Here is a 72,089-nt window from a genome sequence, read left to right as displayed (position 1 = left end):
TAATCTAAATCAATGGGATCATCATCCCCAATGTTGGAAAAAATTTCAGCAGTTTTATCACGTGATTTAGCAGTTTTAGCGATTTAGGCAGTTTTGTACGCTTTGCACTAGGAGTAGAAACATTGCCAACACCAATTATTTTACCATTAATAGTAGAAGGTGCAGCAACATGTGAAGAATCAACATTACTTGTGGTGGTAATAGTCCAAACTTTAGCTACATTTTTCTCTTTAGCTAGTTTTTCATTTTCTTCTCTATCCCACCTAGCACGCAATTCGGCCATCAATCTTATATTCTCATTAATTCTAACTTGGATGGCATTTGCTGTAGTAACAATTTTATTTTCAATATCCCTATTAGGCATAACTTTCGATTTCAAAAGATCAACATCAGCAGCAAGACTATCGACTTTAGAAGCAAGTATATCAATTTTCCCAAGCTTTTCTTCAACAGATTTCTTAAAAGCAGTTTGTGTACTAATAAATTCTTTAAGCATGGCTTCAAGTCCAGGGGGTGTGTTCCTATTATTATTGTAAGAATTCCCATAAGAATTAGCATAACCGTTACCATTATTATAAGGATATGGCCTTGATGACCCACAAGTATAGGGGATCGCAACAGTCTTCGAGGGAAGTAAAACCCAATTTATTGATTCGACACAAGGGGAGACAAAGAACACTTGGAAGCCTTAACAGCGGAGTTGTCAATTCAGCTGCACCTGGAAACAGACTTGCTCGCAAGAGTTTATCAGTAATGTGATTTTATAGCGATGATAGTGAAATAACAGCAGTAATGAGAGACAGCATGATAGTGATTTTAGTAAACAGCGGGATTAAAATCACGTAGGCACGGGGACGGATGACGGGCGTTGCATGGATGAGAGAAACTCATGTAACAATCATAGCAGGGCATTTGCAGATAATAATAAAACGGTGTCCAAGTACAAAGCAATCAATAGGCATGTGTTCCATATATAGTCGTGCGTGCTCGCAATGAGAAACTTGCACAACATCTTTTGTCCTACCAGCCGGTGGCAGCCGGGCCTCAAGGAAACTATCGGATATTAAGGTACTCCTTTTAATAGAGTACCGGAGCAAAGCATTAACACTCCGTGAACACATGTGATCCTCACATCGCTACCATTCCCTCCGGTTGTCCCGATTTCTGTCACTTCGGGGCCATCGGTTCCGGACAGCGACATGTGTATACAACTTATAGGTAAGACCATAAACAATGAATATCATGATGAAACAATAACATGTTCAGATCTGAGATCATGGCACTCGGGCCCTAGTGACAAGCATTAAGCATAACAAGTTGCAACAATATCATCAAAGTACCAATTACGGACACTAGGCACTATGCCCTAACAATCTTATGCTATTACATGACCAATCTCATCCAATCCCTACCATCCCCTTCGGCCTACAGTGGGGGAATTACTCACACATGGATGGGGGAAACATGGCTGGTTGATGTAGAGGCGTTGGCGGTGATGGCGGCGATGATCTCCTCCAATTCCCCGTCCGGCGGAGTGCCGGAAACGGAGACTTCGGCTCCCGTGACGGAGTTTCGCGATGTGGCGGCGTTACGGAGGTTTACGGCGACTTCGACTTCTCTCTGTGTGTTTTTAGGTCGAGGCCGATAAGTAGTCCGAAGGAGGGCGTCGGAGGAGGCCGGCGAGGGGCCACACCACAGGCCGCGCGGGCCCCCACAGGCCGCGCCGCCCTATGGTGTGGGGCCCTCGGGCCTCCACCTGGTTTGTCCTTACGGCTCCGTCGGTTCTGCGGGAAAATAGGGCCTTCTGCATAAATTCCGAGGATTTTCCCGAAAGTTGGATTTCTGCACAAAAACGAGACACCAGAACAGTTCTGCTGAAAACAGCGTTAGTCCGTGTTAGTTGCATCCAAAATACACAAATTAGAGGCAAAACAATAGCAAAAGTGTTCGGGAAAGTAGATACGTTTTGGACGTATCAACTCCCCCCAAGCTTAGCTTATTGCTTGTCCTCAAGGAATTCAGTTAACAACTGAGCGATAAAAGAACTTTCACGAACACATTTGCTCATATGATGTATATATTCTCATGCTATGGCTAATACTTAAGCAATTCATAATGAGATACATGCAAATAAGATTATCTAACAGCCATATCAATCATGGAGAGGTACCAACAATTAATAAGCATCATGAATCATGTATGTAAGCAGGATTGCAATGTTCATAAGAGAGTATGATAAAGTGGTATCTCGCTTGCCTGTATTTGATTGGCAAAACATAAATGCCCGGGCACCTCTGGAGTTCATAGAAAGACTAGAAGTAGTGATTGTCAAAAGATAAATGCATCAAAGTTATACCACAATCAATCATATTTTGAGACAAGCATATTATACTAAGAATGACAGTTGTGCTCTCAAGATAGTGCTCAAAGAAATAATGGAGACACAACATAAAAGTAAAAGATTGACCCTTCGCTGAGGGAAGCAGGGATTAACATGCACTAGAGCTTTTCATTTTTATAAAGACAGGAGTAAAATTATTTTGAGAGGTGTTTGTTGTTGTCAACGAATGGTAATGGGTACACCAACTACCTCACCAACCGGACTTTCAAGAGCAGCTCCCATGAATTATTTGCATATTTATGTGGCACTCCTTCCAACCTTTCTTTCACAAACCATGGCTAACCGAATCCTCGGGTGCCTGCCAACAATCTCATACCATGAAGGAGCGCCTTTTTATTTTATTTTTATTATGATGATGACACTCCCCCCAACCTTTGCTTACACAAGCCATGGCTAACCGAATCCTTCGGGTGCCGTCCAACAATCACAAACCATGGAGGAGTGTCTATTTAAGTTAATTAATTCGGGACTGGGAATCCCATTGCCAGCTCTTTTTGCAAAATTATTGGATAAGCGGATGTGCCACTAGTCCATATGAGAGTCCATCAAAAGTAAATGACAAGGTTGAAAGCTAAACACCACATACTTCCTCATGAGCTATGAAACATAAACACAAATTGAGAAGCATTTTGAAGGTTTTAAAGGTAGCGCACGAGAATTTACTTGGAATGGTTTGAAATGCCATGCATAGGTATTTATGGTGGACACTTTTGGAACAACTTGGTTTTCAGGTGTTTGGAAGCACGAGCAGCGCTCCCGCTCAGTACAAGTGAAGGCTAGCAATAGACTAGGGAGCGACAAATCAAGAGAGCGATGCTTGTCATAATCATGCTTGCGGCAAAATAAATTAACGGAGGCATAAAAGTGATACAAAAACTCTGAAGCAATATAGATCATCGAGGCTTAATTGACTTTTTGTTCAGTCATATGCATGCGTGAGCATGTGCCAAGTCGATATAAATGAATTATTCAGAGGAGGATACCACAATGCCATACTTACTTATGAATAAAACAATGCAAGCAAACATCCATGACATGCTACTCATATTAATAGATTGGAGCTAAACATGAGAGATCATAAACTACTAGACTTTCTCAAATAACATATACCTCACATGAACCAACTAAGCATGCTCACATGGATGAGTATATGTACAAAAATGAAAACAAATAGAGTTCATACCAGCCTCTCACCACAATCCAATTGTCGTAGATCGTCATTATTGCCTTTTCACTTGTGCAGCTTGGATAATATGAAATGAAAACCACGCTCCAGACACCGAAGACCATTGAACTCATAATGAACTTTACAAACCAAAGAAGAACAGCAAATATTTTTGGTGTTTTCAAATTAGAAACAAGAACAAAAGGAAACAAGCAAACAAAGCAAAATCTTTTTGGGTTTTCTTATAGCAAACTAGCAATAGCAAATAAAGCGAAACAAATGCAAGAAACCAAAGCAAACAAATGGTGAAGAGAAACAACAGAATATTTTTGGTCTTTTTGTGTTTTGGGAAGGAAACAAAACAAAAACAAGAAATAGCAAACTAAAAGAAACACAGAAAAGTGAGATAGCAGAAATCTGCCAAAACCTGACAGCAGTACAGAAATCGATTTTTACAAAAATCTTACGTTGCTCAGCTCGAAAAGTGTTCAACTAATGAAAGTTAGATAACAACCTGGGGAACCTGCACAAAAATTGGCAGCTCAAAATAACGCTCTGGCTGTGCGTACGAATTTTTCTAGTAACAGTCCAGAATCTGTTTTCAGGCAGCACTTCCCCAAATATTATCCTCCTCTCATTAGAAAACCACTCAAACGAACAAAACAAGTATGTACAAGTATCCAGCAACCATAATATGCAAAGAATGATTGATGCCGGTATACCTCCCCCCAAGCTTAGGCTTTTGGCCTAAGTGGAGTTCAACCCCAACGAGGGTCATTGTTCCTCGCCGGTGGGTAGTCCATGGAGTAGTCATAGTAAAGTTCCTGTGCAGAAGAAAAGCGTGGAGGCTCCGCATATCCACCATGATGATGCGAGGAACTTGCTGCATCGGATGATGAGTCGAGGTGCTCCTTGGCCTCCGTGTCATCTCTTGCATGTTGACCTCCTCTCTCTATGTGTGCATCCAGTGCACCTTCTGTGACCGACCAATCTCCCCTGGAATCAAGGTTAGACAAAACAGGCGCAGGCAATCTTACTAGTTTCTCAGTTATCTTAGTTATTCTCCAGACTTTCTTATAAAATGTCATCTTGTAAAACAGGTTACCCAAGTTGGAGGAATCTGAAACAAATTCATGTTTAATCATAGAGGCTATATCAAGTTTTTCTATGTGGAATGGAATATCAAAATGATGTGGTTCTACATTATGAAAAGCCAGTAAACGAGAGGCGATGAGACCTCCACAAATTCCACCTTTCTCACGGTTAGTAGCAAGTCTATAGGCTATCAATGCCCCCAAATTATAGGTCTTACTATTTTGCAGTGCCGCAGCTAGAAAAGCCAAATCCGGGATAGAAAGTTTACCACCAATCTTTTTAGCAAGAACGCATTTGGTAATAAAATAGGCAAAGTAGCGGATAGCCGGGAGCTGAATACTAGTGATTTTACCATTATCCCCTAAGAAACTCCTTCCATCGCTAATCATCTTGAAGAGGTCCAAGAGTTCTTGCGGCGATCCCCTTATCTTCTCGCATGACCCCCATTGCGGTACTCTAATTGCTGCACAAAAAGCACTAAATGGCAAGTTGACAGCTTTATTGTAAATTTTATACTGGACCGTGGGGTTGGATCGCGACCAATTGAACTTGAAGTCCTGCACAAAAGACATAGTTAATTTTACATATTGTCTTGGCTCTCCTTCAACAAAGTCACTCAGCCCTGCACGAGAGATTAGACTTTGAACATCTTCAAGTATTCCCGCGCTTCTCATAAAATCCGCGCACGGGTAGTAAGAGGGGTACACTCCCTCTTCACGATTGACTCTCATAACTTGTTGGACTTCCAATTCTTGCTGGTTCAAGTGATATCTATTCCACTCCATTTTCTGAAATTTCAACAAACAATATAGAAATTTGATTTGGTAACATATAATTGAGGGAAACTACCATAGGAACTTGCTAGAGCACTAATCATGCATCAAAACTAGTTTCTATCACTTAGAACAAGCATGCAAGCCCACTAAACATGTTACCTACAACAGCAAAATATTCAAGATATACTCAACCAAACAAAATTCTACTTGGATGGGTGGAGGAGTCACATACCAAGAAGCAAATGTGCCAAATTTCAGCAGGAAATCTGGGCTGAGCAAAGAGATCGAGAAATCTAGAGCTCTGGAGCAAAAACGCGAGAGAGAGGAACCTGGTACGAGTTTTTTCGGGAGAGAGAAGGTGCTGGGAGAAAGAGATGACAAAGTGGGGCAAAGGGGGGCCCACACCACATGGTGGCGCGGCCACCTCCTTGGCCGCGCCGGCCTGTGGTTTGGCGCCCTCTGGTGCCCCACAGGTCATCCTCTGGTGCTCCCAGGTGCCTCGTCGAAAAATAGGACCAACGGTATAATTTTTGTGAATTTTTGAAAACTTTGAAAAATGCACATTTCTGGGTATTTAGTTTATTATTACTGGCCAAGAAAAATTTTGAAATCTTCAAATAACTAAGGAACTTTGCAAATTAAAAGTGCTACAGCAACTAGAGCAAGTGGAGGAAGAAAGATATGTTGTTTACCTCCTCTATGCATATAAAAAGTATCCGTTAACAAGGTTGATCAAGTCTTGTCACCAAATAACTTTTTCATAGCATAAGAAGAAATAAACCTCAAATCAATCATGTTACCTTGAATTGTATTGATATGGATCCAATCACGAGAGTTTGATATTCTTCTTTAGGCTCATATATAGGACAATCAATAGTTCCTACTTTAATACTTCTCACATTAGTAATAGTATTGACTCCACATACTTTATCAATCTTCTTGGGGAAATAGACGGTATGCTCCTTATCATCAACATTAAAAGTAACCTTTCCTTTATTGCAATCAATAACAGCCCCTGCGGTGTTAAGAAAAGGTCTCCCAAGAATAATAGACATATTATCATCTTCAGGCATTTCCAACACAACAAAATCAGTTAATATCAAGCAGTTAGTAGTAACTTGAACAGGAACATTCTCACATATACCAACAGGAATAGCAGTAGATTTATCAGCCATTTGCAAAGATATATCAGTAGGTATCAACTTATCTAGATAAAGTCTCTTATAAAGAGAAAAAGGCATAACACTAACACCGGCTCCCAAGTCACATAGAGCAGTTTTAACATAATTATTCTTAATAGAACAAGGAATAGTAGGTATACCTGGGTCGCCCAACTTCTTTGGAACTTTGCCATTGAAAGAGTAATTAGCAAGCATAGTGGAAATTTCCTCATTTGGGATTTTCCTTTTGTTAGTAACAATATCTTTCATATACTTTGAATAAGGAGGCAATTTAATAGCATCAGTCAAAGGGATTTGCAAGAATAGAGGTTTCATCCAATCGCAAAATTTATTATAGTGTTCTTCTTCCTTTGATTTCAGTTTCTTAGCAGGAAAAGGCATTTGCTTTTGAACCCAAGGTTCTCTTTCATTACCATGTTTCTCAGCAATAAAATCTTCTTTAGTGTACTTTTTATTTTTAGCATGCTTTTCAGGTTCTTCTTCAACCTCTTCTTTATCAGGAGCATCATTCTTATCATTATCTTTATCATGTTCATTACCACTTTCAGTTTCAGCATCAGAAATAGAAATACTATTAGGATCATTAACAGGTTCAGAGGATTCTACAACATTTTTATGTTTCTTCTTCTTTTTCTTCCTAGAATGAGCACTAGGTTCAATGCGTTGAGAATCTTGTTCAATTCTTTTGGGATGCCCTTCAGGATATAGAGGATCCTGGGTAGAGACACCACCTCTAGTTGTTACTTCATAAGCATGTTTCTCTTTAGAATTATTCCCTAACAAGTCATTTTGCACTTTAGTGAGTTGATCAATTTGAGTTTGAATCATATGAAAATGTTTAACAAGCATCTTAACATCATTGGAGGTTCTCTCCACAATATCATGCAATTCACTAATAGCTCGAGAATTTTCCATTAAATGATTCTCTACTCTCAAATTAAAATTTTCTTGCTTAACAATATAATTATCAAACTCATCTAAGCATTGTGCAGGAGGTTTCGAATACGGAATATCTTCCCTAGTAAAGCGTTGAAGGGAGTTTACCTCAATCATGGATGAAGGGGAATTATCTCACATATATCTTCTATAGGAGGTAGATTCTTCACATCTTCAGATTTAATACCTTTCTCCTTGAGAGACTTCTTGGCTTCCCTCATATCTTCATCATTCAATTCAATTAAACCCCTCTTCTTCAATATTGGAGTTGGAGTCGGTTCAGGCATAGTCCAATCATCATGATTCCGGCTTATTTTAGCCAATAATTCTTCAGCGTCGTGCAGGTTCTTTTCCTGAAAACACAACCAGCACAACTATCCAGGTATGCCCTAGACTCAATGGTTAGTCCACTATAAAATATATCAAGTAAATCATGCTTTTCCAGATCATGATCAGGCTGAGCTCTAACAAGAGAGCAGAATCTCGCCCAAGCCTCAGGCAATTTCTCTTCATCTCCCTGGTCAAAATTATAGATTCTCTGCAAAGCAATATGTTGAGCACTAGCAGGAAAGTATTTGCGGAAGAAAACATCAAGCAATTCTTTTGGACTTTTAATAGAATTAGGTGGCAAATTATTATACCAAGTTTTAGCGTCATCCTTTAATGAGAATGGAAATATTTTAGCAACAAAGTAAGTACGCATCTTGACATCATCAGAAAACAAGCTACTTAGAGTAGATAACTCAGTCATGTGTTCAACAGCACTTTCTTTTTCAGTACCACAAAAGGGTGTTTTCTCAACAATAGCTATATGAGATAGATCAAGAGAAAAATCATAATCTTTATCCTTAATGTTTATAGGAGATGTGGCAAATTTAGGATCAGGAGACAGTTTATATCTAACAGCATGTTCTGCAAGCAACTTTTTAATTTTTCTTGCATCAGTAGTAGCATTGCATTTTTCAATAAAATCATCATTAAGCTCCACATAATCTTCATCAGGATCATCACTAAAATAATCAAGTTCAGGTGAATTAACAGGTGTACTAGCATTAGGAGTTTCAGTATTTTCAATTTGTCTAGACCTAGCAATTGTAGCATCTAGAAAGGATCCCAAAGAACCACTATCATCAAGCACAGCAGAAACATTATCAATATTATGAGAGTTTTCAGATTCAGCAGAAGTACCCGCATGTGAAGCATGTGGCGGTGAAACAAGTTTATCAATCACAGATGGTGAATCAAGAGCAGCAGAGGTATTCGATTGTACCTTTTCTTGTAGTGGATGGTAATATGGCGATCTTAGTATCGCGAGGTTTACCCATGATGGAGAATTTGCAGCGAACAATATTAATCCAAGTGAACTTCCAAATAAAGCTATGCTCCCCGGCAACGGCGCCAGAAAATAGTCTTGATGACCCACAAGTATAGGGGATCGCAACAGTCTTCGAGGGAAGTAAAACCCAATTTATTGATTCGACACAAGGGGAGACAAAGAACACTTGGAAGCCTTAACAGCGGAGTTGTCAATTCAAGTGCACTGAAACAGACTTGCTCGCAAGAGTTTATCGATAATAACAGTTTTATAGCGATAGCGATGGTGAAATAACAGCAGCAGAGTAACAGAGACAGCGGTAGTGATTTTAGTAAACAGCAGGATTAAAATACTGTAGGCACGGGGACGGATGACGGGCGTTGCATGGATGAGAGAAACTCATGTAACAATCATAGCAGGGCATTTGCGAGATAATAATAAAACGGTGTCCAAGTACAAAGCAATCAATAGGCATGTGTTCCATATATAGTCGTGCGTGCTCGCAATGAGAAACTTGCACAACATCTTTTGTCCTACCAGCCGGTGGCAGCCGGGCCTCAAGGGAAACTACTGGATATTAAGGTACTCCTTTTAATAGAGTACCGGAGCAAAGCATTAACACTCCGTGAACACATGTGATCCTCACATCGCTACCATTCCCTCCGGTTGTCCCGATTTCTGTCACTTCGGGGCCATCGGTTCCAGGACAATGACATGTGTATACAACTTATAGGTAAGACCATAAACAATGAATATCATGATGAAACAATAACATGTTCAGATCTGAGATCATGGCACTCGGGCCCTAGTGACAAGCATTAAGCATAACAAGTTGCAACAATATCATCAAAGTACCAATTACGGACACTAGGCACTATGCCCTAACAATCTTATGCTATTACATGACCAATCTCATCCAATCCCTACCATCCCCTTCGGCCTACAGCGGGGGAATTACTCACACATGGATGGGGGAAACATGGCTGGTTGATGTAGAGGCGTTGGCGGTGATGGCGGCGATGATCTCCTCCAATTCCCCGTCCCGGCGGAGTGCCAGAACGGAGACTTCTGCTCCCGCGACGGAGTTTCGCGATGTGGCGGCGTTCTGGAGGGTTTCTGGCGACTTCGACTTCTCTCTGTGTGTTTTTAGGTCGAGGCCGATAAGTAGTCCGAAGGAGGGCGTCGGAGGCCGGCCGAGGGGGCCACACCACAGGGCCGCGCGGGCCCCACAGGCCGCGCCGCCTATGGTGTGGGGCCTCGGGCCTCCACCTGGTTTGTCCTTCGGCTCCGTCGGTTCTGCGGGAAAATAGGGCCTTCTGCATAAATTCCGAGGATTTTCCCGAAAGTTGGATTTCTGCACAAAAACGAGACACCAGAACAGTTCTGCTGAAAACAGCGTTAGTCCGTGTTAGTTGCATCCAAAATACACAAATTAGAGGCAAAACAATAGCAAAAGTGTTCGGGAAAGTAGATACGTTTTGGACGTATCAGGCCTATAGTTATTACTAGAATTGTTCCGATAAGCATTGTTGTTAAAATTATTATTTTTAATGAAGTTTACATCAACATGTTCTTCTTGGGCAACCAATGAAGCTAACGGAACATTATTAGGATCAACATTAGTCCTATCATTCACAAGCATAGACATAATAGCATCAATCTTATCACTCAAGGAAGAGGTTTCTTCGACAGAATTTACCTTCTTACCTTGTGGAGCTCTTTCCGTGTGCCATTCAGAGTAGTTGATCATCATATTATCAAGAAGCTTTGTTGCTTCACCAAGAGTGATGGACATAAAGGTACCTCCAGCAGCTGAACCCAATAAATTCCGTGAAGAAAAATTTAGTCCTGCATAGAAGGTTTGGATGATCATCCAAGTAGTCAGTCCATGGGTTGGGCAATTTTTAACCAAAGATTTCATTCTTTCCCATGCTTGTGAAACATGCTCAGTATATAATTGTTTAAAATTCATTATGCTACTCCTCAAAGATATAATTTTAGCAGGGGGATAATATCTACCAATAAAAGCATCCTTGCATTTAGTCCAGGAATCAATACTATTCTTAGGCAGAGATAGCAACCAATCTTTAGCTCTTCCTCTTAATGAGAAAGGGAACAATTTTAATTTTATAATGTCACCATCTACATCTTTATATTTTTGCATTTCACATAGTTCAACAAAATTATTAAGATGGGCAGCAGCATCATCAGAACTAACACCAGAAAATTGCTCTCGCATAACAAGATTCGATAAAGCGAGGTTTAATTTCAAAGAATTCTGCTGTAGTAGCAGGTGGAGCAATAGGTGTGCATAAGAAATCATTATTATTTGTGGTTGTGAAATCACACAACTTAGTATTTTCAGGGGTGGCCATTTTAGCAGTAGTAAATAAAGCAAACTAGATAAAGTAAATGCAAGTAACTAATTTTTTTGTGTTTTTGATATAGCAAACGAGATAGCAATTAAAGTAAAACTAGCAACTAATTTTTTTGTATTTTGATATAGTGCAGCAAACAAAGTAGTAAATAAAGCAAGACAAAAACAAAGTAAAGAGATTGGGAAGTGGAGACTCCCCTTGCAGCGTGTCTTGATCTCCCCGGCAACGGCGCCAGAAATTTGCTTGATGCGTGTAGTTGACACGTCCGTTGGGAACCCCAAGAGGAAGGTGTGATGCGCACAGCGGCAAGTTTCCCTCAGTAAGAAACCAAGGTTTAATCGAACCAGTAGGAGTCAAGAAGCACGTTGAAGGTTGATGGCGGCGGGATGTAGTGCGGCGCAACACCAGAGATTCCGGCGCCAACGTGGAACCTGCACAACACAACCAAAGTACTTTGCCCCAACGAAACGGTGAGGTTGTCAATCTCACCGGCTTGCTGTAACAAAGGATTAACCGTATTGTGTGGAAGATGATTGTTTGCAGAAAACAGTAGAACAAGTATTGCAGTAGATTGTATTTCAGTATAGAGAATTGGACCGGGGTCCACAGTTCACTAGAGGTGTCTCTCCCATAAGATAAACAGCATGTTGGGTGAACAAATTACAGTTGGGCAATTGACAAATAAAGAGGGCATGACCATGCACATACATATTATGATGAGTATAGTGATATTTAATTGGGCATTACGACAAAGTACATAGACCGCTATCCAGCATGCATCTATGCCTAAAAAGTCCACCTTCAGGTTATCATCCGAACCCCCTCCAGTATTAAGTTGCTAACAACAGACAATTGCATTAAGTATTGCGCGTAATGTAATCAGTAACTACATCCTTGAACATAGCACCAATGTTTTATCCCTAGTGGCAACAGCACATCCATAATCTTAGAGGTTTCTGTCACTCCCCCAGATTCACGGAGACATGAACCCACTATCGAGCATAAATACTCCCTCTTGGAGTTACAAGCATCTACTTGGCCAGAGCATCTACTAGTAACGGAGAGCATGCAAGATCATAAACAACACATAGACATAAATTGATAATCAACATAACAAGTATTCTCTATTCATCGGATCCCAACAAACGCAACATATAGAATTACAGATAGATGATCTTGATCAAGTTCGGCAGCTCACAAGACCCGACAATTAAGCACAATGGGGAGAAGACAACCATCTAGCTACTGCTATGGACCCATAGTCCAGGGGTAGACTACTCACTCATCACTCCGGAGGCGACCATGGCGGCGTAGAGTCCTCCGGGAGATGATTCCCCTCTCCGCGAGGGTGCGGAGGCGATCTCTGAATCCCCGAGATGGGATTGGCGGCGGCGTCTCTGGAAGGTTTTCCGTATCGTGGCTCTCGGTACTGGGGGTTTCGCGACGAAGGCTATTTGTAGGCGGAAGGGCAGGTCAAGGGGCGTCACGAGGGGCCCACACCCTAGGTCGGCGCGGCCAGGGCTTGGGCCGCGCCGCCCTATGGTGTCGCCACCTCGTGGCCCCACTTCGTCTCCTCTTCGGTCTTCTGGAAGCTTCGTGGCAAAATAGGACCCTGGGCATTGATTTCGTCCAATTCCGAGAATATTTCCTTACTAGGATTTCTGAAACCAAAAACAGCAGAAAACAAAGAATCGGCACTTCGGCATCTTGTTAATAGGTTAGTTCCAGAAAATGCACGAATATGACATAAAGTGTGCATAAAACATGTAGATATCATCAATAATGTGGCATGGAACATAAGAAATTATCGATACGTCAGAGACGTATCACTTGCTAATTAACCTTGCTAGCCAAAAACCTGTACTGAGAGGGAATACTTCTCGTGCATCCAAACCTTAACCCAAAACTATGCCATTTGTGTCCACCATACCTACCTACTACATGGTATTTCCTGCCATTCCAAGTAAATACTTCGTGTGCTACCTTTAAACAATTCAAAATTTATCATCCCTTATTTGTGTCAATGTTTTATAGCTCATGAGGAAGTATGTGGTGTTTTATCTTTCAATCTTGTTGGGCAACTTTCACCAATGGACTAGTGGCTTCATCCGCTTATCCAATAATTTTGCAAAAAGAGCTGGCAATGGGGTTCCCAGCCCCGATTAATTAACTTTCATAATTTTACAAATAGACACTCCTCCATGGTATGTGATTGTTGGAAGGCACCCGAGGATTCGGTTAGCCATGGCTTGAGAAAGCAAAGGTGGGGAGGAGTGTCATCTAAATAAAACTAAAATAAAAAGGCACTCCTTCATGGTATGAGATTGTTGGCAGGCACCCGAGGATTCGGTTAGCCGTGGTTTGTGAAAGCAAAGGTTGGAAGGAGTGTCAACCAAAAATAAAACTTTATGGTAGCCGCTCTTCGAGAGTTTGTCTGGCAAGGGGGTTAGAGTACCCGCTACCATTCGTTGACAACAACAAACACCTCTCAAAATTTTACTTTTATTCTCTTTTATATGATTTCAAAACTGAAAAAAGCTCTAGCACATGATTTAATCCATGCTTCCCTCTGCGAAGGGCCTATCTTTTACTTTATGTTGAGTCAGTAAATCTATTTCCCTCCATCTCAAGCAAGCATTTGAGTTGTTGTGATCAAACCATTTATACTGTGATTTACTTCATCATGTCTTTTACTCTTCCTTGTTTAGTACAAGTTTTATCTGAATGAATATAGCTTTAAAAGTTATCAATGATTATGAGAGATTATTATGATTGAGTATGCAAGTTGTGCCATATAAGCTTTAACATAATCTGTTAATTGTTCTCTGACCAAGAACGAAGTTTGCCATCACTAATTATGATTTCTTATGCACCTTTATTTGTGATTACCTTCTACTTGTTTCAAGTTGAATTATATGAGGAAGTTGTTCACTAGAATGTCTTGTGTGAATTAATATGATGCTTCTTGTCCGTATTTTATTTATCGACTCTTCACTCCATAAACATGTGGTCCTGTTTACCGAGTTCAGTTTCGCTTGGGGACAAGCGAAGTCTAAGCTTGGGGGAGTTGATACGTCCATTTTGCATCACTATTTTATATCATAATTTACTGTTATTCATTGATATATTACATATTTAGAGGTGATACTTATGTTATTTCATCTATTTTGCATGTTTTATGATTATTGGAGGATCGCACACCGGAGTCAGGATTCTGCTGGAAAAAGCGCCATCAGAATGCAATATTTCGGAAGATCAACAATTGATGGAAATTATATGAAAAATCCTATTTTTCCAAAAGACGAAGAGAGCCAAAAGGGGGAGCCGAGGAGGGCCACCATGGGCCCCCTCATAGGCCGGCGCGGGCCGTGCCCTGGCCGCGCCGCCATGTGGGGAGGGGGCCCACAGCCCCCTCTGGCCTCCTCTCCTTCGCGTACATCTTCGTCCCGAAAACCTAAGCTCCAGAGGATAGTCGCGGAGAGTCGCAGCCACCTCTGCGGGGCGGAAAACACCAGAGAGAAAAGAGCTCTCCGGCAGGCTGAAATCTGCCGGGGAAATTCCCTCCCGGAGGGGGAAATCGACGGCATCGTCACCGTTATCGAGCTGGACATCATCTCCATCACCATCACCATCATCTCCATCATCATCACCGCCGTCTCCACCGCGGCACCTCATCACCGCTGTAACAATTTGGGTTGGATCTTGATTGTTTGATAGGGGAAACTCTCCCTGTATTGATTTCTACTTGTTATTGATGCTATTGAGTGAAACCATTGAACCAAGGTTTATGTTCAGATTGTTATTCATCATCATATAACCTCTGATCATGTTCCATATGATGTCTCGTGAGTAGTTCGTTTAGTTCTTGAGGACATGAGTGAAGTCTAAATGTTAGTAGTGAATTATGGTTGAGTAATATTCAATGTTATGATATTTAAGTTGTGGTGTTATTCTTCTAGTGGTGTCTTGTGAACATCGACTACATGATACTTCACCTTTATGGGCCTAGGGGAATACATCTTGTACTCGTTTGCCAATTGCGCGGTTGCCGGAGTGACAAAAACCTAAACCCCCGTTGGTATATCGATGCAGGAGGGATAGCAGGATCTCAGAGTTTAAGGCTGTGGTTAGATTTATCTTAATTACTTTCTTGTAGTTGCGGATGCTTGCAAGGGGTATAATCACAAGTATGTATTAGTCCTAGGAAGGGCGGTGCATTAGCATAGGTTCACCCACACAACACTTATCAAAACAATGAAGATTAATTAGCTATATGAAGCGAAAGCACTAGACTAAATTCCCGTGTGTCCTCAAGAATGTTTGGTCATTATAAGTAAACAAACCGGCTTGTCCTTTGTGCTAAAAAGGATTGGGCCACTCGCTGCAATTATTTCTCTCGCACTTTACTTACTCGTACTTTATTCATCTGCTACATCAAAACCCCCTGAATACTTGTCTGTGAGCATTTACAGTGAATCCTTCATCGAAACTGCTTGTCAACACCTTCTGCTCCTCGTTGGGATCGACATTCTTACTTATCGAAAATACTACGATACACCCCCTATACTTGTGGGTCATCAACAAGCACTAGTCATTTCCTAACTGTCCGCGCAAAAGTCGGGTGGGCCCGTTAGGTCATGTCTTGTCAATCAGGCCACATCAGTGGATACGTCATCAGTGATGTCACAAGAAGTATCGACTTCACGTGAAGCATCCGAAGGAAATTAAAAACTATCGAGTGGATCGGTTTGAGTCTACGCACATATGAAAACATCCGTGCCTAGACTCGGGGGGCTACTCCAATCGGGAGCGCTGAACGCGCACCCGATAGAATTTAGACTCGAAGACTTTTTGCACTAGAAATTGCATCAGAAGTATCTGAAGAAAAATTGGAGTATTTGAGTGGTTTGGACTGAGTCTACACTCGGTTGCAAGCATCCGCGTCCAGACTCGGGGCTACTCCCATTGGGAGTGCTGGATGCACACCTGATAAAAATTATGGAGTCGAAGATTTTTGGCGCGGCCCAGAATCATGCCCGGGGACTTGATTCTGTGTAGGGTATCGTTGTTTTGCCATCGGCATTTAACCGGTAAAACCGGGCACATTACTCGATACCCTTTACGTACTAGATCTTGCTTGAAAGAAATGAAGACCCGATGAAAGGAGATATATCCGATGACCATAACCGTTTGCGGAAAGTTTCGACAGGGGAAATATTAGAGTAGAACAACTTGAGTCCACACACGGTTGCCAGCATCCGTGTTTAGACTCGGGGGCTACTCTCATTGGGAGCGCTGGACGCGCACCCGATAAAGAAGATGCTACTATTACAAGAAAGTCAAGTTTTTTCCGGCAAAAATGAAGATTCAATCAGAAGACACGTTTTTAGTCACCACCCGAAGTTTCTTCGGCTAGTCACTCGGGGGCTACTGATGTGGGCATTACCCTTCGCGTAACTATTATTGTACTACCTCCTACAGTCCAGCTAGGGGCACATGAAGACACTCGATGACCAGGTGGGCCGTAGCATCGGTTCCGAAGAAGGATTCTTGAAGCACAAGGCAAGAACACGAAGAATACAAGGAAAGTTTAGGTCTAGGGCTCTCTGTAACCTAGTCGTACCCGGACGGATCTCTCGAGACCTGGCTCCCAATATAAGGGCCAGGAGAGGGGCTGCCAAGGGACAGACACGCAATCATAGTAATCATAGCCACTGCAAGTCTAGAGGGGGGATTTTATAATTTGCCACATTTTTCTTTGCACTTCTATCATTTGCCATTTTATGTGTCACTGACAGGTGGTGGTCGTGTGGCAAATAATAGACACTTTATAGAAAAGTGTGGCAAATCATAAAATATCCCGTCTAGAGCCTAGGTCATTACATAACTTAGTCTCTCGATGAGATCACAGCCGAAAGCTTCGGCACCCCATTGTAATTTGATATTTTCATAATCAAGATCAGATAGGCAGGACGTAAGGGTTTTACCTCATCGAGGGCCCCGAACCTGGGTAAATCGCTCTCCCCGCTTGTTTGATAACCGATGTCTCGTGTCAGCCTACAGGATTCTATCTACCTTAAGCCCCATACGGAGGGCATTGCCGAGGAGTACCCTCGATAATGCACCTCTTTTCTACCTTTCCAGGGGAAGGCATGGATGATCGGAGCTCAAGGAGGCCCGCCGTGATTAAATAGGGATGCCCACCAAGTCGGTAGGCAGTTGGCCACACTATCAACTGGGTACTGAAGCTACGCCGCGGTCGACTTCCGGAGGCTGAGAGGCAGCCTGAGGCAATGAAGCGGGAAAGCATGCATCGGGAACCGGAACTCCTGAACCTCCAAAGCTTCCTCCTCCTCAGACCATGAATCAGATGCGCCGAACACTTGTCTAGGTTAGTGTGCAACCCAGATGCCAACACAAAGTCATCGATGATCGCGGTAAAGACCAAAAAGTCGCCTGCGGAAGGTCTAAGGAAGGCCACAATGTCATCCGCATAAATGGACGTGTGATGACGCAGTCCTGGCTCGAGTAATTCCCAAAACTGATGAACAACGTCACCGCCAAATCGATATCCAGAATTGATGAACAACAAATCGAGTCGTGCCCTTAGTACCGCCACCACCCCCATGACCAGCACTACTCCTCAGAGCCCTCCTCCACCGCTTGCACGACCTCACCAGCTCGCTGCTGCGTGCACCACCTCCCCGGCTCGCCGCCGCTTGTAACATCCCATGTTTGTTAATCAAATAATGTTGCTAAGCTGTTCATAAGCATGCATGCATCTGCATTTGATTTGTGGAATTTTGCACCAAAAAGGTTTGCAACAATGTTGCCCATGTGGTTGTTTTCTCTATTTAAAAATTTGTGCAAAAATCCCCTTAAAATTTGGGGCAAAATACCCCAAAAATCATCAACATCCACCTTGTTTTAAAAGTTCCTGAGAAAACCCTAAAATCCGGGGGGTTTTCTGCAAACCCCCCTTTGTCTTCTTCCTCCTCGACAGGCAAGCAACTGCCTGGCAGCGCCTGAGCGCTTGTCGGCGCCACCTCCTGCTTGCCACCGCCCTGGGTAGGAGACGCCCTGGAGACCCCTCCTCGCCCTCTCTCCTCTCGTCCTCATCCTCTCCCCACCCCGGCGCTCTCCTCCTCTCTCTCTGAGCGCGCACGGTGAAACCCTAGCGCCGGCCTCTGCCGCTCGCCGCCGTTCTGCGCCACCCCGCGCCAAGCCGATGCCACCATCAGCTCCGCCTCGACGCCCTCTTCCTCCTCCGATAAGCAGCACACGCTGGGGAGCTCCCAATCGCCCCAATCGGACGAAGCCCGAGCTCGCTGGTCGCCGCCGTCCTCGGCGATTCCGGCCACCTCCGGCGACGCCTTCAAGCTTCGCGTGCTCACGGTGAGCTCGCGCTCCTATTGGTGCCCCCCGTTCGCTCGCCCGCCTCCTGTAGCGCCTGGCCGACGTGAGCCTGCGAGCTCGACCGCCGACCATCGCCGCCGTGGTCGCTCCGGTGACCATTGGAGGGCGGTGCCGCCACCAAACGCCTCAGTGCGTCGCCCCGCATCTTTCCCCCTCCTCGTGCGCCTCAATCGCAGGCTGGTGCGCTCGATTGGAGCTCGATCGGAGCTCACAGTGAGCTCATGGCCGCGCCGACGTCATGCTGACGTCAGCGTGATGTCATAATTCATTTTCTTATTTCTGTTATTTTCAGTAATTGGTAAATAATTCATATTTAATTCAGAAAAATATAAAATTATATATCAAATTGATCAGGAAAGCATTTCCTATTTAATTATACATGTTTCAAACATGATTGAACCCATTAAATGTGGAGCTTAGTAGAAAACCCTAATACACCTCTCTCATATGCCGGGGTCCGGTGCCGGAACCCCTTTAATTTGATGATGCATCTAGGGTTTACTCAATTCCATTAATTTGACATATCATCATCTTTGAATGTGCATTGCATTATGCCATGTATTGAATGTTATTTGTATATTTCTAGTGTTTGCTTCTTCGCGATCGATAGAGCACGAGTTTGAGACAATGAAGATCAACCAACCTGATGATCAATTCTTGTCCACCGACGAACAAGTCAAGCATACATCGAAGATCCACTTTGGTTTGTCAGGGACAAAGGCAAGCCCTAGCCTGGTTCATACAAGTTTTACAAATGCTTTTACTCTGGTTCCTACATATTGCATACGATTCAACTATCTTTTATCGATAGGTAGAGTTACCCTATCTATTGCATGTTTCACCCTTGTAGCCTCAAATACATGATCCACTGCTCCTAGCATAACTAGGTTTGGCATGTGTGCGTCGCTAGAGCCTTTATATCTTTATGCTTAGCCATGCTTAGTTTGTTACGCTTTCTACTCCGGTCTTCGGACTGGAGCCTTACAATGAAATGAAAATAGCATGACAGGTTGACATGGTAAGTATAGAGATGTTGATAAACATGATTAAAGGCTCAGACGAGAGGCCACATCGGGATGTGGTGGGTTGTTTCGTTTCTGCCGAACCTAGGAATCGAGTTCTCGCCTCTTGAACCAAGACCGAGCTTACAACCACACGAGGCCCTATTATGGTACCCTCTCGACTCACTAACTTGCCTAGTATATTCCATGAGTCACATAGTTTGCGTGTTATCTGGACATATGCATCGAAAACGTTTGTGAAAAGGTGCATAGCATACAGGTAGGTAAGCGTGGCCGAGGTGGCTTGGGTTAGAGTCCCTGGTGAAACCCACCTCGCCTCACATCGTTAAGGACCGACTTCGGGACTTGACCCGTTACGGCGGAACAATCCTTAGCGCGCGACTCATGGTCTCGGCGATAGCAAGGTAAAGGTCGTGGTCAGCCACCCTCTGCCGGCTTTCCAAGGAAGAGAGCTTATGATCTGGCATTAAGAGTCGGCTGGTACGTGTGGGTAAAATTGTGCACCCCTGCAGGGTTAAATCTTTTCGAAAAGCCGTGTCCACGGTTACGGACGACTTGGGAACGGTCGTGGAGATCATAGAGAACTTTAAACTCATCGTAAAACTTGGCAAACAATGTGTGTTTACGGATACCTTCTCCGGGTATTGAGGGGGTAATCCGAGGATAGTGGTTCGAGCTGATGAAGATTGGTGGATACAATATGATGATCAATAGAGATAGAGATATCGCTCTCTTATCCCCTTTTAAAGGTTATGAGTAGTCGAGCTTCTCTTCTATCTTGTCTTACAAAGGAAAATTGGCTTTAGGCAAAAGAAGCTCCGCATAAAGCCCGCGTACCCGCTTTGCTAAAAGGTTGTACTAAGTCTTGCTGAGTCCCTATACTCAGCTTTGCATGCTTTTGTTTCAGAAGAAGTCGCTCCAACAGATGGTGATTTCTAGGACGACATCGACGAGTAGCTTGGGGTTCCCAGGTGGCAGCCTGGAATCTATGGGCTGGGACGTCACCGTTATGCTCCTGGCCTCTTAGGCCTTTTGCTATCTTGCTATGTCTAATAGCATAACTTCGCTTCCGTTGATTGATGTATGTCAGGTCAGTGACCTCTGCTTGTAATGCTTTGGTTCTTCGCTCAGTTATGAGCTTGTATTACTTTTTGAGTCGTAGAGTCACTGTTGTGTTACCGATTCTCTCACTATAGTCTCTCGAGCTCTAGGTTAGGCTTATGTCAGACGAAGATCTGGTATTTGTCTAACCCTGATCCCGGGGGTGCCACAGGTTTTGGTATCAGAGCAGGACTGCCTGTAGGAAAACCCTTTCTACTGGTCGATGTTGAGTCTAGTGTTTGTGAAAAATATTTGAAAGATAAAAGTATTTGCGAAAATCTGATTAGGCTTCTTTTTACTCCTTATCTGGTATCATTCTAATTCTAAGGTTCCTTACCTTGTGTTGATTTGAAAGTTCGTCTATCTCTTCTAGTCTTTCAAACTTAGGTGCCTCAAAGGCAGGTCGTTTCTAAACCAGTTGACCTAGTGCAGAGTTCTCTAGAGTTGTGTGTGTTCTTTGCATCCTCCTTGTTTTGTTTTAATAGAGAGATCTCCTTCCATCATGATCTTTCTAGTTTGTGGGTTCCACAAAATTCTTTTCCAGGCTTCGAGGTTTCCTTTCGCCTTGTATGGCTCCTTTTTATTTGCTGGGATACTTCTGAAGCTAGGTATGGCTTTTTGAAAGTTACCTTGTGATTACTACCTCGCAGTGTCCTCTGTGTCACTCATTTAGTAGTTACTCCTTTCTCGGGTTTTAACCCTTGGACTTGAACCGAAGGTCCCCGATTGTGCTAGATTCTGGTATCCGAATCCTAGTACATGAAGTTGGCCTTTAACCCAAGATCCATTCCGTTGAACACCGGTGTTAATGTTCAAACATCACATCGGGCTGGCTAAATTCAAATGAAGCTATCCTTCAAGCTTGTGGTTACTTGTCGTGATTGAATTGCGGCAACAAAGGACTTTCCCTTCCACTAGCTATCGCAGAGGTTCTCTCATTGAACCAAATGGATCACGACACGAGTGCTCTTTGTGAGTCTCACATCTATGTCTATGACTCTGCCACACCTCCCTTTTGAGCATGAGTTTCACAAAGTGTTATCTTGCGCATCTACCTCTAAGGAATTCTGATCCTGATAGTGTTCTTCTTATTTAGTTGCTTTCCAAACTTTGTCTGCTAGTTAGCAGTCAAGTTGTAAATGTGCATTGGTGTTTTTCAATGCATATTATCCTTGTGGTTCGTCCAGACATTCCACTTCGGTATGTCAGGAGAAACAAACTCCAGTACCTCGTCCGTTTCTAGGACTTGGTCGAAGTTTTGTAATCCGCAGATTAAGAGGCCTTGTTAGTTTCTATTATGTTCTACCTTAGAGTAGCACACTCTTCTATATCATGAGGTCGTGCTTTGTATCATGGTATTACCGATGGCGTGATGCTCTTTCATATCTTTACTCGCCCTTCCTCCGAGTTGTCCGTGCTTGGGAATGTTGGGGTGTACTTATTGATGTGGCCATTTGAGATTCTTAGCAATTCTAATTGCTTTGAAATCCAAGGACGTTGATGTCATTCTTAGCATGATTGGTTAACCAATCACTAAGCGAAGTTTGACTGTGATGCCAAGTCCAATCGTTCAGGCGCACATCTTCGGGAAAAGAGCTAGGTTAATGCCAAAGCCCTCAAGACCATATCGTGTTTCTTTGTAAAGCAAGTTTCCCTATTGAATTCAGTGATATACCGGTGGTTCGTGATATTCTGGATGTCTTTCTAGGAATATCACCATGTTGTTACATGATCGTGTTGTCGAGTTCATGAGTACGTTGGTTTGTTGAACTACTCCTTCTCCAAGAACCGTGCTGGATAACCCTGGACTAGTTGGTTGAGCTTAATCAACAACTTGGAGAGTTGAAAGACAAAAGGTCTATCCAACTTTGTTCCTTCATAAAGGGATGTCTAGTTTTGTTCGTGTTGAAGTTAGGAAGTATCTCCTTTATGGATGTGCTATATTCCCCATATTTGATTGGAGTTTGGGCTATCGTCAAATCAAACTCAGTTCAAAGGACTATCTTGATGATGTTTATACTCATGGTGTCTCATCTAAGTATACTTTCACGTCCTCTGGTCTGACCAATATTTCTACCTCTCGTTCATGCAGAATATGAGTCCTTCATTGGAGTATCATGATAAGTTTGTTGTTGAGCCCATCGATGGCATTCTTATTTCCTACATATTTGAAAGAGATCCATATTGGACGTTTGGCACTAATGTTGGAAACTTTTGAGAATCATCTTTGTGTTATCACGAATTATGTGTTCTGAATGTTGGAAGTGACCTTCTCTGGTTCACGTGCATTTGCTGAAAGATGTAGCCGTGGATCTGAGTCGAGTTCCCTTTGTTTTCCTCGGGAATCATCGCAAGTCGGTCATGCATGTGCGGAATATTCTTAAGATGGAAGGTTGTCACCTCCATCGTCTCGAAAATTTCCTGTATGCACGCTAAGCCACTGACTGGTTTGTTCAAGAAAGAGAAGCTTAAGAACTTCAAAATCTTCATTGATGTGCCCACAACGACTCACTTTGTGTTACATTGCAAGTTCATGTGCACGCAATTGCCTTGGCAGTCGTAACCATATGTATTACGCAATCTAGCTCAATCCTTTGGAGCTTGACATTGTGGTTCATATCTTGAGAATCTAGCGACTTTACCTTGGTGGTAACTGTTGCAAATCTTACATTCAAACATGCCGAGTCTGAAATATCTTTACACTTAACCTAAGCTGAATCTCAAGCGGCAATGATGGTTAGTGTTTCTCAAGGATTTTTGACATAGGTCTCTTTGTAAACCCGACAAGATTGATGTCGTGGTTAACACATTAGTCGGAAGGCCTAATGCCATAATCTCTTGAATCATCAAGAATAACCACTCTCCATAAGGATCTTGTGCGACTTATTCTAGGAATTGCCCTTATGATGTCTTTTCAATTCCGAAGTCTGACCTTCACTTGATGAACTATTGAAGGCTAGTCAATAGCATAATATTGGTGTCTAGAACATCAAGGAGAACATTACAAACTGAGTTGCTAAATGTCTCCCGGTTAATCCCTCAAAAGCAATTCTCTTGTGACAACAACTCCATCAGGAGAAATTTCACTCCGCGCTGATCATTGACACTTCACTAGCTAGTGATCCTCCCCTGTCAAGACCAAGTCACTGTCAGCTATCCAAGTGTTGGTGACGTCATCGTGTCAACGGACGGTCAAGATGGAGGGCATCGGACGGTTGTCTTTCGTCACTAGTTTTAAACCAGCTTTTCCCGCTAATTACTGTTTAAGGCGCTGTAATAAGTAATTCTTGAACTTGCGTGGACCTACTCTTGTTGTATAAAAGAGTAGGAGAGGGTGGATGGGAGGCACGCATAATGAAAACCCTAATTTCCTTATCAGTTTTGCACTTACCTTTACTTAGTTGAGTAGATCTGAGCCAACCGGAGCTCCACCTTCTTCCCCTTCTCCGGCCATGGCCATGTCCTGACCTCCGGGTCCTGACAAGGTGGTATCAGAGCGAGACGAACCCCTCCTGTCCCTTCACCGCTCCATCACTTTACCCACCTCCTACCCCAACTTCCACCACCATGCCAGGCGCCACCAGATCCCGATCCGCCTCACGCGAGCGCCGCGTCCGTGGAGAAGGCCGCACTACGACAACGGAGGAAGACGATCCCGAGGACGAGCAACGCATGGCCCGGCTTCCGCGTGAGGTCCGCGCCATCCGCCGCCGCCTCGACAAGCACGAGCAAGCCTCCGCAGACACCTCGGCAGCTCTGGTCGCGATGCAAGGTGAGATGTCTCGCATGACTCAGATGTTAGCCGCGTTGTTTACCACCCTGCCATACGCTGGTGCCGCCGCGATTGCACCCTCCTCCCTCCCCAGTCTCGCCGCTAACCAAACCTCTACCCAAAGCCACCTCCTTTCCACGCCACCACCGCTGTCTCACGTTTCCCTGTCGCCGATCTTAGAGGTTTCCACGCCGGCACCAACCCCGGTCACTACCCTCCCAACACCTCCCCAATTCGGCGCCTTGACGCCGGAGAACCTGCCTCATCCAACCTATCCACCTAAATTTACCACCTTTGCTCCACCCACGACGCCGGTGTACACCTACACTGCGCCGCTCGTCACCACTACCACCGTCAACACCACACCACCTCCGATCCCGCACATCCATCAAGTGTCGAACCCAAATACAAATCCACATATGTACCAACATCTACCACCCTCCTCCATCCCCAACACCAGCCAACAACCATACTTCCCACACCAATACCACCCTCCTTTCAACCAACCACAACACCTACCACCACCTCAGACCCCATACATACAGCCACAACCTCCTCAACGATTCCCAACCCAACCACAGAACCAGCCCAACTATGAGGTGCACCTGCGTACTCCACATGTCGAATTGCCTATTTTCTTAGGTGAAGCCCCAAGGTCCTGGCTGCTTGAATGCGAAGACATTCTGGATCTGGTCAACATCCCAGCAGAGCACAGGGTGAAATGGGGTTTGGCTCACATCAGGGGACAAGCAAAGACATGGATAAGTACTTACGGCACGAACCTGCAGACGCTGTCACAGGAGCAACTCAGTCAAGTTCTTATCGACCGTTTTCTGATTCGGTTCCAAATGACCCAATGGATCAATTGCAACTTCGAAGCAAGCGACTTCAGTCAATTCCTATATTGACACATATGAAACATGGATGACTCAGATGAAGAGGGAAAGACCTTACCTTCCTCAGGACTTCTTTGTGGACCGTTTCATCAGTGGTCTCAAGGAGAATATCAAGCACAATGTACACTGCCAGAAGCCTGAATCCTTGCTGTCGGCATACTGTTATGCTCGGCAATATGAAAAAGCATCTCTGTCAGCAATGAGACGTGCTGTTCCTGTCCCTCCTGCTGGTCGTCTTCAACAACCACAGAACAATAGGCAATACCCTCCTAGAGAAAACAGAAATAGAGCTCCCAACGAACGACCCAGAGAGCCACGCAAATGTTGGTACTGCACAGACAACTGGTTCATGGGGCACAGATGTCAACCAATGCAAAGAGCTCTAAATGCAATTGAAATGCAGGGCAATGAGGATGATCTTGATGATCAAGCAGCTCCACAACCTATGATTCCACCAGTCCGTGAGAACATGAGAATGAGCAACAAAACCAAGCTATAGAAGTGGAACAAAATGCACTACCTGAACAACTGATGAATATTTCCTCTGCTGCTTATAATGGTTGTCCCAGTGATTCTGCAATTTCCCTTCTCCTCCAAGTCAACAAAGCTCAGGCTATAGCTCTGGCGGAATCAAGGCAGCACAAATACCTTTATGGATTTGACTTTTGCTCAAGCTCACAATATTCCTCTCACCAAGGTCAAACACGAAGTGTCAAAGTTCTTTGGTGGAGGTACTCTGTCTTCTACTGCTATGGCATATAATTGCCCTTTCTCCATCCAGGGACACAAATTCACCACTAATTTCAGAATTCTGGAGTTACAAGGTTCTGACATCATTCTAGGAGTGAATTGGTTCAAAGAACACAACCCAGTGACATTTGATTTCATTGGCCGTCAGTTAACCCTGGGTGTGCATGGGCAATTGTTGGTACTCAAAAGACCACTTATTTCCTCAGGACAAATTGTTGATCTCTTCAGATGAATGCAACAAATTGATTGCTCAAGGAGCCTCTGGTTATCTACTTGTGCATACAGACCAGGGTGATGAGCAGAATACACCACATTCCCCTGCAACCCCTTATTCTGCCATTACCACTCTGCTCAACACATCTGAGGACATTTTTCAGAAACCTATGGGCTTACCACCAGTCAGAGACATTGACCATCAAATACCCCTTACACAGGATGCTAAACCTCCTAATATCAGGCCTTACAGGATGTCCCATAGCCAGAAAACTGCAGTGGAACAGCTCATCAAGGAAATGCTTCACAATAGGGAGATTAGACCCAGCAAAAGTCCTTACTCCTCACCTGTACTGCTAGTCAGGAAAAAGGACAAATCTTGGAGACTGTGTGTGGATTTTCGAGCTCTCAATGAACAAACCATCAAGAACAAGTTTCCCATACCTGTCATTGAGGACTTATTGGATGAATTACATGGGGCAATGTTTTTCTCTAAGTTTGACTTGAGATCAGGGTATCACCAAATCAGAATGAATGAAAGTGACATCCACAAGACTGGGTTTTCCACACATCAAGGACACTATGAATATTTGGTCATGCCTTTTGGTCTGTGCAATGCCCCAGCCACTTTCCAAGAGCTGATGAACACTATCTTCTCAAAGCACCTAAGGAAGTTTGTCCTGGTATTCTTTGATGATATTTTGGTATACAGCAAAACCTTGGCAGAGCACACCAGTCACTTACAGATTGTCCTACAAATACTCAGACAGCACAACCTCAAAGCAAAACTATCCAAGTGTCAATTTGCCCAGCCACAAATAGAATACAGGCCACATCATATCTGGTGAGGGAGTGGCAACCGATCCGGCTAAAATACGGGATATAATACAATGGCCAACCCCAACATCAATCAAGCAACTTAGGGGTTTTCTAGGATTAATCGGCTATTACGGGAGGTTTATTCCCAACTATGCACAAATCTGCCGGCCACTCCATGCCGGTCAAGAAGAATGCATATCGTTGGGCGGCTCCACAACAAGTCGCTTTTGACAAACTAAAGCAAGTGATGTCCCAACCTCCTCTCTGGCCCTCCCAAATTTCTCCCTACCCTTCACTGCGGAAACAGATGCTTCGATACAGCACAGGAGCGCTTCTCATGCAACGGGCCAGGCCTTTGGCATTCTTCAAGAAATCCTTGGGCCCACAAAATTCGGCCAAGTCGAGTCTATGAAAAGGAAGCCATGGCAATTCTGGAGGCTCTCAAAAAATGGAGACACTATTTCCTTGGAAATAAACCGATAATCAAGACAGACCGAGTAGCCTGAAATATCTCTCCAGCCAGAAACTGTTAGAGGGAATTCAGCACAAACTGATGCTGAAATTATTGGAATTTGATTTCTCTATCCAATACAAAAAAGGCAGTGACAATACAGTGGCTGATGCCCTTTCTAGGAAGTATCAGGCTGAGGAAACTACATCTGCACCAGTACATGCCACCACAATATGTACTGCCACTTCCATGGCCATTCCCTCTTGGTCTTCTGATATCACTGCATCCTATGAGGGTGACAATGAATGTCTCAAACTGCTCCAGGAAGTAACTATCAACCCTACCAGTAACCCTCTCTATACCACTCAATCTGGTATACTCAGGTACAAAGGGAGAATTTATGTGGGATCATCTACTGATCTTAGGCAGAAAATTTTCCTATCCATCCATGCCTCTGCTTCTGGGGGACACTCTGGCATTAGGGTGACTTACCAAAAACTCAAGCACATATTCTACTGGCCAAGGATGAAGCAGTTCATCACTGAACAAATTGTTGCTTGCCCTACCTGTCAAATCTCTAAGACAGAAAAAGTACCCTACCCTGGTTTGTTGGATCCACTCCCAATTCCTACTTCCAAGTGGTCAGCCATAAGCATGGATTTCATTGAAGGACTACCCAAGTCTAAGGGACATGATGTCATTTTGGTGGTGGTCGACAGATTGACAAAATATGCTCACTTCCTCCCTCTGGCTCACCCCTACACAGTTCACAAAGTGGCTACTCTCTTCATTGACAATATCATCAAACTCCATGGTCCTCCTACTGTCATCACTACTGACAGAGACAGAATATTCCTCAGCAAGTTTTGGACTGAGATATTCACTGCCATGAAAATTTCCCTCCACTTCTCTACTGCTTACCATCCTGAGACAGATGGCCAGACAGAGAGAGTGAACCAATGTCTGGAACAATACTTAAGGTGCATGGCATCACAAGAACCTAAGAAATGGGGAGCCTGGTTACCTGCAGCTGAATTCTGGTATAACAGCTGTTACCACACTGCCATCAAGATGTCTCCCTTTGAAGCATTATATGAATATGCTCCACCCATTCTCACTGAGCTGCCAACCCTCTCTGAGCTATCTCCTGAAGCACAAGACACCTTGAGAGAAAAAGAGAAGATGATCACAGTACTCCAACAAAATCTGGCCAAGGCACAACAAACTATGAAAAAATATGCTGACCAACACAGGACTCCTAGATCTTTCACTATTGGTGACATGGTCTACCTAAAGATGAAGCATCACAGAGAGCATGCCTTGGGCACGGGTGCTCCTCTAAAACTAGCTCCTCGATGGTACGGTCCTTTCAAGATCATCCAGGCGGTTGGTAAACGAGCTTACAAACTACAGCTCCCCGAGGGTACTCTCCTGCATGACGTGTTCCACGTCAATCAGCTGAAGAAGCACATTGGTCCTACGGCCATTCCAAACCCACGTCTTCCCCTGGTTACGTCCTCTGGTAAGCTCAAGACTTTCCCCCTTTGTATTCTCCAACGTCGTCAAGTATCCAGGAAACAAGGCGGGTGTGACGTCGCAATCCCACAATGGCTCATACATTGGGAGGGACTGTCTAAAGACGAAGCTACTTGGGAGAATGCAGATTTCATTACCAGCCCGTTTCCATCGTTCAAGACCTGAAGTCTTGTCTTCAGGAGGGGGCAATGTCAAGACCAAGTCACTGTCAGCTATCCAAGTGTTGGTGACGTCATCGTGTCAACGGACGGTCAAGATGGAGGGCATCAGACGGTTGTCTTTCGTCACTAGTTTTAAACCAGCTTTTCCCGCTAATTACTGTTTAAGGCATTGTAATAAGTAATTCTTGAACTTGCGTGGTCCTACTCTTGTTGTATAAAAGAGTAGGAGAGGGTGGATGGGAGGCACGCATAATGAAAACCCTAATTTCCTTATCAGTTTTGCACTTACCTTTACTTAGTTGAGTAGATCTGAGCGAACCGGAGCTCCACCTTCTTCCCCTTCTCCGGCCATGGCCATGTCCTGACCTCCGGGTCCTGACATCCCCTTCCTGTTGTTTGTACCTGAAGTTCCAATCAATTCGCACGTTGTGTGAATTCGTCAGTCATCTACACCCCAACCTTTTGTTTGGGCAACAATCATCCTTGTCCAGAGAGTGACTATGATTTTGAAGACCAAAGTTTCTCTCTTTGGATAATCAATATAATTGTGATTCTACGAGTCACCCTCTCTAAGAGTTTCTCGTTATGGTATCAAAGGCATTTTAACTCTTCGCTACCTTGTCTCTTCATATTCTTGCTAAGCGTGGAGCAATTGCCTACCAAAAATTTGAAACTTCTTCCGTCTCCTCCGTTAACTTGACGTGTTTCATGTTTGTTAAGCTCAAGAGTTGTTTTTAAACACTCCATCCATGAGTTGACCATGAGATACTCGATCTTTTAAAGATCCACCGTCCAGTGTCATTCCGTCTTTCCTTTAGAGTGAAGAAAGCAAGATGAAGAGTTCTTCATGGTGTCGTGGATGAACTTTCTCAACAAACCAGATCGGTGTAGTATCAACAAGCTAGTTGAAGACCGTCGTAGTCCTTGTTACCTTCTCTTTTCCTACCTTAGGAATCTCGAGGACGAGATTCTTGTAAGGGGGGTAGAGTTGTAACATCCCATGTTTGTTAATCAAATAATGTTGCTAAGTTGTTCATAAGCATGCATGCATCTGCATTTGATTTGTGGAATTTTGCAACAAAAAGGTTTGCAACAATGTTGCCCATGTGGTTGTTTGCTCTATTTAAAAATTTGTGCAAAAATCCCCTTAAAATTTGGGGCAAAATACCCCCAAAATCATCAACATCCACCTTGTTTTAAAAGTTCCTGAGAAAACCCTAAAATCCAGGGGGTTTTCTGGAAACCCCCCTTTGTCTTCTTCCTCCTCGACAGGCAGGCAACTGCCTGGCAGCGCCTGAGCGCTCGTCGGCGCCACCTCCTGCTTGCCACTGCCCTAGGCAGGAGACGCCCTGGAGACCCCTCCTCGCCCTCTCTCCTCTCGTCCTCATCCTCTCCCCACCCCGACGCTCTCCTCCTCTCTCTCTGAGCGCGCACGGCGAAACCCTAGCGCCGGCCTCCGCCGCTCGCCGCCGTTCTGCGCCACCCCGCGCCAAGCCGACGCCACCATCAGCTCCGCCTCGATGCCCTCTTCCTCCTCCGATAAGCAGCACACGCTGGGGAGCTCCAAATCGCCCCAATCGGACGAAGCCCGAGCTCGCTGGTCGCCGTCGTCCTCGGCGATTCCGGCCACCTCCGGCGACGCCTTCAAGCTTCGCGTGCTCACGGTGAGCTCGCGCTCCTATTGGTGCCCTCCGTTCGCTCGCCCGCCTCCTGTAGCGCCTGGCCGACGTGAGCCTGCGAGCTCGGCCGCCGGCCATCGCCGTCGTGGTCGCTCCGGCGACCATTGGAGGGCGGCTGCGGTGACCCAGCATACCACTGCATGTTGTAGTATACAAGTCGTTGATATGATCTTTGCGAAGGGACTTCTTCACAATTTGCCATATCCCTCAGAGTGGTACAACAGAAACATTGCAGGTCATAACACTCCATACTTTATTACAAACATTGTCTTAACAAGTTGGTATTCTCACAGGTCCTATGAGAACACCCTAAGATACTACTTAAGTACGATTACAACTCATAAAAAATATAAAGAGCTCAACAACTTATTTAGGTAAGTTCTACGTTGCTCGGCTCTATGATGCTAGGGTATGTCACTACTCCTCCACCTCCGTGTCATCTGGTCCGTAGACTATCCCATAGTCTACGCCTTCCACTCCGCCGGTAAGATCGGGTTCTTCGTAGACCAGCTCGTAACTTCCTTCTGGTGCTCCATCGTTGATGGCCTCCACTTCCGGATCACAGTCTAGCAAGGGTGTCGAAAGAAAGTGAGTACAGGGGTACTCAGCAAGTTCTAAAAGAGTAAAAAGGTGTTTGATGCACTAGCTACGACCATTGATCAGGAAATCGCAGGTCAATGCATGTTTTGAAATCATTCCTTCAAAGGTTGCTTTTATTATGAAAACTATGCCCGTCAGTCTTCACAGGTTGACTAGAACTTCGTGGAGTTCCTTTCCTGCCGCGTTCGCAGTTCCCTTCCCGGAACAAGGAGTGACAGCCACAATTTGATACACTCTGCAGAGGTGCGTTACTTTTCCCACAAGAGATCTCACCCTTTTTGCCATCCGCAGGGACTTGCCCCCGTTCACACTTCCTTTGGTGTGAGGCCAGGTATAAAGATCCAAGCCCACACCACCTTCTCCGCGACTGCAAACCCACCCTTTTGTCCAACCGTACACCTCCAGTAGACTTCCCCCGATAATACGGCTTTACTCATGGTGTACTCCGGACAATCCCTCATAGATCGTAGAGCTTATCATCACTAATGGATGGGGATTTAAAAGGATTTCCCAACCTATTGCGGCAGTGCCTCCAGCACCCCACCGGCTCTCCGATCCGTTGGCGTGCAGAAGGGAAAAGATACGACTGGCTTCCCCAGAGCCATTATAGATCTCATGGTCAACGCGGTTTGTACGGCGCTAGAATCACTGGACGGCATTGGTAATTTAATCCTAGGGTGATATAACCCATTGCAATGGAACCTCCACCATATCAACACATACCATGGTTCCATTGCCAGCCACATAGTCATATTCATAGTTGGAAAGTAACATTTCATTTGCGATGCAGGAATGATAAGTATATAGCTTTGCATTAAAGTAGTAGAAAATACTCAAGTTGACATGAGCAAGGGTGAACTTGCACAGTGGTCGCGAGATAGTGCAGTTCAATGCAGTTGATGGAACCTGGACCTCGGGTTCTGTAAGAAGCATCATTGTCCGGTAAGGACAATGTTATAAAATCCAAATAATGCAATCATGGATGTATTATTTTATGTTGAATCCCTTTACCCTGTTGAGTTATAACAATTTAGGGTTGCTTTTAAGATTTATGTCTTTGACAGTAATTTACAATTGATTTAAAAGTATAAACCATTTTTAATTCACACAAAGTACAACAATTCAAAGTAAAACTATTTACTTGTTGATTCCCTTAATCATTCCAAAAATAATTGAAAATTATAGAGTTACCTCTATAGTTTTTGGAATAAAAAGGAATATAGTATTTTTCTTGGAAAAATACCCTTTTCAATAGAAATGACTTGGAATATTAGAATTTCATTTTGAAATGTTTGAAAATAAGTATTTGAACTTATTTGAGATTTTTCCTTGAATTTTAATTACAAGGAAATAATAATTTTAAATTCCAAGTTATTATTTAAATTCTTAAAATTCATAATTTTGAATTTGTTTCATAAATTCCATTTCATATTTTATTCTTGTTAAGATTTATTTTTCATTCATTAATCCAATTTTTAATGGATTTTTAGAGTTGTGATTGATTTATTAAAATTTGGTAAAGTTCTGGCCTTTTATTAAATGTTAAAAGACCAAAATACCCCCTGGACCCCTATTGGGCCCAGCCCATTTACCTAAGCCCATGGGACAGCCCACTAAGGCTTGCCCCATAGTGGCTCGGTGGCGCCGAACAGCCCACCTCACTCTCACTCACTCGGCCCTCTCACTCGCTCGACCTAACCCTAATCTCTCTCGCGACGCCCTGGCGATGGCGTCGCCGCCATGGCCGCCGCCTCGCTTCGGCCATCGCCGTGCTTCCCTGACCTCGCCACCTACCTGATCCGGACCGCCGCGAGACGATCTATCGATCTGTCCGCGTGGTTTCCTCGATTGCTTCCTCTCCTGGCGAATCGCCTCCCCTCTGGATCTCGTGGATAATCGCCTTGAGCGATTGGGGATCTCCGACGAGCTCTCGCCCTCGCCGTCGACGTGTGCGCCTCCGAGACCGACCTGGCGCGGGTGCTGCTCGCAGTACCTGTGCCGTCGTCTCCGTGCCGTGCTGCTGTGGTGGTGTTCGTCGGCGTAACGCCGGCGCCTTCCCTGGCTTTGCAGCTGCTATGGCCGCGCGAGCACTGCCTCGCCATGCCATAGCCTCTGCCACCAGGCGCGTGTAAGTTGTTCTGCTCCTTCTCCTTCTCCTCTCCATGCCTGTGCGCCTCTCCAAGCTACTGTGCTTCTTCTTCCTTATGCTCTGTTGCTTTCTGGTGATCCTGTGATCACACAGAACTCTGCCATGGTTGCTTAATCCTCCTATGCTTCCCTTTGCTGCAAGCTCATGGCCAAATCACCGGTTTAATGCTTGGCGATGTTGCCTTGCTTGCTGTACATGCTCTGTTTGCTTATCTGTTGCTCCTAGCCTGCTCTAATTTTGCTATGCTCTGTTGTGCTTGCTTATGAGCTTGCTATGCCATGCTGTACTTGCTTATGGGCTTGCTTGTGCTTACTGGCATGTTATACTTGCTTGTCTAGGTGTACTGTGGTTCATCAGTGACACTTGTGAGTGCCAGTGGTGCTTGGAAAATGCTTATGTGCTTCCTATGTAAGCCAATGATCCATTGGATCATTCCTTGCTTGTTGGCTAACCTCTCTGTGTAACTTGGCTTGCTATAATTGATCCATTTGATCAATTCAATTACCAGTGATAGCTTACTGGCTAATACTGTGACTAAGTGATTCAATTATCTTGTGATGCTGATGCTCAAGCATCACTATGATGTTGCTTACTTGTGCTGTTGCTCAGCTTAGCTACCTAGACTTGCTCTAGTGGCTATGGATTAAACTGTGTTGCTTAATAGTATGCCACTGTCAGTGCTTAGCATGGATCTGTGATAAATTCATGCTTGTATTAATTAAATTATGATGAACTGCTTATGCAGTGATGATTAAATTACTTGCTTGTATATGAATTTGCTGTTCATGATTCTTTTACAAGCAAATAGAGTCTGAATCCATTTCTGGATAGTGATGCTTTGTATTTGGCTTGGCCTTGGGATGGTTCTAAGTGTGCTGTGACCTCAGTAGCCTTGCTACTGACTGGTTGCTCACATGGTTGGTTGGATCTTGTTGGCTACTCATCTTTGCTTGCATATTTGGGGATCATAATAAATATGAATGCCAATATGCTTGCCTGTGAAGAAATCTAGGGTTTCCTGATGGTTGCATGCTTAGGATTTTCTGTGTAGTCTTGGTTAGCTGCTAAACCTTGCAATACATCTACTGGTGCTATCTGTGCATGTGATCTTGCTAGTGTGTGCATCTGTGCATGATTTCTAGCTTCTGTGCACAAGATCTGTATCTAGATGTTTCCTATCTTAGTGGCTTCTAGACTGACAGTAATCCTTGGTGAAAACCAAGTGATGATTTACCCTTTGAGCATCTGCTCAACCCATGATTATTTCATGCATATGTGATGGATCAGATCCATTGGATCTGTCCAGGTATTTGGTATACCTTGTTCCAGCTCCTAGAAAGAAATGTTTTGTTGATGCAGACTTGGGTTTGTGTCACAGCCCTTCACCTCCAGGTCTTGGATGATCTTCTCAGGTCACCATGATTTCTGGTGGTTGAGTGGTTGTGTGTGTTTGCTCTGTTCTTGAGCAAGAACTGGATGAACTATGCTGTGTTAACTTCACCTTACCTTATGAATCCTTATCTGGTCGACTGGTTACTGTTTCTAGGGTTTGTGTCCCTTTTATATGAACTCTGCTTCTGTTCTTGCATTGACACACAAGCCTGGCTTGCTTTAGTGACTAAGCTGATGCATGGCCTTGCTGTGGCTTGCCCAGCACACATGAGCTGTGTGCTCTCATATGCTGAAACTTGAGCCCCTGGTGGATGCTCAGTTTTGGTCTGCTGTTGCCCTTATCTTGTGCTGTCCTTGGTTTTGGACAAGCACAAGTGTGCATGACACTTGGTTCTGTCCAAACTGAATTCTTTGGCTAACACTAACATTCTGGCTAGTACTTGCTGTTTTATTCTTGCAGGTTTTGAAGATGAATATGACCATGAAGATATACTTCAAGTCATTTAGTCTAGGTTTTAGTTTAGGAACAATATTGTAATCTTCATTTTCATTTCTGTTTATTATTCATCAATTCTTGTATCAAGAATATTGTAAAGACAATGTAATCTATGTTGTGATATCAATAAAGCTCAAATTTTACTTATGAGCTTTTGATTTGTGTAATGTTTATATTCTGAAATAAATGTTGTATTTATTATTCACTTTGAAATTCAAAGTTATTTGAATTCATAATTTGTTTTTGAATTGTGAATTCAATTTCTATATTCATTTATACTTAAGGTTTGATATTCCAAATGCATCTTACTTGTCAAATGAAATCAATTCCCCAAATCAACAAGATACAAAAGAGATCATGTCGAAATTTCCCTAACTCACATTGCCTAACCCTAAGTGCAAAATGAGAGAGAACCTCGATCCCTCTTAGGTTTAGTTGCAATAAGGCGCGAAAATTTCCCCCGTTTTGCGATGAAATGCACATCCCATTTCTAAATCTACCCTTCGTTGTTCCTATGTTCTGGGTTATTACAGCGGCGCCGCCACCAAACGCCTCAGTGCGTCGCCCCGCATCTTTCCCCCTCCTCGCGCGCCTCAATCGCAGGCTGGTGCGCTCGATTGGAGCTCGACCGGAGCTCACAGTGAGCTCATGGCCGCGCTGACGTCATGCTGACGTCAGCGTGATGTCATAATTCATTTTCTTATTTCTGTTATTTTCAGTAATTGGTAAATAATTCATATTAATTCAGAAAAATATAAAATTATATATCAAATTGATCAGGAAAGCATTTCCTATTTGATTATACATGTTTCATACATGATTGAACCCATTAAATGTGGAGCTTAGTAGAAAACCCTAATACACCTCTCTCATATGCCGGGGTCCGGTGCTGGAACCCCTTTAATTTGATGATGCATCTAGGGTTTACTCAATTCCATTAATTTGACATATCATCATCTTTGAATGTGCATTGCATTATGCCATGTATTGAATGTTATTTGTATATTTCTAGTGTTTGCTTCTTCGCGATCGATAGAGCACGAGTCTGAGACAATGAAGATCAACCAACCTGATGATCAATTCTTGTCCACCAACGAACAAGTCAAGCATACATCGAAGATCCACTTTGGTTTGTCAGGGACAAAGGCAAGCCCTAGCCTGGTTCATACAAGTTTTACAAATGCTTTTACTCTGGTTCCTACATATTGTATACGATTCAACTGTCTTTTATCGATAGGTAGAGTTACCCTATCTATTGCATGTTTCACCCTTGTAGCCTCAAATACATGATCCACTGCTCCTAGCATAACTAGGTTTGGCATGTGTCCGTCGCTAGAGCCTTTATATCTTTATGCTTAGCCATGCTTAGTTTGTTACGCTTTCTACTCCGGTCTTCAGACTGGAGCCTTACAATGAAATGAAAATAGCATGACAGGTTGACGTGGTAAGTATAGAGATATTGATAAACATGATTAAAGGCTCAGACGAGAGGCCACATTATCGGGATGTGGTGGGTTGTTTCGTTTCTGCCGAACCTAGGAACCGAGTTCTCGCCTCTTGAACCAAGACCGAGCGTACAACCACACGAGGCCCTATTATGGTACCCTCTCGACTCACTAACTTGCCTAGTAGATTCCATGAGTCACATAGTTTGCGTGTTATCTGGACATATGCATCGAAAACGTTCGTAAAAAGGTGCATAGCATACAGGTAGGTAAGCGTGGCCGAGGTGGCTTGGGTTAGAGTCCCTGGTGAAACCCATCTCGCCTCACATCGTTAAGGACCGACTTCGGGACTTGACCCATTACGGCGGAACAGTCCTTAGCGCGTGACTCATGGTCTCGGTGACAGCAAGGTAAAGGTCGTGGTCAGCCACCCTCTGTCGGCTTTCCAAGGAAGAGAGCTTATGATCTGGCATTAAGAGTCGGCTGGTACGTGTGGGTAAAGTTGTGCACCCCTGCATGGTTAAATCTTTTCGAAAAGCCATGTCCACGGTTACAGACGACTTGGGAACGGACGTGGAGATCATAGAGAACTTTAACCTCATCGTAAAACTTGGCAAACAATGTGTGTTTACGGATACCTTCTCCGGGTATTGAGGGGGTAATCCGAGGATAGTGGTTCGAGCTGATGAAGATTGGTGGATACAATATGATGATCAATAGAGATAGAGATATCGCTCTCTTATCCCCTTTTAAAGGTTCTGAGTAGTCGAGCTTCTCTTCTCTCTTGTCTTACAAAGGAAAATTGGCTTTACGCAAAAGAAGCTCCACATAAAGCCCGCGTACCCGCTTTGATAAAAGGTTGTACTAAGTCTTGCTGAGTCCCTGTACTCAGCTTTGCATGCTTTTGTTTCAGAAGAAGTCGCTCCAATAGATGGTGGTTTCTAGGTCGACATCGACGAGTAGCTTGGGTTCCCAGGTGGCAGCCTGGAATCTATGGGCTGGGACGTCGCCGTTATGCTCCTGGCCTCTTAGGCCTTTTGCTATCTTGCTATGTCTAATAGCATAACTTCGCTTCCGTTAATTGATGTATGTCAGGTCAGTGACCTCTGCTTGTAATGCTTTGGTTCTTCGCTCAGTTATGAGCTTGTATTACTTTTTGAGTCGTAGAGTCACTGTTGTGTTACCGATTCTCTCACTGTAGTCTCTCGAGCTCTAGGTTAGGCTTATGTCAGACGAAGATCTGGTATTTGTCTAACCCTGATCCCGGGGATGCCACACCGCTCCTAAGCGTGACCACCCTAGTACAACGGAAGAGAGCTCCACCACCCGGCTAGACGTGGCACACACTTCTCTGGCCTAGACGCAACGCGCAACAACAATAAAACGCGACCTGGGATGCTCCTATACTTCACGTGGAAGGGCACGAGGGTGTGGCTCGACACCTTCATCTTGCGCGACGCGGGCGACACGACGACCTTCTTGTTCTACAGCGCCATGGGCGGGTCGCCCGTGCTACGATCTTGCTTGATCTCCTTTGCGTTCGAGTTCGCTGACGGTGAGGGGCTGCGACGACGGCAACAACAAGCTTGGCCCTGGCGTTGCAGGCAACATTGGCGAAAAGGAGAGCGTGCGTTCACCTATCCGAAGGGAGAGTAAGCATAACCTCCCTCGCCTTCCCGGTGTTCCCTTAGCTGCTTGCGTCAGTAGAGCCAGCAACACGGGTGGGTCATTTGGAAGGGTTGATTCGGCCGTTTCTTCCGGGTTTGACCCAAATATGCTTTGAGAACGATTCTATTTTTTGCGGAGAAAGCTCCAGAAGAACAACGACAATTACATAAAGGTCCACAAGAACAACAAAATTCAACCCGACCCTCCTGTAAGTCGACGACGCTGGAGACGACGAGCGCTGTCGGTGGCGCGCCGCTGGTCAAGCTCCTCTCGATGCCTTGGAACAGGAACCTCCCCAGGCCAGCGGGAAGTCGCCGAGCACCGATCCTGTAGGATCTACGCCTGAAGCCACCTTCATCATCACGCCGATGCAGATCTGTAACCTTCGAGTCTTCAAACACCGGATCCGCCGTCCCGCGGTCACCGGCGAAGGGGAAGCCGAACCGAGCAGCTCCGCAAAACCGCTGGCTCGAAGGAGGTGGCAGGACGGCGCCGGAGCTCCTCGGAGCACCACCGCCGGGAGAAAGGACCGCCACCTGCAAAAACCAAACCGACGACGCCTCCTCCACCATAACGTCATAGGCGGAAACCCAATGCACACCTACAGCACACATATGCACAGATGCGTCGATTCCCCGTCCTCCCGCCGCCGGAGCGGCCGCCGGAGGGCGGGGAATCAAGCGGATCGACGGCTTGGTGGTGGTGTGAGCCGGAGGTTCCAAAAGTCGCCCTTCTCTACCGTGGACGGGGAAGGGAGGAGGCCAAGGTCGCACCAGCAGACTATTACTACTTTGAGAACGATTCTAGCAACAACATAGAGATCTTTGGTCAACTAAAAGACACACATTTTGCTTTCTGGATGCGAGCCAAAGAGCATGCCAACCTAGCAAAACCCAGACGCCCGCTATTCCATATCTGTGATCGTCCTTGCATTTTTTTCCCGCGTGATATGTACGCCGTACGCCCCTCCCTTTCCTACTCGTATTAAAACCAGACCAGAAGAAGCAGCTCTAAATCCCGCCAAGAAATCAACGCGCCTTCTCCCCCAAGAATCAAGATCCTCTCCCACGGTCCTCCTCGTTTGCTTTCTACTTTCGCCCGAAATCCCGATCTCGGCCCGTGTTCTCTTTCGCCCTCGCGCGTGCTTTGTCTTCGACCGATCTCCGCGGTTCCGAATTGCTCCGTTCGCTCGTTCGCGCGTTTCTTGTCCGTCGCTGCTTCCCGATGGATGCCGGCCCCGACCCGATGACGCCGTTGAAGAGCACGCCGCGTGCGGCATCGCGGTCACCGCTCCGGGAGGCCGGCGCGAGCCCCTACATGCCGTCACTGCGCACGGCGGCCGGCAGCCCCGCCATCAAGTGCTACGTGAGTTCCCGATCCTATGCTCCTCTTTCTTTTTTTCTTTTCTTTTCTGCATTTGCGCGTATGCAGGCCGTTCGACGAATTGCCTGAAAGGGCTAAACTTAATCTGTTTGTTTCTTGCAGGGTGACCGATTCATACCGTGCAGAGGAACAGAGGAGGACAGGGACATCGCGCGCTACCTCCTGACGGAGAAGGAGAACGCCGCCACGGCGCCGTCGCCTTCCAAGGGAGCGTACCGCGAGCTGCTGGCCGAGAAGATGCTCGGCAACCGGACCAGAATCTTCTCCTTCCGGAACAAGCCACCTCCACAGCCCGACAGCCTCCTTGCCAATGATGCAGCTTCCATCCACGCCAATCCGGCCAAGAAGCGCCGATGCATCCCTCAGGTATGCCACACTTGCCTACTTTTGTGGTAGTGGTGGCAAACAGTGACGATATATTCATATAGCTGACTTGATGTGTGTCGGAAACCTCCTATGCAGACTCCGGATAGGATTCTGGATGCGCCAGACCTCGCCGACGATTACCGCGTCAATTTGCTGGACTGGGGACGTCGCAACGTGCTGTCCATCGCGCTGGGCAACAGGATATGCCTCTTGGACGTCTCGAGCGGGTCCATATCTGAGCTCGCCACCGTTCATGAAGACGATGGCCCTGTCACTAGTGTCAGCTGGGCTCCTGATGGCCGTCACATTGCTGTTGGCCTCGCCTCTTCAGTTGTCCAGCTCTGGGATTCAAGCACTAGCCGACTGGTTCGTACTTGGTACTTACTTCTTAGGCGTCTTATGTTGTTAATTAATGGACAGCATCGTCTGTGTGCTTTGTTGTTGATCATGATTTTTTTTTTATTCTGCAGCTTAGGACACTGGAAGGTGTGCACGAGTCGGGAGTCGGCTCAATGGCATGGAGAGACAACAAAGTCCTGACCTCTGGTGATATTTACGGCAAGATTGTGAACAATGACATGAGGATCAGGAACCATGCCGCACAGACATACTGTGGGCACACGAAGGGGGTGTGTGGGCTCAAGTGGTCGGGATCAGGAAATCAGCTGGCCAGTGGCGGCAGCGACGACCTGCTCTTCTTGTGGGATGTCGCCATGGCATCCTCAGTAGGGTCTCCAGGCCATCGCACCCAATGGCTACACAGGCTTGAGGACCACTCGGCTGCCGTGAGGGGGCTCGCATGGTGCCCATTCCAGAGCAACGTGCTGGCATCTGGTGGTGGCACAGATGATCGGTGCATCAAGTTTTGGAACACACAGACAGGTGCATGCCTCAACTCTGTCGACACCGGGGCACAGGTGTGTGCGCTGCTCTGGAGCAAGAATGACAGAGAGCTGTTGAGCTCACATGGATACAATCAGAATGAGCTCACCTTGTGGAAGTACCCGGCGATGGTTAAGATGGCTGAACTCACTGGCCATACTTCCCGTGTCCTTTTCATGTCCCAGGTAAGTAACAATCATTGCTCCCTATGCTTGTGTAGCTCATACATTTCTTTGCATGGACGTCTTATGCTGTCTTTGGTTAACTTTGCAGAGCCCTGATGGTTGCACAGTAGCATCTGCTGCCGCAGATGAGAGACTGTGTTTCTGGAACGTCTTTGGGATTTCTAAGGATGCAGTCAAGAGTTCTCACACTGGGATGTTCAACAGTTACAATCATCTCCGATAAGGAGAAATGGTTGTGAATGGACAGCAAGGAATGCTTGCAACCAAAACGAAAGAAGCAGACATGTTCTGTAAGTTATTTGGTGTGCCATGGAAACTACGAACTATCTTGTGCATGGTGCGTGAGAAGAAACCAAATACTATCCGAAAGAAGGGGAAATCGAAGCTGTCAAGTTGAACGTGGATGCCGTGCTTACTGAAGGGGATCTCCAATAAGGCACAGGCGTCTGTGGTATGCAATCAGGAGGGAGAGATGACTGCAGTTATCATTGAAGTTGACACTAGGATGGTCGTCCAACTATGGGAGGAAGGGCAAGGGAGGAAGATCGGAGATCCCTGCCACCCTCCAGGAGGTCAAGTAGCTTAGTTTAGTCGATTTATTACAAGCTATGTTATTAGCTAAACTAGTAGAGACGCGAATGAAGCGGCTCATTTATGTGCCAAGCAAGCTAGTGCTGTCTGGAGACGTTGTATGTGATTAGATTATATCCCAGACTTCATTGCCTCTGTCCTCCAGCATGATTGTAACCCTATAACTGACTAATGAAGCTCCTGAATTTGCGGAAAAAAGGATTACCTTGAACCAGTACATTGTATCCATTTATATATCTCTGTAGATCGTGTGATGCTATTCTGACAAAAAGCAGGCTGCGTGCAAAAAGTAATTGCATTCTTCTTGGATCCATGTTTATGAATGTACATGTGGTCATGAGTCATGACCCGGCTATTGTAAGGTCTACTCTCTTATTCGCATTGCGCTATTTGATACTTCTAAATGCTAAGCTCTGAGTGCCAGATGGTAATGGCGTCCTTCTACTAGGCTGGCTGAGCGAGACCCAAAAGTAATTTTCGCATGACTCAAAAAATCACGTGGAAAATCTTTTTCAGTAGTAACTGATTGAGCTCACACACACTCAACTTGCTTTGCTTCTCTGGCATCAGTTTAAGTATTTGTTACGGATCTGATTATATTGTTGCCTGAAACAGAAACGACCCTCAAGTCAGTTCTCAGATTGATTGATGGCCATGAAAGGCCTCACTCTCTACCATTTGAAATGATCACCTTCAGGCTTCAGGTTTCAAATCTGCTCCGCTGCTGCTATTTTTGTTGGAGTAACATGTTTTCTCACATCTGCTCATTCTCTTTTGCATCCCAGTACTGTGGTGATTAACACATCGATGCTTGTTTTTATGTTCTCAGAAATCCTTAGACCTGACAACAGTGACGGTAAGTACCTTGCAACTGTTGCGACCAACACCAAAATGCATTCAACCCAACATTTTTTTACTTATATCTCTGTTTTATCAGCATTTACCTTGCAAGACAAACATGAAGCTTTCCAATCGGAGCCACTACTGTTGTTCCTGCTGGAGGCGACAGTGGAAGGTAGGCAGATCTTCTCCTCTCCCTCTCAGCATATCCCCAAGTGAAGTACCTGTTTTCAGGTCGGATTATACTGTTGGCTGAAACAGAAGCGACGCCCAATTCAGTGCTCAGGCTGATTGATGGCCATGAAAGGCCTAACCCTCTACCATCTGAAAAGGTCACCTTCAGGTTTCAACTCTGCTCCGCTGCTGCTATTTTTGCCAACACTTTTCCTCGCATCTGCTCATTCTCTTGCGAATCCCAGCATGGTAGCACTTAACACGTTGGTGCTTGTTCTTAGGTGCCCCATGCTCTGAAATGCATACTAGGAAGACAAACCAAGAAAATCCTTAGACCTGCCAACAGTGGCTGGCGGTAAGTAGTTTGCAACTATTGCGGCCAACACCAAAATGCACTCAGCCCAACATTTGTCCTTCTGAACTTGAAACCTGCTATCTCTTTTTTATCAGGATTTACCGCGCAAGACACACACGAGCTTTCCAATCGGAGTGCCCACTGTTGCTCCTGCAGGAGGCGACGGTGCAAGGTAACTAAACCTGCTATCTCAGCATACCCGCAAGTGAAATACCTGTTTTCCGTATGCTACCTGATTAAACATAACGAGTTCAGTTTGAAGATGCACGCCGTTGGCCGTCCTAGTGCATTTTGTCAATTACTCGACTAAAAATTGCCAAGATGTTGAGCTAGTAGATTGGGGTTTGCTCTCTGAACCTTCCAACTGACCTATGCTACTTGCCCTGCCGAAACAGTTTGACATCATGTGCTAGTGCTAAGTTCGCAGTGGTTATCCGGAGTTGTTAGCATAGAACTACCACATTCCCAGCTAAATTTCTATTTTGGTACCACTTTGTGTTCCGGGAGCAAAAAACTACCACATTTTGCTGAAGTTTTCGCAAAAAACACTAATCCTTCTCTGAACACGAATTGACACGATTTCTGTCATACTGGGCCCACCTGTCAGTACCAATTTTGCTGACGTGTAGTGAACCCACCTGTCAGACCCAATTAAGAAATTCAAAATATCTACTGAAAAGAAAAAAAAAGTGGAAATAAAAAAACAAAAAGGAATCCCTGTCAGTTCTCCACCCGACGCCCCGCACTCCTCCAGTCCTCCCCACCCTCACCGCCGCCGCGGCCGTTCTCCGGTGAAGGCTCCCGCAGGACGCCGCCGCACGCCGGCGAGGAAGGTCGTGCCGCCAGGCCTAGAAGAGACGCCGCAAGCAGGACACCGCCGCCGCCCTTCATCCCTCCCCCACCCCCGCTCTGCATGCAGACCGCCACTGCCCTGCCCCCAACCCCCGCTCTGCACGCAGGCCGCCGCCGCCCAACATGTAGGGGTAGCTGGGGCACCCTCGGTGCGACACCTACCACCCTCACCGGCTGCATCATGGGGCTCGGTGACCTCGGCCGGAGGCTAGGAAGACGCTCCTCCTCGGCGAGTCGGCGGTGGTCCAGGACGGGAGCGCGCGGTGGAGCTGGGGCCGTACGCCGGAAGATTGGATTGGAGGGAGGCGGCCGCTGCACCTGGCCGTGCTGCTCCGAGGCGCGCCTGGCCGTGCCCGTGCCCGTGCCGGCTCGCCGCTGCGCCTGGCCGTGCTGCTCCGAGGCACGCCTGGCTGTGCCGTACCGTTCCGCCGCCGCACCTCACCGAGATCCTCCGTCGCGCCCTGGGATCCAGTGCCCTCTCCTCTATCTCCGGCGCGTCCCCGGACTAGGGACGGACTCCACCGGCCACAATTGCTCGCCGGAGTTCCGGTCCACGAAGCCAGCACCAGCCGATGCTCACGGCGGCAGCGGTTCCCAGCGGCGGCGGTGCCCGGCGCGGTGGCAGTTGGGCGACGCGGCGGCGGCCAAGCACGGCGGCGGCGGTGCCCAGGCACGGTGGCAGGTGGGCAGACGCGGCGGCGGCCAAGCACGGCCATGGCGTGGCGGCGGCCAAGCACGGCCATGGCGCGGCGGCGGCCAAGCACAGGGCACGGGCTTGGCTTGGGGAGATTTTTATCACTTTTGATTTTTTCAGATATTTAGGTTTTTTTAATTATGGCTGACATGTGGGGCCCAATTCATTGGAAGAAAATTTTGCCACGGCAGCCTTACATGTGGGTCTGGCCTGTTAGAAATCGTGTCAATTCACGCTCAGACATGGTGTAGTGCTACTTGAGAAATCCTCGTCAAAATCTGGTGGTTTTTTGCGCCCGAAACACAAAGTGGTACCAAAATAGAAATTTAGCTGGGAATGTGGTGGTTTTAGGCTAACAACTCGGTTATCCGACATCAAGAGATCGACCATTGTTTTGTTTCATTTTGCCTGCATGATGGAAGCGTAATGACATTTTAAATGTACGGGCAGAATCAACCTCAACCCAGGAATTGGTGTAGAAATCAACTGCAACTGAAAAGTGAGATATTCTTAGATTCAAATAATCTAACCTTACCCTATATAGGAAATTCCTTATATAGCGAGGTGACTTCGTCAATTTCAAGATCCAATCCACCGGCTCAGTCTTCCACCTCAACCCAGGAATTGGTGTAGAAATCAACTGCAACTGAAAAGTGAGATATTCTTAGATTCAAATAATCTAACCTTACCCTATATAGGAAACTCCTTATATAGCGAGGTGACTTCGTCAATTTCAAGATCCAATCCACCGGCTCAGTCTTCCGGAGGTGCTCATAGAGGTAGGGTCTGCGTGTGTATATTCATAGGGGTGAGTGTATGCGTATTTGTGAGCGTCTGCGTTTGTACAGTGTTTCTAAAAAAAGAATATTTATATTTATATTATTAATATCTTAATATCATGCATGTTTTCACTCTCATGTATTGCGCATGCTGGATTCACACCAAGGTCGCCCGAAACAAGTTGAGCCCAGCTAGTCAAATATAACATCATGGTCAACTTCATCCTTCCGAGTTCACTGAAGTACTCAACTCATCTTCTATCAATTGGAGCTCTCACTTCAGATTCAGATAGTAGCAAGTGCAGGGCTACAAGCAGATTCTTCACAGAATACTAACATATAACAGCAAATAAATCTACTGATGCTAGTAGTAGGACTCTCTCTAACACAGCAAGTACTCAACATTGGTGGTGGCATCTTGGGTGTTGGAATATGCGGGCCCATTGGAGTCCCAGACATTCACTTTAAGTAAAGTGGATCATCAAGTGATAAACATGTACCAACTTCGATGCTCCAAATGGTACCTCCTCTAAGAACTTTACTTGTCCTGAATAGCATTTCGCAGTCCCTGCTAGCCCAATTAGCAGACTTAAGAGCCCTCAGTTTGGTAGCCATCACTTCCCTCGTGGTGCGACTTAGACCCATTTTTACTTCAATGTACATCTTCTCCAGCTTCTGGGCATTCTCAGCGATGAAAGTCAGGAATTTGAACTCGTTACGATCCCTTGCAGCTCGCGGAAAAGCAAAGTCTTGAGGTGCGACTGGACACACTCAATAGGACCTGTGCCCTTCCAGGACTTGACACTGAGTTTGCTAGTGGGTTCAAGAGTTTCCTCAGACTGCAATTTTAAGTCAGGAAACAGTTCAGCTGCACATTGTGGTGATTATACAGCAGCAATCTGATGCAATGTAGTGGTCTGAACAACGCCACATGTAGAATTGAAGGAATGGGCAAGGGAGTGTTACCTGGACAATCAACGTCTTAACGCTAGGAAAGCATCTGAGGAAGCTGGGAAGCATCTTTTTTTTTTTTTGAAATATCACCATCTATTAAAAAGAGTCAGCAAGCCGCCTCATTAAAAACCTTCCAGTCCCCTTCGGTACCCTGGTAAGGAAAAGAGTGCGTCTGAAACTTGCTGCTCTGAGTTCAAATAACAGTTACATCATTTATCATCCTCGGAAGTAAAAAGCTAGGGGGCTCATCGTCCCAAATACAATCTAAACGATTCTCAAAACAAAACCTAGCTATCTCATGTGCTGCCTCATTAGCCTCCCTTCTGCAATGTTCAAAGCTGATATTAATATATCCTGCGGCAAGGATTCTACAATCATCAAAAATGGCTGCCGAGGACGTGGCAGAGAAACCTCCATCATTCATAGTATCTATCACCTGAGAATTGTCCGACTGGATGATATATTGATTTCCTCCCAAGAATTGTGCTGCACTTAGACCTTCTCTTAACGCATACGCTTCGGCCATTAAAGGATCAGCCACGAACAGTAACTCTTTACAGTTTGCATAAATAAATTTACCTGTATAATCCCTTACCACTGTTCCAATACTCCCTCGACCTTGATCCTCATCATAAGCTGCATCGACATTTATTTTCAAAACCCCTTCCATAGGTCTAGTCCAGGATTCCTTCTTATTTATGATAGTATGCTTCTTTGCTTTCCAATAATTTGTGGCTAACACACCAATTGACATTGCACTTCGATGGATAATTTGAAGTGCTTCCCCATGAGTAAATTGTCTTCTTTCCCACCATAAGTACCATGCTCCTGTCAAAATTAACTCTGGTAGACCAATGTTGTTTAGAGAAGAACATAAGCCAAGGTTTAAGATCATATGTTGAATAACAAGCTGGGAAGCATCTTGACTTCACTGCAGACTCCGAACTGTAATTTCAAGGCCAATATCTGGACGCTTGAGACAGTGGTGCTTGTGCTCGCCTTTGTTCCAGCCTGCGATGCACCCAAAGAGCACAAATCAGTCACCCACGATAGGCATGCGGTTTTCACAAATTCGGCAAACTGTATTTGCAGTTACCTTACCAGTTTATCGTGTAGTGATTATACGGTAATTAGCAGGGTACTACGCCTTTTACGTGTCCGACTTATTTTAGATCATCCATTTAGGATGATCCACTGGTTACAATGTAAAGGTAAGAGGCCCCTCCTTCCCCACCCCCATCTACTTTTTTTATTTCGTTGGAGACTGCCCTCATGCATCAGGCTTCTTTTTTTTGATTAAAGGGGCCACACGGCCCCCAATTTCATTAAAGAAATTGGAGTCTGTCATAAAAAAAAAAGACAAAACGGAGATTCTCAGCAGGAACCCCCGCTACTCAACAACACCACTACCACACACGAAATCTAAAACCGGAACTAAAAACTAAATCTTATTACAACTTCTCTCTTTTAGAAACTAAGGTCTAAGTCTTTTAAGAAGGAGCATATAGAGAGACTCCAGGGTAGACATAACAAAAACATGCGGACACATAGTTGAAGTCAATCAACCGTCGCAGATTCTTCTTGTTACAGGAGCCCATCCGTGTCTCCTCCCAAAAACTTCTTTTGCAATTCGTCGCATCCGCTCAGACACCCGTAGCACGGTTCTTCTGACCTTTTCTTTCTGAAGAATATTCCAATCATCCAAGAGACGGCACATAGAGAAGATAACATCAGTAGGGTTATTAGGCATCTTCCTTTGAAAACAAGAGGAGTTTCTTGTTTTCCATAAGTTCCAAAGTAAAGCCGCTGTACCTAACATGACCACTACTCTATCTACACCAAAAAAATTCTGGCAAAGATCATAAAAGTTCTCAGGTTTACTCTCTATCCCTAAAGCACATCTTGCTACACTCCAATTAAATCTCGCCAAGGGACACTCAAAGAACAAGTGATTAATACTTTCATTACCACCACAGAACTCACATAAGATACACCCTTTCCAACCTTTCTTAGCAAAGTTATTCTTGGTTAAGATTCTATCCTTCACAATCAGCCAAATAAAAGCTTTGACTTTAAGAGGTATATTCATCCTCCAAATCATTTTGTATGGGAATAAAATACGTCGAGCTATCAAATAAGTGTAAAGAGATTTAACTGAAAAAACCCAGATTTAGTTAAAGTCCAGCTAACTCTATAAGGTTCCTCGGTAAGATTAGTTCTTCTACATATATCTAAAAGCTTGTTCCACATTTCCAGGGATTCGCCATATAAACATCTTCTAAAACGAATGCAATTGAACTCTTGAGCAAACACCTTAGCTACTGTAATCTCATGAGTAAAAGTCAAATTGTAAAGCCTTGGAAAGACCACACACAATGGTTTTTCTCCAACCCACACATCTTCCCAAAACCTTGTTTTACACCCATCTCCCAGAATCCTTTTGCAGCAACTATAAAAAATATGCTTAACTACCATCAAACCAGACCAAAACTGTGAACAACCTATATATTTCCTATCCTGAGTAAGGGTTCCTTTTTTCAAATACTTAAACTTTAGCACCTTCTGCCAAGTCCCTTCTTCATTCTCTAAATGCCACAGCCATTTACAAAGAAGACTTATATTCTTAACATCTAAATTAGTAAGACCCAGACCTCCCTGGTCTCTAGGTTGACAGACATCCGCCCATTTAACAAGGTGGTATTTTCTTAACATGTAGGGAATGGTTCCCTGAGCTGGTCAAAAGTTTAGTGACATCTACTTCTATGTCAGCATGCTAAGTTCAGAAGGAACAAATCCAGTTTATCAAAATACGATTGTCTAGATTTAGCAGTAGAATCCTAAATGGGTAAAGATATGACACTATCAGTTTTCCCCTCTGCAATTGTTCTAGTAGTTTACTTGCATGATTATTTTTCAAGGGCCTTTCAAAATTTATTGGTATGCAAGACAATTACTTTCTGCCAAACATGAAGGAAGGGTTAATTGGTAACCACACTTGTGGCGAAAGTTGGCTAGCAATTGAGTTAATGACAAATAGGGTAACTGCACAAGAAAGTGTGGCTGCTGCAAACCAGACATGCCCTAATAGCCTGATAATTGCAGACCTTATTATGTGGTAAGCATGACGAAATGATAACCAGTGGTTGCTCTGATATGTGTTTAATACAAAAATGAGTTGCATTCTAAAATAGGAGTAAAATTGTAATTCTTTTGCCTAGCAAGAGACTGAAAGACATGAATTTCATATGGTTTCCTCTTGGCTTGCAACTTTGCATGGCTAAACTATGTGCACTACAAGAGAAGCCTATATAACTTAACGCCGGCCTACCCTGTTTCAAAATTCCTCTTACTGGTTGCGTTTTTTCTTGGTCATATCATCGGTTGATCGCTGTTCCGGAGATCCTAAACAACCCAACCCCATGTTCCCCCAAAGCTGCAATTATGTCTTGTATCTAGCAATTGCAATCCAGACTCATATTCCGTCCATAGCATAGTTACCGGAAACGCGGTACGGTCGCCCGTCCCTCGTACCAGAGTCGACGTACCAGATTCGGATTCGGAAACGGTTGCCGAAACGGTGCGATTCAGTCCTGGAAACGTGGTTCGATACCCTGCGATTCAGTCGTCGATACGGTTCAAGTCAGTCATCGATACGTACGTCTATACATGTACAAATCCATCGAGCGAGTCAGCTGGTCAGCCCGCAGCCCGCCGCCGTTTCTTTTCCCCTTCCTAACTCCTCGACCTCTTCTCCCTCCTCGATCTCCCTCTCCATTGAATCACACCGTACCCAAAGCATGCAAATCAATGGATCTTGCCGTTGGGGAGAAGGCGATGCATCTCCATCTTCCCATGGATTCCCCTCTATAAGTACTCCCGTCACACCGTCCTGGGCTGGAGAAAACCACCACGAGGCAAGGAGCGAAGGACACAACTTGCAGATTGCTCGATTCAGGTACACCTACACCATTCTCTCCGATTCTTGTTCTGGGTTATGAATCCAATTTCTCTCCAACTCTCTAAGTTGCTAAATCTTGCTGTAAGAATGAACTGCTAGTAGTTGCACATCACCTGTTTGTGAAGTTGTGTGGACTTTTTTTGTGAACATGGTACTTGCTAAGTAATATATCTATGAACCTGTTCATTATTTCAGGCAATGGCGTTTGGGTCCAAGCGTAAGTTAGCAGCTCGGACTGACGCTGAGGAGGCTAGCGTGGTTGAACTTGATTGCAGCAATTCCGGTGATGAGCAGAATACCGCTGACGGCGCCGATGAAGAAGAGGAATCGGCCGAGAATGGTACTGCAACAGCTGCTAAACCCCTCCTAGATGAGGTAATTCTTCTTGATGCACGTAAGAAGAACACCGGTGGATCAAGACCATGGCGATGCAAACACTGTGATAAGAAATACACAAGCAGTTATACAAGAATTCGTGAGCACTTCTTTGGCGTTGGTCCTGGGAAGACACCACAAATCTCGCGCTGCTCAGTCGCAAATGATCGCGTCAAGTATAAGAAAATATATGACAAGGTACTTCCCCTTCCTCAATATCCTGCATATTGATTAAATATATGACAAGGTACTGATCTGAATGGCTTGTTTTTTCAAACTGTATGACTCATGTATGACTCTTTTTTTCTGGTTTGGTTTATCTACAGTACCAGCGAGCTGAGAAAGGACAAGCTTCAAGCTCGTTGGCTAACAAGAAATTTTCTAATGGACCATTAGCAGAAGCTTTTGCTGGGATGGAAAGAGATGGAGTGGACATGCATATAATGATGTTTCTTTGTGCTAATGGAATTCCTTTTAATGTCTTGAGGAGTCCACAATACCCTGAAATGGTAGCAGCCATTCAGAAAGCTCCGAAGGGATACAAACCTCCTGCCTATGAGAAGGCCAGAACTACCCTTTTAGATGCATGTAAGAGAAAGGTGGAAACTGACTTAGATCCGGTTAGGCAGACATGGTAAGCTGTCAACATTTAGCATCTCTAACCATCAGCTTTGTGTACTTTGTTATATAGCTTCTTAGTCCACTAATAAAATTCTATATAGGTATTCCCATGGTGTCTCCATCGTTTCTGATGGGTGGACAAATATGAAGAACCAACCTTTAATCAATGTCATGGCATCAAACAGTTGTGGTTCAATGTTCCTGTATGCTGAAGACTTCTCCGGACAAGAGAAGACAGGTGAAGCCATTGCAGAATTTTTGCTGCAAGCTATTGAAGAGATTGGCCCAGCTAATGTCCTTCAGGTCGTCACTGATAATGCATCTAATTGCAAAGTTGCGGGTAGAGAAATCCAGAAAGTATGTGTCTCCTAGTTTGGTACTTCGGTTTTAGTAATTGCATTTGTGCATTCCACACTTATGGTTCTCTTTTATATATGACAGGTGCATAAGCATATATTTTGGTCCCCATGTGTGGTGCACACACTGAATCTTATATTCAAAGATTTCGCAAATCAGTTTGCTTGGATGGTTGACACATACCAGACTGGAAAAGTAATTGTGAAGTTCTTTAGGAACCACCAACACTTTCAAGCTCTCTTTAGAAAGAACTCTGACTTGGATCTGTTAAAGGTCTCAAAAACAAGATTTGCATCTCACTATATTTTGCTTAAGAGGCTTATGGATGTCCGAGAGACACTTACTACTACCGTTGTCACAAGCAAGTGGAAGGAATTGGTGAGGGATGCTGATGTGCAAACAAGAGCAGCAGCAAATGCGATTGCCCAGAATATCATGGATGAGGCATTTTGGGATGAGATTAACATCATCCTTGATATCACAAGACCATTGTACATGGTAATCAAGTTCAGCGATGGAGAAGGTCCAAAATCTGGTGATATTTATGAAAAAATGGACAATATGCTTGGCGAGATACAAGATGTCATGACAAACGAAGATAACCCTCACAAGGATGATTGGCCCGAGGTAAACAACATTATTCTTGATCGGTGGGGAAAGATGAATTGGAACTTCCATTGCTTAGCATTCGCTCTTTCTCCAAAATACTATGATCAAGCATATCTTGCAACTCTTGCTCCTGGTGGTGGTAAAAGGAAAGCTCCAAATGATGACAAGGAGGTTATGCAAGGTGTTATGCAGGCCCTTAATAGAATTGCAGAAGACCAAAAGGAATATGCTCTTTTACGTGAAGAATTCAACACATTTATAATGAAGAAAGGTTTGTATGCATTGTCGGCTGTTCAAGCTGATGCAGCAGCAATGAATGCCATTGACTGGTGGTTCACTTATGGCTCCGAAACTCCAAATTTAAGCGAGGTGGCAAAGAAAGTGTTGTCTCAGCCAATAAGTAGCTCCTCTGCTGAAAGAAATTGGAGTACCTACTCATTTATACACAGTGTAAAGAGAAACAAGTTGAATACAAAGACAGCTGATAAGCTTGTCTATATTCATGCAAACGAGCGACTCAGGAGAAGGTTTACAGAGGGCTACAATTCAGGACCGCATTATAAGTGGGATATTGATCCTGATAATAGCTTACTGGAGGAGTCAAGCTTGAAGCTTGAGCAGCTGCGTTGGTCTTCCTTGGAGGACAATAGAACCCATTGATGAAGCAGCTGAACCACCACAAAAAATTCAGAGGAAATGACCGGTAACTACGCTGAACTCTAGAAAATATTGACTACTATGTTTACATTTCTATGATCACTAACTGTTCTTTTTGTCTTGAAAGGTACATGGTGAGTTTGTCTTGGTGAACCTGGAAAGCTGGAACGCTGGAGCAGTCACTTGGATGCAGCTGGACTGCTGGAGCACATGAGCACATGAGTCACTTGAGCGGTGCTACTGAAGTTGATTTTGTCCATTATCTTAGTCATTTTGCTTGCTTGTTTGAAACTTTGGTTCACTATAATTTCGAATATCTGTGTTAAGTCAAGTATTTTTCTAAGAATTTCTGTATTAAGTCAAGTATTCTGTTAAGAATCCGGTACTTTAATTAAATATCGATGGTTATCACTTTCGTCCCCATATATACTTGATTCATACATGTATCGTACCGGATTCACGTTTCTCGTCCCAAGGTACCGTACCGGAGTCATCGTACCCAAGTTGATGGATTCACGTCCCCCTTGAACAAAAAACGTTCGAGAGATGTATACCCACAGTGTACCCTGTTTTTGCCAGCCTCCGACTCCCGTCCCCCGTTTCCGTCCCCCGTACCCGTCGTACCGGAAACATGGCAACTATGGTCCATAGCAGCATGAAAGGAAGGATTGGAAACTGAGAAATGAGTTGACATGGCATCGCGCGTACCTTGATGATGGTGTCGCTGATCTGCAGGGTGTGCACTCCTGGCTCCAGGTATCCCAGCAAACTCAGCTTAGGGGCATGGCCAATCTTGACCGTCGTGCTCGTTTTGCTCACGGTGGTCTTATTATGCCAGAGGAAGAGACCCTCCATGCTTGGGGCGTCCACCACGGCGACCTCGTCCAGGATGGACAAGCAGAACATCCCGCGCCGTAGGCTGGGGCTGGCGAGACGAGCGTGCACTGGGTTCTGGCTTCCGGCGACGGCGAGGATCTCCAGCACGGGGCTCGCGGCGAGCACGAAGTCGAGATCTTTGTCCTCCATGACGGCGCAGCCGAGGACGAGCTCACGAAGGTTGGGGAAGGCGGCGCCGCGCGGGAGCGTGGTGGTGTCCGGGAACACCCAGGCGCCGATCCAGAGCTTGCGGAGGGAGGCGCAGCTGAAGAGCGAGGAGGGGAGGCGCAAGCCGGGGATGGGCCATGGGCGATTGACGAAGACAAGCACGTCGACGCCCTTGGTGGCAAGGTGCTGGAACCAGCGCGCGAGCACGGGGCGGTCGGCGCCGGCGATGAAACTGCAGGAGAGGCTGACGAAGGGGAAGGGCCCAGGATGTGCCCTGAGCCCCTGAGGGCGGCGGAGACGGCGTCTGTGACGACACGCGCGGTGGCGCCGGCGCGGGCGGGCCGAACCCCCGCGTCGGCCCCGGGGAGGAGGTGGGTGTCGGCGAGGACGAGCGGCGCGGAGTGCCAGAGGCCGCGCCAGCGCGAGGAGAGCACGGTGGTGCGCGCGCCGTCCTTGGCCGGTAGGAGGGATACGATGCGGCGGAGGATATCGTCCGGGAGGCGGCTGACGCGGTCGGTCTTGTCTCCGTCGGCGGCGCAGCGGAGGGAGGGGAATGTGGAGACCGGCGGCTCCGGGAGGGAGGCATATAGGAATTGGAGCAGCTCGTAGTCGCCGGAGCTCAGCGTCTCCGGAGGCAGCCCGTGCCGCATCGTCGGAGGCCCGAGGTGGTCAGTGGCGGCGATACTGGCCGCCGCACGGCACGCGGAGGAGGGTTTTGGGCGAGGGCAACGGGGGGAACGACTGATTTGTGTCAGCTGGAGTTTGTCCACACTAGACTGGCCATTCTACAGTCTTCAGGGGGCGACCGTTTGGATCCGCCCGAGCTGAAAATAGGTCTGTAGCACCTCCAGTGGAGTAATGCGTACTGATTGGACCGTCCGTAGCTGCCTAAATATGACCTAAATATGGGTCAGATTTGCGTCTCTCTGGACGCTGCGCGGATGCAGCGATCGTTTGCCAGGTTCTTACATGGACCCGTCTGACAGGACACATATGATTCGTCTTCCGTGACATTACTTACGGGCGGCACGCTGTAGCTTTTCCATGGCCGCGTTAATGACGCGCCTTGGCTTTCGCGAGCGTGCGCTGCTGGGCGGTGTCGCAGTGGCAGGACATTGAAGGCGAGATGGCGTCCGAGCCTCTTAAAGGAACGCTGCCCGACGGCCATTTCCGCGACCACACCATTGCCAGAGCCCACACTATCCACCCGACCGACGCTATGGGGAAGAAATGCTGGCCGTTTCGTAAGACCAAGAACGACCACGAGGCAAGCAGCTCGCGGTCCGGCAAGATGCCATGGGTCGAGTGGTACATCCGCGTCGAGCTCGCGCGCCGCCTTTCGGAGGAAAACCAGTCGGTGCCATGGCCGAACGCAAACCTGCCTCGAGAGGGCTGGTACCTCAACTCCAGGCGCGTGCCGGTCCCCCCCGTGCCGCGCGAGAGCCGAGAGTGCCGGGACGAGGTGCGCCGCCACCGAGCGATCTTGTCGCCGGATCTTGATCTCCGGGAAGATCCGACGTACGCACTCAACTCCTACAACTGGATCTCGTTCAGAACGTGGGAGTTCGACTCGCTGGCTACCTCGGCGACGTCGAGTACTTCGACCGCGAGATCGCCGCGGAAGAAGAGGAGAACGACCAGGAGGACGCGGACGAGGACGAGCACGCGGAGTCCGCAGACTACAACCACGACGACGGCTGGCCGGCGTGGTATCCGGAGACCCAGCCGCTGGACATTACCGAGGAGGAGGCCATTGCCATGGCACTGGCCAATAGCGAGCTCAACGAGCTCGCTTTGTGGGACGGGCTCGCAATCCAGCTCTGCGAGTCTGCGCTCGTGCGGGGGAGGACGGCGACTCCTCCGGCCACGCCGACGCGTTCCAACGGCCGCGCTTCAGCTGCTGCTCCGGCCTAGGATCCATGGCCACCTTCACCACAGCCTCCTGCACAGGCGATGGCCTGACCGCAGTTGCCGCGGCGTGCCCTACCTCCTCCATCGCCGGCGTACCTGCTTCCATGGCCGACGCCGGAGTTCATCGACCTCGTCAGTGACGACGACCAGTAGGCAGTACCTAGTTTTATCACGCCTTTATGGCCTTTTTATGTTTTGTATTAATGTAAATTATGAATTTTATGAATGTGAAAAAATTATGCGTCATGCCGCTGGAGCCACCTCGACGCAAACGGACGCGCGGTCAATTTCGACCATTTGGGACGACGCATCCGTTTGGGCGTCCGAAATGCGTCGCCTCGCTAGAGATGCCCTCAGCGTCAACTACTCCGTATTTACTACTACTCCCTCCTGTTCTTTTTAATTGACTCAAATTTAATATAAGTTGTACTAAATTCGAGTCAATTAAAAGAGACAGGAGGGAGTAGCGAATAAGCAATTTTTCGAATATTGAATTGAGCCTTAAAAAGTTCTCAAACTCTGTAGTGCTTCCTCCTTGCTAAAATGTAGCGCGTATAAGATATTTTTAAAAGTTTAATAATATAAAGTTTAATCAAATAGATAGAAAAAAATATCAGCATCTAGAATACCAAATCAATACCATTAGATTTTTCACAATGTATATTTTCATATGCATTTGGTGTGAAAGATGTAGATATTATTATAAAAGGAACTTGATCAAAGTTAACATATTGTTTTACTTTTTGAAAAAATTATATGCACTACATTGTAAGCAAGGAGGGAGTACCGGGAGTGGTGTTTCGGCACATGGGATCATATGATCTATTTATTTTAAAATGCATCTTAGATACATTTTGAAATATCAAATAATTTGAAACAAAAAATTCGCACAAACATCTTCACATGCTACACGTTCACAAAGTTGTTTCGTCAAAATTCGACTTGTCTTCTGGCGTGTGTAAAAAAGATAAAATTCAGTGCTTAAAATAAAGCTTGTCACAACATAAATTTTCTCTTTTTTATATAGACCATAAAAAATATCGTTTTTTCTCGAAACTTTGCGTACGAACATATATTGTGAAGATCTAGAGGTAGAATTTTTTGTCAAAATTTTTTGACACTTCAAAATATATTTCTTAGTAGAGGGAGCATATGCACCCGGGAGCCAAATTGAATTTCCGGGGAGTACCCCCAAATAATAGTGTTTATTTTATTTTATATTGTGAGTGAATTGTCTTTTCAATTACATATCATAGATTCAGATGTATCTATACATAAACATTCAAATCAACAATAACTGGTATAAAATAGAGGGAGTACCTTTTAATAACCGCAGAAGTGTGAAATTCATCTATGTGTATCAGGAGAACTTTTATATGAAACTTAAATATATTGTTTCTGATAATAAAAATATCAGGCTACTTGTAGACTGTAGTGCAGGTTCCAAATCGCCGCCCTCGCTGAATCAATGTTTAGTCGGATTACACTGGCATGTACTATTAGCATACTCATACCTAGGGGGTGAAAACGAAACGGATTATTTCCGATCGATTGATCGACTGAGGATTACGGAAGGCGAAAATGAATTTGGTCGGATAGTTGACGGATACGGTCACGGATACGCCCACAAAGGTTCCGGCCTTGGGTCTCGGCCCTTCTCTAATGGATGTCCCTGTCCCACTCAGCGTTGCTTGTGGCGTCCGGCTTTTGCTTCGGCTTCCACGGCTTGCGCTGCGTGGGTTTGGCGGTGGCGGTGATGGTCGCGTGAGGGTCAACGAACTTTTTGGGCAGCATGGTGTGGAGCTTGGGGAAAATGGCGGGGTCTGAGGGAAATGGCGAAGCTTGGGGAAACGGCGCCGTTTGGGGGATATGGCGGCAAGAAATGGAGGGAAAGTGAAAAAGTGGAGGGAAATCCACGTTGTGTCACCGACAACGCGATCCCACGCCCTTTTTTTGCCTCCATCCGGCGCTCGCAGGCGCTCCCCGGCGCCCTGGGTTCGGCCTGCGATCGTCGGATCTAATTTAGGTCCAATCCGGCGAAAATTGAGGTCTTGGAGACACGACTGGAAAAAAAGTAGATCCAGCGATAAATTTCGACCTAGGAAGAGGGTGCTGGGGGACCGAGTGGAGATGCTCTTAGACCATATAGAGGGTCCGAACAAAGGGAGTAGATGAGTCCAAGATCAGTTATGCATTTCCGTTCTTACTCATGATAAATCTCCGACAAAAACACCAAAAATCCCAACTACTACAAGACTATCTTCAAGAAGAAATCATCATACTTACACCGGTCTTGATGGGTCTCATCAACACACCAAAGGTCAATCTTAGAATTGTCATCCTCGAAGATTGGACCCACCACCCACCTTCAACAAAGGATAGGAGCACATACGTCGACAATGCCTGATCTAGCAAGGGTGAGATCGTGGGTTATTGTCAAGACCGTCACTACCAGCAACCTCTAGATTTGGATTTTGTCCATGAGAAACTAATTAAGAAACTAGCGTATGGTTGCTCTGGACAAGCCTCTTCTAGTGGGCGAGCTATCTTGATTGATTCCTGCCTTGATAACTTGGCTACTTATATTATGTGTTTCTTTCTTTTGTTGGAAGGGACCCAAAATGGATATGATCAGAGCTAGAGTTTTTTTTTTGGGAAGGGTGGGGTGATAAGAAAAAGTATCATATGGTTAAATGGGACCTGTTGTGCAAACCTAAAGAATTTGGTGGCTTCGGCTTCACTGATTCTCAGATTAGAAACATTTGCTTGATGAGCAAATGGACATATAAACTAGAAGGGGGTGTCAAGATTTGAGTTGTCAATTGCTTAGAAACAAGTACATGTGGGGTGCTGGTTTTTACCAATCCAATAGTTCCGGGGGATAGAAAGCGCATTCAATCGAGAAAAGGATCAACTGATCCACCTCTTGACTTTTTGGTTTTTTATTCGGCTGTTTTAGCATAGGTTGCATTTTCAAACAAAAGAAAAGAGCAAGTTCCCACAGGCGAAGAGCTGCTTCCGAGAAATATTTATCTTCTTTTACTCCCTTTACGCCCGGGCTGCTAACAACGAGCTAATACAAAGGAACGACACGGCTCCTACACTGCTTAACTCCAATTCCCAATGTTGAAAAACTCTTCATAAAATCAAGTTTTGGTTCAAAAAAGGAACTTCTTATGAGGTGGGAAATGGGCGGAGTGCGTTTTTCTGGCATGACGCGTGGTTAGGAGACTGTCCATTGAAAACTTGTTTCCCTTTGGTCTTTTCATGCTGCGAACAGAAGAACAAAATTGTTGCTGAAATTTCTAATGGGCAATCGTGGGGTTTGTCTTTAAACAGATCGTTTAGCCCTGATAAGGTCCAGGAATGACAGGAGTTTGGTGCTCTCCTTGCTAACGTGATCAGGTTGTCTATTTCAATGGACAAAGTTGAATGGCTTTTGGATGCTAAAAATATTCTCTGCCAGGTCTCTATATAGGTTTATTATGAATTCTGATGTTAGGGACTTGAGGATGCTAGATATGTGGAAAACAAACTGTCCATTGAAACAAATAAATTTCTTATGGATGTGTTTTAGGGGGAAGTGCAATCTCTCAGCTGACGTTGTGCGGTTGGCCTGGGAGTGTGCTGTGCACTTGTTGTCGTGTGGAGGAGGATCGATGTGGATCATATTTTCGTTTGCCCCTTAGCGAAGTTTGTTTGGTGTGTAGTAAGGGAGGCTTTTGGTAAGCAATACTTGCCTGGGTGTAGGGATGACGTTGTGGATATTTTCCTCACAGCCGGGGGAAACAGACACAATCATATTTCCTGTTTTTTGGCAGCACCTATTTTCTGGTCCTTGTGGCTTACCAGATTTAGTATAAAATATTGTTTGATATACATGGCTTTTTCTCTAATGTCGCAGTGGAAGCCGTTGGCCGGTGTCAAGAAGCTATCGGAGGATTGAAGACATGATGTTGAAGCTTGAGGGCATCTCCAACGGGACGACGTAAATGGACGCGGAACGTAAATGAACGCGGAACGACTGTTTGCGATCGCGCGGTCGCAAAATGCGCCTGCATCCTGTTCCAGCGGAGCAACACATAGTGATCGGGGCGTCCGCGGAGACGCAAACGCGATCCAGATATGTGGCACGTTTGCATCTCTATGAACGCTGCGCGGTCGCGCTAAGTGACCGCGTTGGTTGCATCCGGACCCGCTAGGTGTTGGAGATATGCCCAAGAGGCAATAATAAATGGTTATTATAATATATCTTTGTGTTTATGATAATATTTACATACCATGCTATAATTGTATTAACCGAAACATTGATACATGTGTGTTATGTAAACAACAAGAAGTCCCTAGTAAGCCTCTTGTATAACTATCTTGTTGATTAATAGATGATCATAGTTTCATGATCATGAACATTGGATGTTATTAATAACAAGGTTATGTCATTATGTAAATGATGTAATGGACACACCCAATTAAGCATAGCATAAGATCACGTCATTAAGTTATTTGCTATAAGCTTTCGATACATAGTTACCTAGTCCTTTCGACCAAGAGATCATGTAAATCACTTATACCGGAAGGGTACTTTGATTACATCAAACGTCACTGCGTAAATGAGTGGTTATAAAGGTGGGATTAAGTATCCGGAAAGTATGAGTTTAGGCATATGGATCAACAATGGGATTTGTCCATCCCGATGACGGATAGATATACTTTGGGCCCTCTCGGTGGAATGTCGTCTAATTAGCTTGCAAGCATATGAATGGTTCATAAGAGACCACATACCACGGTACGAGTAAAGAGTACTTGTCAGGAGACGAGTTTGAACAAGGTATAGAGATACCGATGATCAAACCTCGGACAAGTAAAATATCGCGTGACAAAGGGAATCGGTATCGTATGTGAATGGTTCAGTCGATCACTAAAGTCATCGTTAAATATGTGGGAGCCATTATGGATCTCCAGATCCCGCTATTGGTTATTGGTCAGAGAGAGGTCTCAACCATGTCTGCATAGTTCGCGAACCGTAGGGTGACACACTTAAGGTTTGATGTCATTTAAGTAGATATGGAATATGGAATGGAGTTCGAAGTTTTGTTCGGAATCTCGGATGGGATCCAGGACATCACGAGGAGGTCCGGAATCGTCCGGAGAATAAGATTTATATATAGGAAGTCATATTCCAATTTTGGAAATGATCTGGTGCATTTATGGCAGGTTCTAGAAGGTTCTAGAAAAGTCCGGAAGAAATCACCATGGAAAGTGGAGTCCCAGAGGGACTCCACCTTGCATGGCCAGCCAAACCCTAAGGGGTGGAGTCCCAGGTGGACTCCACCATAGGTGGCCGGCCACCCCACCTAAGGAAAAGGTGGGAGTCCCACCTTGGGTAGGACTCCCCCCTTGAGTAGGTTTCCCACCTATGGGAGGTTTCATTGTTGGGGTCTTATTCGAAGACTTGGACTACAACTCTTGGGGATTTCCACCTATATAATGAGGAGGAGAGGGAGGGGCAGCCACTCTTGGCCGCACCACCTAGGGCTGCCCATGGCCGGCGCCCTAGCCACCCCCTCTCCCCAAACCCTAGCCTCTCCTCCTCCACATAATACTCCCGCAGTGCATAGGCGAAGCCCTGCCGGAGTTCTCCACCACCACCGCCACCACGCCGTCGTGCTGCCGGGATTCCGAGGAGGATCTACTACTTCCGCTGCCCGCTGGAACGGGGAGAAGGACGTCGTCATCAACACCGAACGTGTGACCGAGTACGGAGGTGCTGCCGATTGTGGCACCGTCAAGATCTTCTACGCGCTTTTGAAAGCGGCAAGTGATCGTCTACCGCGGCAACGAGAGCCTCCTCTCGTAGGATTTGGAAATCTTCAAGGGTTAGTCTCGTTCATCCCCTCGTTGCTCCCATCTTCTAGATTGCATCTTGGCTTGGATTGCGTTCTCGCGGTAGGAAATTTTTTGTTTTCTATGCTACGAATCCCTACAGTGGTATCAGAGCCGTGTCTATGCATAGATGGTTGCACGAGTAGAACACAATTGTTTTGTGGGCGTTGATGCTTTGTTGTCTTTAGTTCGAGTACTTTGCATCTTTGTGGCATGGTGGGATGAAGCGGCTCGGGCTAACTTTACATGACCGCGTTCATGAGACTTGCTCCACGTTCGACATGCAACTTGTATTGCATAAGTGGCTTTGCGGGTGTCTGTCTCTCCCACCATAGTGAAGATTCAATTTACTCTTTCCATTGACAACACTAGTATCACCGTTGTGGTTCATGTTCGTAGGTAGATTGGATCTTACTCAAAAACCCTAAACCACGTAAAATATGCAAACCAAATTAGAGACGTCTAACTTGTTTTTGCAGGGTTTGGTGATGTGATATGGCCATAATGTGATGATGAATATGTATGAGATGATCATTATTGTATTGTGGCAACCGGCAGGAGCCTTATGGTTGTCTTTAAATTTCATGTTGGGTAGTATTTCAAAGTAGTTGTAATAGTTGCTACATGAGGTAAACAACCATGAAGACGGCGCCATGGACCTTGACGCTACGCCGACGATGATGGAGATCATGCCCGTTGATAATGAAGATCATGTCCGTGCTTTGGAGATGAAGATCGAAGGCGCAAAGACTAAAGGGCCATATCATATCACATATGAATTGCATGTGATGTTAATCCTTTATGCATCTTATTTTGCTTAGATCGCGACGGTAGCATTATAAGATGATGTAGGATAACGTTGCATAGAAAACAAAAATTTTCCTACGGCGAACACGCAATCCAAGCCAAGATGCAATCTAGAAGACGGTAGCAACGAGGGGGTATCGAGTCTCACCCTTGAAGAGATTCCAAAGCCTACAAGATGAGGCTCTTGTTGCTGCGGTAGACGATCACTTGCCGCTTGCAAAAGCGCGTAGAAGATCTTGATCACGATCGGTTCCGGCGCCACGAACGGGCAGCACCTCCGTACTTGGTCACACGTTCGGTTGTTGATGAAGACGACGTCCACCTCCCCGTTCCAGCGGGCAGCGGAAGTAGTAGCTCCTCTTGAATCCGACAGCACGACGGCGTGGTGTCGGTGACGGTGAAGAAGTCCGGCGGAGCTTCGCTAAGCTACGCGGGAGATATGGAGGAGAGGGGGGGCGGCTAGGGTTTGGGAGGGGGTGGCCGGCCACTCAAGGGGGGCGGCCAGCTTGTGGTCTTGGGGTGGCCGGCCCCCTCCCTTGGCCCCTCATTATATAGGTGGATCCCAAGTGTTGGTGTCCAAGTCTTCGAATAAGACCCGAAACCAAAACCTTCCATAGGAGGGGAAACCTAGCCCAACTAGGACTCCCACCAAAAGGTGGGATTTCCACCTCCCATGTGGGGGGTGGCCGGCCCCCTATGGAGGAGTCCACTTGGGACTCCTCCCCATCTAGGGTTGGCCGGCCATGGAGGTGGAGTCCCATGTGGACTCCACCTTCCTTGGTGGTTTCTCCCGGACTTTTCTAGAACCTTCTAGAACCTTCCATAGAACCTTCCGCGACATTTTAATTCACATAAAATGACATCCTATATATGAATCTTATTCTCCGGACCATTCCGGAACTCCTCGTGATGTCCGGGATCTCATCCGGGACTCCGAACAAATATTCGAACTCCATTCCATATTCAAGTACTACCATTTCAACATCCAACTTTAAGTGTGTCACCCTACGGTTCGTGAACTATGCGGACATGGTTGAGTACTCACTCCGACCAATAACCAATAGCGGGATCTAGAGATCCATAATGGCTCCCACACATTCAACGATGACTTTAGTGATCGAATGAACCATTCACATACATTACCAATTCCCTTTGTCTCGCGATATTTTACTTGTCCGAGGTTTGATCTTCGGTATCACTCTATACCTTGTTCAACCTCGTCTCCTGACAAGTACTCTTTACTCGTACCGTGGTATGTGGTCTCTTATGAACTCATTCATATGCTTGCAAGACATTAGACGACATTCCACCGAGAGGGCCCACAGTATATCTATCCGTCATCGGGATGGACAAATCCCACTGTTGATCCATATGCCTCAACTCATACTTTCCGGATACTTAATCCCACCTTTATAGCCACCCATTTACGCAGTGGTGTTTGGTGTAATCAAAGTACCTTTCCGGTATAAGTGATTTACATGATCTCATGGTCATAAGGACTAGGTAACTATGTATCGAAAGCTTATAGCAAATAACTTAATGACGAGATCTTATGCTACGCTTAATTGGGTGTGTCCATTACATCATTCATATAATGACATAACCTTGTTATTAATAACATCCAATGTTCATGATTATGAAACTAATCATCCATTAATCAACAAGCTAGTTAAGAGGCATACTAGGGACTTCTTTGTTTGTCTACATATCACACATGTACTAATGTTTCGGTTAATACAATTATAGCATGATATATAAACATTTATCATAAACATAAAGATATAAATAATAACCACTTTATTATTGCCTCTAGGGCATATCTCCTTCAGTCTCCCACTTGCACTAGAGTCAATAATCTAGTTTACATTTGTAAAGATATAACACCTTGGCCTTATGGTGCTTTATCATGTATTGCTCACGGGAGAGGTTTTTAGTCAACGGATCTGACACGCTCAGAAACGTATGTATTTTGTAATTCATTTGCGTCTCAACGCATCACTTATTTCCAAATGAGTTGGCATTAAATATGTTTAATCTTATGGTGGAACCTTAATTCCGCGGTCTGAAATAGTCACTAATATTGTCACATACAATATAGCTTCAAAGTTCTGACACTATCGGAATTACACCAAGTTCTCAAAGAACTTCTTGACTCAACATCCTCAGTTATTTGTCAAAACAAATGACATACTCTGCCTTCGTTTTGTAGAATCCATCACAATATTTAGAACTCTTCTAAATCTAACATAGACAACTTCTAGTTCATTGTGCTACCTTTAAAACAACACTTAGTCTAATTTGAGATTGAAATTCTATTTTGATATGTGACAAAATAAATATCGGTGTAACACCTTACAGCGATTTGTTTGTCATTTCTTCATACAAAAATATATATGTATATCCTTAGTTCTTCTAAAGTACTCAAGGATATTCTTCTTTGTCATCCTATGATCATCTTATGAATCATTCCGGTATATGCTCATAACATTTTAGAGCACAAGATATCTGATTTTGTACATTTTATTTGTGATCTAAAATCACTCATGTATTTTTACTCATCGAGTGTCAGATACACTCAAGTCTTGTTAAACCTTCACATGACAAGAACATTTTCTTAATATTTCTATATTGAACTATTTCAATATCCATTCTATGTACTTTGACTTAAACTTATTATGTGTTTCAATCTATCTTCATAGATCTTGACACTAAATATGTTTTAGTCCATATCCTTTCATTGAAATTAATTTTCAATGAAACCTTTTAATCAAGTATGTAATTACATTATTTATAACCAACTATATGTCTTCTACATAAGTATTATAAATATGTCTCAGCGCTCCCACTTAATTTCTTGCAAATGCAAGCCTCTTCATCGTCTCTGATGAAATCAAAAACTCTTTGACTATTTCATCTGGTGAAGATTCCAACTCCGTGATACTCACTTCATCCAATTTGAAGTCGTATACCTATCTAGTATTCCATGGATCAGCAAAACTCTTGGTTGTATCTTGTATACACCTTTTAATACACACTTCTGATAAGTAATGTATTTTGCCATCCTACTAACATATCTCATAAAGGAAATATGTAGTGTTTACTAGAATAATCCATATAGACTTTAAGCATTGCTACGGAAGATCTAATCTTGTCGTAGTCAACTCTTTGAACTTTGTCATAAACAACTTTTCGACAAGTCAAGCTTCTTCAAGGATATTTCATCCAAGTCCATCAATTTCATAGATCCATTTACTTTTCAAAAAGTATTTATCTATCTTGGATTTCATGGCGTATAGCCATTTTAACGGAGTCAGGGCCCATCATAACTTCTTTGTTTGTAGTTGGTTTATCATTGTTCAAAATCAATCCTTTGTCCACAAATCATTTATTTGATCACAAAGTAAACCATACCTACAAGGTTCAATATGTACTTCGATCTCCATGGCTAAAACACTTTGTAGTCATGGGAGCCATGATCGTTGTGGCCGCTTCCGAAACCAATTCCGATCTTTGCGCTACTCGATCATTATGCTCAGGTTCATAAACCTTATCAAATTATATTGTCCTCCCACTCAAATACTTCACTAGAAACAATTTCTCGGAAATAAGAAACATTGACAAACACTTTTGTCTTTGTCTCGTGGGAAGAATTCCCAATTAAATCTCTGGGATAACCAACAAAGACATTCATCCGATTTTGGTTGACTATTAGGGTTTATACCCATGCCATAACTCGTATGGTGTCATTTCAACGGATCATGATGATGCTCTATTCAGTGTAAAAGTGGTAGTCACTAAAGCATAATCCACAAAAATATAATGGCGTCATAATATTTTATCTCATCATTGATCCAACAAGGTTTGGATACATCTCTTGGATACTTCATCATCACTATGATACTCCAATAAATGTGAGTTGTAGAACAATTTCATAACTCTCTTAGATGTTCGCTAAAACTCGTAATTCAAATATTTCCACCATGATCCAATCATAGATATTTGACTTTTCTATTACGATGATTTCCACTTCATGCTGAAACTTATTTGAATTCATTCAAATGTTTCAAACTTCTTCCTTATTGAATATATCCACATATATACTCAATTCATTGTTGAAAGTTTTCATGAAGTAGAAGAATCTCCCGCACACAACTATGCTCAGTGAACCACATACATCATTATGTATTTTTCCACTAAGTTTGTTGCCCGTTCAACTCTTGGCCTATGAACGGTATTTTAATCATTCTCTTTAGAAAAGATTTGCAAGCACCAAATGATTCAAAAATCAAATGACTCCAAAAATCCATTTGTATGGAGTTCCTTCATGCGTTCCTTTCTAACATGACCTAAATGGCGGTTCCACAAATAAGTGGAATTCAAATCATTTGCCTTATGGCATTTTAGTGTCAGTATTATGTGTGTGTGTTTCACCATTAAGATTTATAATAACTTATCCATCACACATGGAGTAATGTCATAATTTGAACAACTCATTGTTTTCATTTGACCAGAGCAAAATAACAATTATTAAGTTCTTTATTATAAATTCTAAGGGCTAGATAGAATGCCAACGACGAACATAATAACACTTTATTTTGTTCCAGACGTGTATTCCTATCATATTCCTTGTCAGTCACTTAGGCCATTGTATTCTTGTATTGCGTTGTTTTGTATGACACTTCATACCAACCAATGTAGTACTAATACCCAAGAATTTCATAGTGTGACTTAACTAGGAATACAACCATAACATATATATCATTTATATGCACCTGAGCTAGACTTTCTAGTCTTTTCTTATCTTTTTGCCAAAATATCTTTTGCAGTTTCTCTTTTATCTTTCCTCATTATTCAGAATAACACATCAACTTCAATAGTCAAATACCAATAACCTTGAGGTTCTTACTTTGAAGTTGATCATCATATGACAAGTGTTCCGGATTTCACTATTAGTAACCTTGTAATATGATGAACAATTTCACTCATAATTTTATCCATTGTATCATGATGACTTTCTGAGACCATGTCTGTACATGCTAGGCTCATAAAGTTTTAACCTTGGTATTTGCATGTGCAAATCTGGCTTGCACCCGTTGTATGCACACGTAGAATCTATCACACCCGATCATCACGTGATGCTTCGAAACGACGAGTCTTAGCAACGGTGCATACTAAGGACGATAACTTCATGGATATGCGAATATTATTAGTGCCCCAATAGTTGGAGGATTGTGACGCCTGGCGTCTTCAACCTTCATACATTCCCATAAAACTTATGAGTTTATGTAGTCTCACCAATTTTATATTCTATCATCTTGCAATAAGGTCTTAGATATCACATATATCTCATACCTTGATTATTTCTGAAAACTAAATTTTCAGCTCCTTACTTTTCAAACAGATTTGAACTTCAAGTTTCACGGAGACAAGATAACTTTAGGTACTAATTGAAACCATAGCTCTTTGAATCAACAATATGAGGTTTACTAAAAGTTTGCAATAGGACTTAATCAATTCTTGATTCTTTAACAATACGGTACCAATCCGTAAAGTTTCTTATCAGATTTTAACAGTATTTCTATCTCAATTACAAGACTAGCGCATAGTAGTAAACGGATGCCAATACTACAAAATTAATTCAAAATACTACTCAGACTATGTTTATGATAATTAGTTCATGTTCTAATCTTATTACTAATGAACTCCCACTTAATACAACATCCCTCATAGTTGTTAAGTGGTACACGATCCAAATCCACTACACCAAAACCGATCATCACGTGAGATGATGTAGCTTCAATGGTGAACATCAACATGTTGATCATATCATCCATATGACTCGTGTTCAACCTTTCGGTTTCCGTTGTCCCGAGGCCATGTCTGTACATGCTAGGCTCGTCAAGCAAACCCAAGTATTCCGCGTGTGCAACATGGCTTACACCCGTTGTATATGAACGTTGAATCTATCACATCCGATCATCACGAGATGCTTCGAAACGACGAACTTTGGCAACGGTGCATACGAGGGGAGAACACTTTATTATCTTGATATTAATGTGAGGGATCATCTTATAATGCTACCGTCGCGATCTAAGCAAAATAAGATGCATAAAGGATTAACATCACATGCAATTCATATGTGATATGATATGGCCCTTTAGTCTTTGCGCCTTCGATCTTCATCTCCAAAGCACGGACATGATCTCCATCATCAACGGGCATGATCTCCATCATTGTCGGCGTAGCGTCAAGGTTCATGGCGCCGTCTTCACGGTTGTTCACCTCATGTAGCAACTATTACAACTACTTTGAAATACTACTCAACATGAAAAATAAAGACAACCATAAGGCTCCTGCCGGTTGCCACAATACAATAATGATCATCTCATACATATTCATCATCACATTATGGCCATATCACATCACCAAACCCTGCAAAAACAAGTTAGACGTCTCTAATTTGGTTTGCATATTTTACGTGGTTTAGGGTTTTCGAGAGAGATCTTATCTACCTACGAACATGAACCACAACGGTGATACTAATGTTGTCAATAGAAGAGTAAATTGAATCTTTACTATAGTAGGAGAGACAGACACCCGCAAAGCCTCTTATGCAATACAAGTTGCATGTCGAACGAGGAACAAGTCTCATGAACGCGGTCATGTAAAGTTAGTCCGAGCCGCTTCATCCCACTATGCCATAAAGATGCAAAGTACTCAAACTAAAGATAACAAGAGCATCAACGCCCACAAACCATTGTGTTCTACTCGTGCAACCATCTATGCATAGACACGGCTCTGATACCACTGTAGGATAACGTTGCATAGAAAACAAAAATTTTCCTACGGCGAACACGCAATCCAAGCCAAGATGCAATCTAGAAGACGGTAGCAACGAGGGGGTATCGAGTCTCACCCTTGAAGAGATTCCAAAGCCTACAAGATGAGGCTCTTGTTGCTGCGGTAGACGATCACTTGCCGCTTGCAAAAGCGCGTAGAAGATCTTGATCACGATCGGTTCCGGCGCCACGAACGGGCAGCACCTCCGTACTTGGTCACACGTTCGGTTGTTGATGAAGACGACGTCCACCTCCCCGTTCCAGCGGGCAGCGGAAGTAGTAGCTCCTCTTGAATCCGACAGCACGACGGCGTGGTGTCGGTGACGGTGAAGAAGTCCGGCGGAGCTTCGCTAAGCTACGCGGGAGATATGGAGGAGAGGGGGGGCGGCTAGGGTTTGGGAGGGGGTGGCCGGCCACTCAAGGGGGGCGGCCAGCTTGTGGTCTTGGGGTGGCCGGCCCCCTCCCTTGGCCCCTCATTATATAGGTGGATCCCAAGTGTTGGTGTCCAAGTCTTCGAATAAGACCCGAAACCAAAACCTTCCATAGGAGGGGAAACCTAGCCCAACTAGGACTCCCACCAAAAGGTGGGATTTCCACCTCCCATGTGGGGGGTGGCCGGCCCCCTATGGAGGAGTCCACTTGGGACTCCTCCCCATCTAGGGTTGGCCGGCCATGGAGGTGGAGTCCCATGTGGACTCCACCTTCCTTGGTGGTTTCTCCCGGACTTTTCTAGAACCTTCTAGAACCTTCCATAGAACCTTCCGCGACATTTTAATTCACATAAAATGACATCCTATATATGAATCTTATTCTCCGGACCATTCCGGAACTCCTCGTGATGTCCGGGATCTCATCAGGACTCGAACAAATATTCGAACTCCATTCCATATTCAAGTACTACCATTTCAACATCCAACTTTAAGTGTGTCACCCTACGGTTCGTGAACTATGCGGACATGGTTGAGTACTCACTCCGACCAATAACCAATAGCGGGATCTGGAGATCCATAATGGCTCCCACACATTCAACGATGACTTTAGTGATCGAATGAACCATTCACATACATTACCAATTCCCTTTGTCTCGCGATATTTTACTTGTCCGAGGTTTGATCTTCGGTATCACTCTATACCTTGTTCAACCTCGTCTCCTGACAAGTACTCTTTACTCGTACCGTGGTATGTGGTCTCTTATGAACTCATTCATATGCTTGCAAGACATTAGACGACATTCCACCGAGAGGGCCCAGAGTATATCTATCCGTCATCGGGATGGACAAATCCCACTGTTGATCCATATGCCTCAACTCATACTTTCCGGATACTTAATCCCACCTTTATAGCCACCCATTTACGCAGTGGTGTTTGGTGTAATCAAAGTACCTTTCCGGTATAAGTGATTTACATGATCTCATGGTCATAAGGACTAGGTAACTATGTATCGAAAGCTTATAGCAAATAACTTAATGACGGGATCTTATGCTACGCTTAATTGGGTGTGTCGATTACATCATTCATATAATGACATAACCTTGTTATTAATAACATCCAATGTTCATGATTATGAAACTAATCATCCATTAATCAACAAGCTAGTTAAGAGGCATACTAGGGACTTCTTTGTTTGTCTACATATCACACATGTACTAATGTTTCGGTTAATACAATTATAGCATGATATATAAACATTTATCATAAACATAAAGATATAAATAATAACCACTTTATTATTGCCTCTAGGGCATATATCCTTCAGATGATCCCTCACATTAATATAAAGATAATAAAGTGTTCTTCCCTCGTATGCACCGTTGATATAGTTCGTTGTTTCGAAGCATCTCGTGATGATCGGATGTGATAGACTCAACGTTCACATACAACGGGTGTAAGCCATGTTGCACACGCGGAATACTTGAGTTTGCTTGACGAGCCTAGCATGTACAGACATGGCCTCGGGACAACGGAAACCGGAAGGTTGAACACGAGTCATATGGATGATATGATCAACATGTTGATGTTCACTATTGAAGCTACATCATGTCACGTGATGATCGGTTTTGGTGTAGTGGATTTGGATCGTGTACCACTTAACAACTATGAGGGATGTTGTATTAAGTGGGAGTTCATTAGTAATTAGATTAAAACATGAACTAATTATCA

The 72,089-nt window shown here is 44.7% G+C and overlaps 2 protein-coding genes and 1 pseudogene across 2 annotated transcripts; 2 read left to right on the top strand and 1 right to left on the bottom strand.

Moving 5' to 3' along the window:
- Positions 1-39,762: 39,762 nt before the first annotated feature.
- On the top strand, positions 39,763-42,581 carry LOC127316513 (cell division cycle 20.2, cofactor of APC complex). Its single transcript, XM_051346929.2, has 5 exons — positions 39,763-40,178; positions 40,299-40,562; positions 40,659-40,928; positions 41,033-41,629; positions 41,718-42,581. Exons 1-5 carry the CDS (start codon positions 40,038-40,040, stop codon positions 41,850-41,852), a joined length of 1,407 nt encoding a protein of 468 aa, XP_051202889.1. The 5' UTR covers positions 39,763-40,037; the 3' UTR covers positions 41,853-42,581.
- Positions 42,582-46,115: 3,534 nt separating this feature from the next.
- On the bottom strand, positions 46,116-55,309 carry LOC127316514 (F-box/LRR-repeat protein At3g26922-like; annotated as a pseudogene).
- On the top strand, positions 51,269-53,843 carry LOC139833230 (uncharacterized). Its single transcript, XM_071823440.1, has 5 exons — positions 51,269-51,399; positions 51,528-51,835; positions 51,924-52,179; positions 52,264-53,491; positions 53,573-53,843. The coding sequence occupies exons 2-4, from the start codon at positions 51,615-51,617 to the stop codon at positions 53,446-53,448; spliced, it is 1,662 nt and encodes a 553-aa protein (XP_071679541.1). The 5' UTR covers positions 51,269-51,399; positions 51,528-51,614; the 3' UTR covers positions 53,449-53,491; positions 53,573-53,843.
- Positions 55,310-72,089: the final 16,780 nt, after the last annotated feature.

Source organism: Lolium perenne, chromosome 7, assembly GCF_019359855.2.
Source record: "Lolium perenne isolate Kyuss_39 chromosome 7, Kyuss_2.0, whole genome shotgun sequence".
NCBI lineage: Eukaryota > Viridiplantae > Streptophyta > Magnoliopsida > Poales > Poaceae > Lolium > Lolium perenne.
Note: the sequence above shows the minus strand (reverse complement) of the source record. Positions and strands in the feature narration are given on the sequence as shown.

Bases quoted from the DNA above. Each gene is read 5' to 3' on its own strand.
- LOC127316513 (XM_051346929.2), top strand. From the start codon at position 40,038: ATGGATGCCGGCCCCGACCCGATGACGCCGTTGAAGAGCACGCCGCGT. The intron at 40,929-41,032 runs GTTCGTACTTGG...TTTATTCTGCAG, and splicing joins ATTCAAGCACTAGCCGACTG to CTTAGGACACTGGAAGGTGT. The intron at 41,630-41,717 runs GTAAGTAACAAT...TTAACTTTGCAG, and splicing joins GTGTCCTTTTCATGTCCCAG to AGCCCTGATGGTTGCACAGT.
- LOC139833230 (XM_071823440.1), top strand. From the start codon at position 51,615: ATGGAAAGAGATGGAGTGGACATGCATATAATGATGTTTCTTTGTGCT. The intron at 51,836-51,923 runs GTAAGCTGTCAA...AATTCTATATAG, and splicing joins GATCCGGTTAGGCAGACATG to GTATTCCCATGGTGTCTCCA. The intron at 52,180-52,263 runs GTATGTGTCTCC...TATATATGACAG, and splicing joins CGGGTAGAGAAATCCAGAAA to GTGCATAAGCATATATTTTG.